General features: G+C 36.8%; 2 protein-coding genes, 1 long non-coding RNA gene and 3 pseudogenes across 10 annotated transcripts; 2 read left to right on the top strand and 4 right to left on the bottom strand.

The window, feature by feature from the left end:
• Positions 1-24,600: 24,600 nt before the first annotated feature.
• On the bottom strand, positions 24,601-39,566 carry LOC145793360 (rust resistance kinase Lr10-like; annotated as a pseudogene). The gene is made up of 8 exons (XR_014333850.1): positions 39,531-39,566; positions 39,305-39,484; positions 38,919-39,102; positions 38,681-38,830; positions 38,454-38,570; positions 36,847-36,870; positions 25,898-25,927; positions 24,601-25,820 (listed from the first exon to the last, which is right to left on the bottom strand). The product of XR_014333850.1 is annotated as a rust resistance kinase Lr10-like (transcript).
• On the top strand, positions 30,766-31,883 carry LOC145792523 (rust resistance kinase Lr10 pseudogene; annotated as a pseudogene).
• LOC145792699 (uncharacterized) lies at positions 38,949-42,442 on the top strand. Of its 2 annotated transcripts, none has more exons than XM_082873981.1 (5): positions 38,949-39,251; positions 39,322-41,162; positions 41,268-41,455; positions 41,561-41,947; positions 42,056-42,442. In XM_082873981.1, exons 2-5 carry the CDS (start codon positions 39,799-39,801, stop codon positions 42,238-42,240), a joined length of 2,124 nt encoding a protein of 707 aa, XP_082730107.1. In that variant the 5' UTR covers positions 38,949-39,251; positions 39,322-39,798; the 3' UTR covers positions 42,241-42,442. The 2 variants fall into 2 exon arrangements, with proteins under 2 accessions (XP_082730107.1, XP_082730106.1); XM_082873980.1 differs by having other exon boundaries at positions 38,949-39,476; positions 39,606-41,162.
• Positions 42,443-42,736: 294 nt separating this feature from the next.
• Positions 42,737-44,028, bottom strand: LOC114292692 (leucine-rich repeat extensin-like protein 4; annotated as a pseudogene).
• Positions 44,029-49,225: 5,197 nt separating this feature from the next.
• Positions 49,226-56,509, bottom strand: LOC114301328 (double-stranded RNA-binding protein 4). 6 transcript variants are annotated; one of them, XM_082873985.1, is made up of 6 exons: positions 56,072-56,509; positions 54,790-55,037; positions 52,790-53,030; positions 50,561-50,786; positions 49,677-49,722; positions 49,226-49,401 (listed from the first exon to the last, which is right to left on the bottom strand). In XM_082873985.1, the coding sequence occupies exons 3-5, from the start codon at positions 52,950-52,952 to the stop codon at positions 49,698-49,700; spliced, it is 414 nt and encodes a 137-aa protein (XP_082730111.1). In that variant the 5' UTR covers positions 52,953-53,030; positions 54,790-55,037; positions 56,072-56,509; the 3' UTR covers positions 49,226-49,401; positions 49,677-49,697. The 6 variants fall into 6 exon arrangements, 4 of the variants coding, with proteins under 4 accessions (XP_082730111.1, XP_082730110.1, XP_082730109.1 ...); XR_014332460.1 differs by lacking the exons at positions 54,790-55,037; positions 56,072-56,509 and adding an exon at positions 53,828-54,698 and having other exon boundaries at positions 49,662-49,722; positions 49,824-50,786; XR_014332459.1 differs by lacking the exons at positions 54,790-55,037; positions 56,072-56,509 and adding an exon at positions 53,828-54,698 and having other exon boundaries at positions 49,824-50,786.
• Positions 56,510-57,379: 870 nt separating this feature from the next.
• Positions 57,380-60,422, bottom strand: LOC145792298 (uncharacterized). Its single transcript, XR_014331688.1, has 2 exons — positions 59,383-60,422; positions 57,380-57,594 (listed from the first exon to the last, which is right to left on the bottom strand). It is a non-coding gene; the product is annotated as an uncharacterized LOC145792298 (long non-coding RNA).
• Positions 60,423-72,089: the final 11,667 nt, after the last annotated feature.

The following is a 72,089-nucleotide window of genomic DNA, read 5'->3' as shown; positions in this document are numbered from 1 at the left end:
TACCTTACATGTTAACTCCCAGTTGAAGTAAAGAAATAAAAATCTACTGACAAACCTACAAAAACTATGCATCTAAGATACCTAACAAAAATCAAAATGTCACCCTAATCAATCCTTAGGGTCAGACTCCAGCGGCTCAACGTCCACCTGCTCATATGGAATCGGCTGTGCCAATGTCACATTAACAGCAGTGAGGGCTTTGAACCAGCCGTGTTTGAAGCCCCGATTCTCGAACTTGGACGCTTTGGAGACTTCGGAGGCGGCTATTTCCTTCGCCTTCTTCGACTCTTCCAAATCGGCTTCTAGTTTGGCAATCACCTCCTTGGCTAACTTGAGCGCATCTTCGCTCGCATTCGCCCTCTGTTCAGTGGCCAGCCTTTGTTGTTCAGCATTCTTCGTGTTCTCGGCCTCGGAGTCGACTCTCACACATTCCTCCGCTGCTTTCGCTGCTTCGGAAGGCTTCTATGACCTTGCTCCTTTCATTTTCAATTCTGGCTTTCAGCAAGCCGATCTGTTCAATCGCGTCATGTTGACGACAGACGATTTCGGCTATATTGCCCATTGTCTGCAGAGCAAGGAATTAAAGTTACAAAAACAAAACAAAACATATATACTTAGGTGGAAGATTGCGATAAGGCGGCCGATTGAGCGACTAATGCAATTGACAGTAAATCCGGCTCCGCCCGAAATGTGGCTCTATCAACCAGCAAGGAAATTGAGGAGGCCATACTCAAGGCCACAGCCGGGTCCTTCAAAGCTGATGCATTAGAGGCAATCAGCACATTCCTTATCTTTGGTTGAACGGTGAACAAAACAACCAAGTCCGACTCCTAAGTGCGTGGCCGTTTATCGGCTTAGTCCTCCCCAGTGACGGTTTTGCACACGGTGGGGCGCTTCTCCCCCCTTCGCTCGACCTTGTGATCCCTTTGTTCCTGCTCCGTCTCAGCTTCGAGCTCAGCCTCATTCCTTATCTGAGTCGTTCCTTCCACAATAACAGGCAGGCAAGGCTCAATGACGGCAACGGGTGGAGTTTTCGATCGGGTGGTCTCGGCTCTCCTCCGGGCGGCCATCCTCTCGGTATTTTTCCTCCTAGCCAGCTGCATAAGCAACTCCCCAGCCATGTTCTCAGGATACGCGCCGGGAAGATCTCCTAAATCTCTGAAAATGTCTTCGGAGACGTCCCTTCGGCCTGAGGTGGACGGAGGGTTGGATGAATTGAGGTCGACTTCCTCAAAGGCCAAGTTTAAAGCCTCGTCTACCTTAGCTTCCAACTGGCTCGGCTCCTCGGTAACCTCTTCGGCTTCTTGTTCTTCCATTTGCTCCGAATCGGAGGCTTCCAAACCAATCTGCCTTAAGTTTTTGAAGTTAGGGAAGATAAGGGCCATAAGATGCTCTTCGCCCCTCGGAATTGGAATGTTGTCTACTGCCGAAAACATTGTGTAAGTCGGCTCATACCTCAGAAGAATGTAGGTCGCCCTCCATTGTTTCTGAAGGCTTGGACAACCAAAGAACCGGAGTGCGATTTTAATTTCCACAAGTACGGTGTCGTTAGCTGAAACCAAAACTTTCTTCAAATCGTTGCCTGCACAAACAAAACAGTAAGTACACAGAAGGAAAGCCGAATAAATATATATATAAAAAATAATAATAATAAAATAAAATAAAAATAATAAAAAATAAGGATCTATACAGCCACCTGGATCGCCTTTTCATCTTGGCGCAGGATCTAAGCGATCTTCACCCTTGCCGAGTTCCCAGTTGCCTCGGACAACAACGATTACATCGTCAACACGTTTGCCAGAGCTGGCAAGCATAATCACTAAGTGATGATCAGTATCCTTGGCCTTGAGAAAATAATGTCCCAGCTGGCCAGAAGATTTGGCTAAGGCATAACAATGCCGAATTGCAGGTATACCGAGGTTAATCCTAAGGCATCGATTCAACTCTATAATCCCCATTATGATTCGAAAAAAATTCACATTAGGTTGGGAAGGGATTAGACCCCAGTGTCAAAGGACGGCCCTTAAAAATAGGTGAAGAGGAAAACGGACTCCGCCCTCAACAATTGATAAGAGAGGAAAGATGATTGTACTTTCATCAGTCCTCTCCATATCAATGGTGTTGTCTGCCACGAGCGACAGATGGACGTCATCGGGGATGGAATAATGGCGTCGGAAACTGAAAATTCTATCCGCAGAAAGGAGTTATTTCAAGTGTTTTGCCATCCTAGCCAATCTAAGGATTATGCAAAACTAAAAATAAATAGGGAAATGGGATTCGAAATGAAGGAGGAGAACTTACAAGAAGCAGAAGAGACAATAAGAAATAGGAAAAAGTTGCAGAGGTCGCGAAATGGAGGTATATCTAAAGGCAAACCAGAAGCTCTGAGTATTCAAAAACAAAAAACTTGCATTTGAAGGGACAACATAGTTTCAAATCGTATTAAATGAAGAAAGCGTATGAAGAGGTGGGAAGATGTAATGATGCCTAAAAAGCGTGTGTTCTGACATACATTAGAATAGGGTTAATCGCCATTCTTTCCTTGACCTCTCAAGTTCAAAACTAAACATGCCGTTCAAAACCAAACATGCCAACTAACTGGCGTTAATAGGATGTTTGGGGGGCAATTGTGGGAGTCGGATATTGTGGGGGCAATAAAGCCAAATAACGGAATGAGGACAGTCAATGATAGAATTTGGATTCGGCTTCATCCTGGACGATCCCAAGGCCGCATAGATCAATCGGCCGTAGAACCAGTTGAACAAAAGCCGAATAAATAGACGTGCAAGGGAATGATGGTGGGCCCGACCCTGAGGCCCAAAAGAAAAATATAAATAGAGGAGCATTAGCCAAAGAAAGGTACGTAAGAACAGACCTAAGAAACTTACTTTACAAGTAATCAAGAGAGTATACACTAACTTATCCATCGGAGTGCTAATTCCGACACCCCCGACCAGAGTATTCATTTCTTTTCAGGTGATTAGCTGAGGATCAAAAGCATCCAATAGGATCTATAGAGTATTTATAAACCACTTCTCCACAGTAATCATGTTTGATATGGCAACACTAACACTCATGCAATATGCTAAAGTAATAAGTGTTCACCTAGTACTCCAAGGCAAGCCAAAAGAGATAAAATAGTTGGGAAAAATGCATGATCCTAACAATGCAAGTAACTTAATGTAACACATGCAAAAATGCGACTAAGAGGTTCAATTGTCTAATATGTCATGTGAATCACTTTGATAGCATTCACTAACACACGTATTCAAGGAAGTAATAAATGACAACGCCGTTAGAATGATGAATTGAACCTTATGCGTGCAAGACAAATGGATGCAAATCACGAAAAATGCTAAAAAAAACATGATGCTCTACACTATCTATCATAAGCCGGGAAATAAAAAGGAGAAAGGCGTGGGATTGGAAGACATGCACATTATTACAAGTTTACTCCCGCGTAGGAGGGTCCGAATGAATGTCCTAGTTAATTAAGCTGATTATTACAACGCCACAATGTAACTAACTATTCTAACTAATTAATTAATTACAACACAAAAATTAACTAGCTTTTCTAACTAATTAATTAATTACAACACAAAAATTAACTAGCTATTTTAACTAATTAATACAAGTTAGAATTAAACTAACTAATTAGCTACAAAATGGAATTAATTAACTAAGGGATTAATTATTACAAGTCCATTACTTTAAGTACTACATACTACCATTAAAACATTATTTTAACGGCCGAGAAACAAGGGATAGTTCATGCATGTATGCGGATTTTTACCCAAAAATGCTATCTGTTCTGCTACCAGAATACTTATGTTGCACACTCAAAACATTGCACTGTTTATCACCTCAATCTCTACTCTGTTCTGTAGGAAAAGGGACACTGCTTGGTTGAAAAAGGTGGCCAATCGGCCAATAAAAGTGCTCGGCCGTACAGTACAGGTGGCTGGCCGGCCACTAATGTTTGGTATTGCCCTGCTGCAACAGACATAAAACAGAGCATAAACAGAGTATTTTTAGGGCATGTTTGTCCACTCTACCTCTCCTTATCATCAAATAGGTCAAATGAGGGGTAGGCTCAGTTTACAAACCATCAAACGATGCAAACTCATTGCACGATGGCTTATAAATCAAGGGATACAATTTCGATAAATAACAAGGAAAGACTCATGAACCTCCTCCCTATCATGATATTGATCAAGGGAAGTGGTTGACATTGACTCTTTAGCCATTTTTATTACTAACAATTATGAAACGACTCGAGACTCAATGGGGTCAATTAACGTCTGATTGAACCCCAAACCATTTTATTATCTTGTTACCTCTTAGTCCAATTTTATTGCCTCTTTTAATTACCTTTCCATTCATTAAGCTTTTGAGTCCAATAATGAAGATTAAGTCCACTAATGGAGAGAAGTATCAAACAAATGATTGTTTTGGACATGAGAGAAATGCCATGCCTTTGGTAAGAACCTCCACAGAGATTAAACCATTAAGCACAAGGATCTCTATCTCAAACTTAAACAGCAATTGGTTAAAACGACTCTCAAAGCAAAGAAAAAACCAAGAAAAGAGGGAAGTTGCAGAGGTGATTAGAGGTGAACACAAGTATGGAAAGCACTAAATAAATGACATCAACTCAAATAGGTTACTGTCTAATGCCTAGAACACCAAACCCATGGGGATCATTACACTAGAAACATGCTATACAAAGCATAAATGAAACTAACAACTTAAAATAGTCCTAAAACAATCAAAAATAGTGCTGAAATTCACATGGAAAAGTTCAAAAAAGCTAGCTACAATTATGGAGAAATAGGGTTCGTAAACAGGCACAAGGAGGGGTGGCTAATCCCTCTATTTTTGGGACTTCAAAACCACATTTCTAGCCTATGAAAACCTCTGAAATTCAGTGGTAAAAAGCTCAAAAAATTTGATGACAAGATGGGAAACACAAGGGCAAGAGCTTGGAATACAAGGTACAAACAAGGGTGGTCCACCCTTCTACCTAGGGTAGCTTTTAACCACAAGTTTCAACCTATAAAAATAGTTGAAAAATGATCCAAAAATAGCAAGTAAAGATGGTAAATAAATTGTGCAAAAGAGCTAGGGGTTATACCTCTTGAAGAGGGGTGACCCTTTGAGTTATAAACCACCAATTTCTCAACCTCAAGAGCTAATATTCAAGCTCAATAACCTCAGCCAAGAACCCTCAAGAAGCTTGGTTCAAGGAGGCTAGGTAAGGTATGTATAGATGTGCATAGGTTACAAGAAAAAGAGAGATTTTTTTCAAGAATTTTGTTTCCCCAAAATTTTCTGACCTAATTTTACTAGAGGGGATCAAGTATATATAGAAAAATATGTTAGGCTCTCAAAAATATCAACACAGAAATAGCTGGTGCAGTGCATGCACCTGTGGAGACAGTTGGCACAACTGGCAAAATATCTAGTTTTATTGATACAAGTGGCTGGCGGTACACTAAGGGAACGACCGTACACTCATTTCTGGCTGACCAGCCACCCAGTGGCCTGTAGGCCTCTAGGTAGTCAGGCTTGGAAAACTATTGTTTTGGTCCACAAATGATGCAAGGTTTGTAGGTTTTTTTTAAGGCTTAAAACCGAGGCTTTTTGCTGAGGAAATTGAGCGTTTGACAAGTGTAAAAATTCATCATTGGGTGATCAATCAGTGGCGCCCAAGTCTTAAGGGCGGTCAAAAATGGGGTGTCTACAAAAGTGCATGGCATGATTGTTGGAAAGAAAACTTATATTTTGAGCATGGCACATCATTGCATCTCACAATCATGATATTGTTAAGACTCATGCACTTCATTAAGATTATCTTTGCTGGGTTATATGCTCATCCCAATATGAAAAACCATTTTCAAATGTCAACTGTGTGCCTCCACCAAAATGAAGGCATCGGGATTTTGAAGCCTGAAGTTCACTTTTGTTTTATCTCTTTTGTAAAGCCAAAGGCTAAACTTGTATTAGGTTAAAACCCACTTTTGATGTAATAGGGCAAGACCCTTGGAAGTTGTAAGTCTTTAGAGCATATGTTTTATGTTTTATTCAATATTATATAACACTTGTGCTTCATAAGTTATTGGGAATGCATTTACCTTTATTATTTTTGGTGATTGAAATCCTTTGGTTGGTGTATCACCATGTCGACTGAGTGAAACTTAAACTACGACCTAAATTCGGATGTTCGTTTCTTGTTGAATCTTCTTTCTTTTGACTTTTTTTGTCCCGACATTTTGAATCTTGGTGTAAGAATAGAACAATTGGATAGCTTATTGTTGGGGATTCATTTTAGACTCTTGAATTGCCCAAAATGGAGTTCGGAAGAGAGAATTATATCCATTTGAACACATGAGAGGAACTACCCTTCTCATGACCTAGAGTTAGCAATAGTGATCTTTGCCTTGAATATTTGGAGGCATTATTTGTATGGTGAGAAGTTTGAAGTATTTTTTGATCACAAGATTCTGAAATATTTGTTTACACAGAAAGACTTGAATCTGAGGCAAAGGAAGTGAATGGAGTTTATAGAAGATTATGACTTTGAGTATCATTATCATCCGGGGAAGGCCAATGTTGTGGCCAATGCCTTAAGTAAGAAATCCATTGGCAGTGTAGCTAGTATTGACATTCGAGAATGGGAGATGTTGGGTGCTATTGATGAATTTGACTTGCATCTTGGAGAGTCCGTTGAGTTTGTAGCCTTGTTTTCAATAGTTGCACAACCTACAATTGTAAGCCGAGTGATAGAAACGTAGAGGGGTGATCTTGAGGTAAAAATCCTTCGGGAGATCTCTAGTGGGAAGGTAGAGAAAGGCTTGAACGTATATTCTGACTCGAGTGTTAGATACCTTGATCGTCTTTTCATGTAGGAGTCTTATCGAGAGGAAGTACTTTGAGAGTTTCACCACTCACGCCTTACGGTGCACCTGAGAGGCACAAAGATGTATCTTGACCTTAGTTGCCAGTTTTGGTGGAAGGGTATGAAGAAGGATGTGGCCATAAATGTAATCAAGGTGCCTTACTTGTCAACAAGTGAAGGCCGAGCATCAGAGGCCAGCATGTTTGTTGCAACCCTTGCCAATAGCCGAATGGAAGTGAGAGCATGTCACAATGAATTTTGTTGTGGGTCTTCCGAGGACTCAACGGGGTAATGATGCCATTTGGGTGGTAGTTAATCAATTGACCAAGTCAACGCACTTTATACCTATGCGCACGAGTGACTCGGTAGATTATCTAGCCGACCTTTACATTAGGGATATAATGAGGTTGCACAGGGTCTTTGTAACGATTGTTTCAGATAAAGATTCACGTTTTACGGCTCATTTGTGGCAGAGCCTACAGAATGCCTTAGGATGAGACTGACTTCTATCACCGTGTATCATCATCAGATTGACGGGCAATCAGAGTGCACCATTCAGATTCTAGAGGATATGCTCCGGGACTGTGTTCTTGACTTTAAGGGGTCATGGGAGAGGCACTTGCCCTTAGTGGAGCTTCTAGTCGAGTATTGGTGTGGCACTGTTTGAGGCCTTGTATGGCCAACCGTATAGATCTCCTGTGTGTTGGGCCGAGGTGAGCGATGCATCTATGTTGGGTCCAAAGTTAGTCCGGGAAACGACGGAGAAAGTTGTACTTATCCGTAAGAGGTTGGTCACAGCTCAAAGTTGTCAAAAGAGCTATGCTGACCGTAGGAGGAGACTGCTATCCTTTGAGGTAGGAGATCACGTCTTCTTGAAGATATCACCTAGACGGGGTTTGATGAGGTTTGGGAAGAGTGGAAAGTTATCTCCTAGATTTATCGGGCCTTTTAAGATCCCAAAGCGGATTGGAAAGGTAGCTTATCGCTTGGCCTTGCCGCCACAGCTTTTCGGGGTTCATGACGTGTTTCATATCTGTATTCTTCGAAAGTATGAGCCAAATCCATCATACGCGTTAGACTAGACCGAGTTAGAGGTAGATAAGGATGCCTCGTATAAGGAGAGACCGGTGAGTCTTGGATACTCGAGACCAAGTCTTGCGAGGCAAGACAATTCCTTTGGCGAAAGTGTTATGGAAACATCACGGGGTTAAGGAAGCAACTTGGGAGTGTGAGTTGGAAGTCCCCCGACAAGTATCCGGACCTATTTGTTGGTACTTGAGCATGTTTTGAGAGTTTTGTTGTGTTAATGTAATGTAAACATTGTATATGTTTTGGAAATGTGAATTGTATATTCAGTGTTGAGAACTTGTCTATCATGTTGATATGATTGAATGACCGATGGATGGGTCATGGTAATGAGATTAGTTGATTATCATTGTTGTAATTAGTTTAAACTTGGTTTTAAATGTTTGGTTTTAATTTCAGGGACGAAATTCTTTAAGAGGGAAGATTACAACAATTCTAGTTTGGACCTAAATCATTTGATGTCTTGGATCCGGGTTTCATTGCCTTTTATAGTCATTTATGTCTTATTTCCCTTATACCCCTTTGAGTTTGGCTTTTTAGGTTGTGTTGGTTGCGCTTGGAACAGGTCGGTACCTTATTTTTCAAAAACCTTATTGCCCAGAATTTTACTTCTACGTTCAAGCGTCACTTATTGTGCTCGAGCAGTCTTTGTGAACTCTTAGTACTTTTACAGGTCTACAAAATTATTGGGAATTGGTATTCTTCGCTCAAGCAAAGCTTCTTGCGCTCGAGCAGTCTTGACTCAAGCGGCCCTTATTGCGCTCGAGCGTTGGCCTTCTGTCTATAAAACTACTGGAGGTTTGTATTTCACGCTCGAGCGATAACTTCTTGCGCTTGAGTGGTCACATCTTTTGTGTCTTACACTTGAGCATCATTTCTTGCACTCGAGCAGTCTGCGCGTATATCAGTTTGTAAAAGTCACTTTTTATATCACTTTTCATTTCTCTCTCTCTCTCTCTCTCTAAACTTTCTAAAAATCCTAGATCTACACACACACTCTCTCTCTCTCTAAAACTCATCTTTTCTCTTCTAAAACACCTAGATCCATTGATTTCTCTACACTATTCCCTTTGAGAAGAAGGTAGAGCTCACTTAGAGCTTCATTTTCATCTGAACAAAGTTAGGTTTTGGTGTTGTTGAAGTTTCCTAACTCCCTCTCTCGTCTTCTAAGCTTGAGGTAGGGATTTTTCACTCTTGTATGAATTTTACCTTAATTATTTGTTATTTCAAAAGATTATAGTTGTTTGGGATTTTTTTGGTAAAACCTAGGGTTTGAAATCAAAATGAAAAAGAGGGGTTTTCAAATGATTTCTTGGAAAAGTTTCTGGGTATGAAATTGGAGTTGATATATGTTGAAATGAGGTATTTCCTACATCAAAATTGATTTTCAAAGAGAAAAAGATTATATCCTAAAATGTGAATTTTTGAGATTGTAAAGAAAAAATAGAATTGATGTAGAGAATTATGAAATTGAAGTAATGTTGATGATGATGGCAAAGTTGGATATGTATTATCACTCCTATCTTGAGATTTTACAAAAGTGTATCTTTAATGAAATTTATTTATCTATTTAGAGATATCTGTTTTGGGCTATCGATAGAGGATAGCTATGAGTTCTGTAGATATTGCACGAGAATTAGGTAAATTAAAACTAATTTCTCATCCATGTGCATTGAACATTGTTGCTCAATTTAATACATTGAAAATGTATATGATTTGAGAAAATGTGGTGAACGTGGGAAAGAGATGTCTATCAACAAATCAAGTTAGCCTATGTGTCTAGGGTGAAAGTCTCGAAAAACACGCGTATACACGGGTGTCGATTCCCGCAGATGAAATATCCGTAAAATGGCAATAGTAGCTTTTGTATAGGCTACGTTTACATGGGTGTCGTTTGATGGTTTCCCACGGACAAAATATCCGTGAAAGGTTGTACTGGTTTGAGATTTTCCCCTGCTTTCTATTGTAAAGGGCATGGTTTTGAGAATTGTGATATAAACCTGGCATAGCACGGCTTATGAAAAAGGATATAAATGTTTTGGTACTGGCATTGCATGTGCATAAAACCTTATAGCTTTGTTAAGATTTATACATTGTGTTGTAGTGTTCCTACTGAACTTTGACTCACCCTATGTGGGAAAAACCATTTTCAGATGCTGGTGCCTCCACCAAGGACTAAGCTTAGGAGGACTGTGGAGCTGAAGGCTCAGTGTTGTTATTTTGTATTTAATTTTGTACAAGCCTAGGGTTTTATCTGTATTGAGCTTAAGACTCACTTTTGATGTACCCAAGCATTGACTTGGAAAGATGTAAGCTTTTAGGGCATATGATTATCTGTTTAGCTTTCATTTCTTTTATGTTGCTATATATTAGTTGTTATGAGATGGGTATATTGTGTTTATTTCAGGGTGTTACACATTTTTTGAGGTATAGCCGCACGTGCGGGAATGGGATTCTGCACGTGCAATTTTCTTGGTCCCTATTTGGTTGCGATGGATGGGTCGCACGTGCAGGAATGGTCCTTCGCACGTGCGGGAAGCATCTTCTGCCAAAAATACTGATTTTTGCTCATTTTATGCTCCTACTGCATCCAACTTGATTGGCATTAAACAGCCATAATATATACAATTTGACTGGCACGTAAGGTTAAGAGATCCTAGTTACCAGCCTCAATGCTGTACAATTCGGCCTCAATCATTTTCCAACCAAGACCCATGAGCATTAATCAGGGTTTTACAACTATTTGGGTTTCACTTCTATTTCATTAGTTTATATATATACATATATATCCATCATTCCCAATTCACAAAACGCTGATTCATTAGACAAAAATTCCTTTTTCAATTAGTAAAACCCAATGGAAAAATATAAACCACAACCCAACTCAACACAACGACCACAAGAAATCCCAACACCCAGTTAATTTCATTATAGCAACTAACACATCAACATAATTCCCTTTTTGCACATTAAGTAACAATTAACCAACTTTTCCCTTTTTAATTCATCAAGACCTAATAATAAAAACTAGGGTTTTTATTCATTCACAACATAAACAATATAAACTACTCCTCAATAGATCAAAAGCCACCCAAAAAAATATAATTTCATTTTCCCAAAACTCCAACCCCAAAATCCCCTTTCATGATTTAGAAATCACATGAGTAAACCATACTTTTTATGAAATAAAAATATATCACATGTCTATCAATAAAGAGATATTGAAGAGGAGCAAAAGAATCCCTACCTCTATCAAGAAGAGGAGTAATCCCGAAAATCCAACTTCGACGAAACCACAATCTATTCAAATTACTAGAAAGCTCTCTTCGTGTTCTTCATTTTGGTATATAGAACTAGGGTGAGATTTTGAGTGAAGGAGATGAAATCCAAGATTGAAAGGTTAGGAATTTTGGAAATGAGGGAAAGAGAGAGAAGAAAAAGAGAGAAATGATCTAGATTTGACCAAAAAGTGACTTTTTAAAATGTTGATCCCGAACAGACTGCTCGAGCGACCACTCTTACGCTTGAGCGTCAGAAACACTACATTGCTCGAGTGTAGAACTCACGCTCCCAAGACTTCAAACCAAACAAAGGCAGACCGCTCGAGCTACGAACCCTACACTCAAGCGAATTTTGACATCTCTCATAATCTCAAACCTACAAAAGTACTGGATGACACGCAAGACTGCTCGAGCGAACAACCCGTCGCTTGAGCGATGGAGAAAGAAAGAAAAAATTCAGATTGTTACAAATGTGGAGACTTTTTAACCCTTGTGAGTTTAAAGCCATTCTTTTGTTGGAGAGTTATTAAATTTACTCTTAACTATTCATTTTGAAGCGCACTATTTTATTGTTCAGTCTCATTATTCTTTGTTTTGGTTGAATGTTGAGAAATTATCTTACATTTACACTCTTTAAAATCATGAAAGTTGAAGGATTGTATCAAACTCTAGGAAATAATTTAGGCAATTTTTGTATTACTTTAACATTTCTTTCTCTACACTCAAAAATCCTTAGAAACTAATTTGAGCCTACGTGCCAAACCTTTCATTCAATAAATCCCTGTCGATAACTGGCCACTACCTTCAGGAGCAAAAGATGTAGATGAATTAATAAGGAGAATAATGAAGAAGAAAAAAAAAAAAAAAAAAAAGAGGAGTAAGATTATGGAAGGGAATCTATATTGGTACATATTGTTGAAGAAGAAGAATGTCAAAAGCATGAAATAATAATTTTGACTATTCTCTTACACTCATAAAGGAGCTGATGTACCTATCCCTAACCTTTTATTAACCCAATAAAATCCTATTCGATCCAAAGCTAGTAAAATTTAGATATAGACATGATAAATAGAGGTCTTAGTGTAATTTTTCAACATTTAGCGTTCTTTCAAAGAGACTGTTCTTTCATGCTAGCATCTTTCACTACTTATATGCAAGATATTTTGATTTGTTTATATTAATTCCACTCGCATATGTTGAGAGTATACAGATTTGCATTGTATCTAGTGATTCGTTTGTTAAGTGCAAAATCTGTGAGATTTGAGTCGAAGCATTCTTATGATAGAACTAGAGTCTTCTTTCATTAAGAAATTAACTAACATTTTTGTTGACTAATTTACACACACACCGAGATTTGAGATAGATAAATTATTTTTACTAATTGCTAGTGTTCTGAACTCTGAAAATTCTTTTGCTAACATATTAAAATTAACAATTATCTCTGTGAATATTGTCCTTAAAAGTTTACAAAAAAAAAATTCTAAATTTTGTGGGTATATTCACTGTAAACCGTCACGAGACTACAACTGGTCCACTAGGGTAACTAGGGGTTCAAAGGCTAGTTGCATATGCTAAATGTAATCGTGTTCCCTACAAAAATTGCATAGATAGATTTTATTTTATTTTATTTTACTTGAGGACTAGCAAAATGTAAGTTGGGAGTATAATCAGAGCCTAAATATTACAAATTTGACCTGCTAACATACACTTTATTAATCTATTTATTTGTATTATTTTATATTTTCATATAATATTATGTGTTTCATACGTTTTAAGTGTTTGTATATAAATTATTTTATATATTATATTTTAATACAATTTATGTTGTATTATATTATATTATATTATATAAATAATAAAATGAAAGATAGATAAGAAAAAGGTGCCAGTTTCACCAACACCAGAATTGTGTATATATATTATAATAATAAAAAGTATAAATAAAAGAAAAATAAAGAAGGCAAACAAAAACAAACAAAGCAATAAATGGAGGTAGGAAAATTCTAACTGTGGGGACATAATTTTTGAATGACAACACGTGGCCGAGGTATCACCGAAATGCCAGCCGAGGTGCCACATGTCCTGGTCATGACGCCGAGATCATCTCGGCTAGGCCAAGGTTATCTGCAAAGATACCAGAATCTGAGATAAAGCGGATAAGGGACAAGAGTCCTAGAATGGGAGAAGACTACAGTTTGGGAAAAGATGAGACTCTTAGAGAGTTTATCCTAATTCTACTGGGAGTCCAAGATTAGCAATAATCCTAAGTCCATTAGAGATAGGCTTCTATTGGGGCTAGGATTGTGTTGGCTATAAAAGGAAGGCACCCACATGGGTCTAAGGTATGCTTTTGGTATTCTGTCTAGTGAGTTAAGCACTATTGGTTATCTTTGAGGGATATTAAAGTACTGACTTGATCGTCAGAGTGCCCCCGGGTGGATGAGCCACCGCCGGAAACTCTTCTTTTTGTTGCAGGTCGTTTGGGCTTAATCTATTCTGCCGGTACTCTCCAGTCGGGTACCTGTTTGGCAGTGTGGTCAGAAAATCACCCACACAATTTGGCGCCGTCTGTGGGAAAGAAAGGAGAATAGATGGCTAGTGACGGACAGAAGGAAAAGATTGGGGACGACACTCCTGCTGGGAGTGGCAGACCTATCGACCTTGACGTCGAAGGAGACAATCGCAACACAGAAACTCGTGACCAGAATCACAGCAAGAAAGACGTCGGCCAGGAGAGCGACGAGCCAAAGAAAACGAACCGGAGCGGGTATTACAACAAGGACGACCTCCAGGTATGAAAGGATAGATGCCTGCGGAGGGCCGACGAGATAAAGGGAATGGCGGACTTGCAAACGGTCGTCAATTTCCTGATGCAGAACAACGTCGTGCAGCCATTGTTCTCGCTACAAGATATGCCGATTCTAGCGGCCAAGAAAGACGCCCAGAAAAGGGGGCAGAAAACGGTTCCTGCAGTCCCTCAGCATGGCGAGACCAAGGGACATTCTCACCGGCCTTCGCGGGAGGTCGGCCATGAAGAATCCCAGAAGACACGATCTCAACCTAGATGATTAGGTTCAAGAAAAGGAGAGCTCAGTCTAAAGTGAGCAGATCCCAGATTCCAGAAGGCAAGATCTCGGCCCAGATGATTAAATCCGAGAAGAGAAAAGCACAGCCTGAGTTAAAGACTTTTTTCCACAAAGGAATAAGTGGAAGCCATGTAGAGGGCTGGAGAATGATGCTTGGGAGTTGGAATTTTCAAACCCAGATCGATTTAACACTTGTTGAAACTTGAGAAAAGTTTACAAGTTAAAGTTAAACCGAGATTATGTTTAACACTTGTTGAAACTTGAGAAAAGTTTACAAGTTGAAGTTAAACTGAGAATATGTTTAACACTTGTTAAAACTTGACAAAAGTTTACAAGTTGAAGTTAAACCGAGATTATGTTTAACACGTGTTGAAACTTGACAAAAGTTTACAAGTTGAAGTTAAACCGAGATTATGTTTAACACTTGTTGAAACTTGAGAAAAGTTTACAAGTTGAAGTTAAACCGAGATTATGTTTAACACTTGTTGAAATTTTGAGAAAATTTACAAGTTAAAGTTAAACCGAGATTATGTTTAACACTTGTTGAAACTTGAGAAAAGTTTACAAGTTGAAATTAAACCGAGATTATGTTTAAACACTTGTTGAAACTTGAGAAAAGTTTACAAGTTGAAGTTAAACCGAGATCACGTTCAACACTTGTTGAAATTTTGAGAAAATTTACAAGTTGAAGTTAAAGCCGAGGTCATGTTATAAGAAGACTGGTTTAACACTTGTTGAAATTTTGAGAAAATTTACAAGTTGAAGTTAAAGCCGAGGTCATGTTATAAGAAGACTGGTTTAAACACTTGTTGAAATTTTGAGAAAATTTACAAGTTGAGATTAAGCCAGGATTACGAGTGAAAGAAGTATCTATGCACGATTACCATGTGGCCAAAACTTGGAAGATAATGGAAGACAAAAGTCTTAAGAAGTAAAAAAGTGGCGAGTTTTGAGCAAACACTTGAGAAAACATTTGTTACAATGTTTTCAAGTGTTAAGCCAAGGCCAAGATAAACAAGACTAGAAGTTGTGTCCGAGGTATTTTACCCCGAAGAAATTACACAGTGAAGGTGTACCTTGAAGACATGCAAATTATTTGAAGTATAAAATGCATTCAGAAAAGGAAAGAAGGCACTTCGGCCTAAACATTGAAGAATGATTGAACAAATTACAAAAGTGGCACGTCGGCCAAATTAAAGCTTACATTGTTTCAAAAGTAAGAAAAGAGTACTAAGTACAAAGAAAAAAAAATCATAAACGAAACTACTCGGCATTGGCAATGGACTATGTCTCACCCCCAGAAGACAGCTGGGAAGACTTCCCGGCAACCTTCTTGGCCTCGAGCTCAGCGTCGGTCTCTTGTAGAGTCTGGTCGATGCTCTTCTTGGCAATAGACGCGTCAGATGTGGTCTTCTCAGGGATAGCGTCTTTGAGACCTCATCCCCTTCATCCTGAGTCAAGTCGAAGACTTGCTCATTCAGAGTTGAAGACTTGGCCTCATCAACTTCTTCATTTCTTCTCGGCCTCAGTCTAATCCTCGGACTCAGCTTCGTCTTCAGACTGGCTTGGAGATGGAGGGAATGATAGGACGAGGTTGCTAGCATTCTTGAGAGGAGAATCCTTAGGGACATGAGCAAACGGATATGTTCAAACATGGCAAACAAGCAGAGACAACAAGGTATGAAACTACAGAGGGGAAAAAAGGAATAACTCACTGAAGAAAATAAAGCCGGTGTTCAGTATGCCAGAGTCAGATGACGGCAGCAATCGGAAAGGATCAGCAAAAGCTTCACCGGAAGAGAAGAATGGAAGTGGTTGCAGAGCTTGAGAGCTTGAAGAATGGCAGATTTGGGAGAATAAAAAGAAAGAGAGTCTAGGGACACAGATAGAAATGAAATGGTTTCGTTGGAATTAGAAATCCTGACGTGCCCATGCTGACGTCAGACGGCGAGGGGCAGAACTGATGCGACACAATGGGGGCATGATTGGTATGTTCCAAATCTGATGATGATCTTTGATGATAGTGTGATCTCTGTTGAGATGTTGAACCTGGATGAGAGAGAACATGATGATTCTTGATTCTTAATTCTTGATGAGTGGACATATAAGTCCTAAATTCTTGGCGCCGACAAGCCATGAACTCGGCCGAAGGAGTACATGTATAGGTTCCATCACCTCAGGATGCCGAGGTAATAGAACCTAGGGGACAGTTGTGGGGACATAATTTTTGAATGATAACACGTGGCCGAGGTGTCACCGAAGTGCCAGCCGAGGTGCCACGTTTCCTGGTCATGACGCCGAGATCATCTCGGCTAGGCCAAGGTTATCTGCAAAGATACCGGAATCCGAGATAAAGCGGATAAGGAACAAGAGTCCTAGAATGGGAAAAGACTACAGTTTGGGAAAAGATGAGACTCTTAGAGAGTTTATCCTAATTCTACTGGGAGTCCAAGATTAGCAATAATCCTAAGTTCATTAGAGATAGGCTTCTATTGGGGCTAGGATTGTGTTAGCTATAAAAGGGAGGCAACCCCATGGGTCTAAGGTATGCTTTTGATATTTTGTCTAGTGAGTTCAGCACTATTGGTTATCTTTGAGAGATATTGAAGTACTGACTTGATCGTCGGAGTGCCCCTGGGTGGACGAGCCACCGCTGAAAACTCTTCTTTCTGTTGCAGATCGTTCGGGCTTAATCTATTCTGCCGGTGCTCTCCAGCTGGGTACCTGTTTGGCAGTGTGATCAGAAAATCACCCACACAATATTTATCTTTGTTTATTTTAGTATGTGCCTACAATCTTTATTAGTTTAGCTTCAGTTACTTTAACCTCACTAAATGTGAGTCAATATAAATCAAAAATATAAATTAACTGTAATTTTAAATAAAAAAAAAATTGAAGCAACTTGAGTGTAATTTGCCTATAAGATATTGGTAGGTGTGGTTAACATGTAGGATTTATTATTATTTTTATGTACTAAAGTCATTAAATATGTGTATATTTATTTTTGATAAAAATAAAAACATAAGATAAGTTTGGTACAAATGTATTTTAAAATTTTATTTTTAAAAATTAGTAAACTATTTAGTTGGAGGTGGTTATTAATAGTCGGAAATGATAATAGAAAATGGTTGTAGTCCGTTTGAGGTGGTGGCTAAAGGTGGTTGGCACCGATGGGAAGTGATTGGCGATGGCTAAATGTGGTCGCCAGTGGTTACCGGAAGTCAAAAAAAGGTGATTGGAGGTGGTTGTCGATCGCCAAATATGGGTGTAGACACCCCATTTTTTACCGTCCTCAAGACTTAGACGTCACCGTTTGAACACTCAGTAATCGTCTTTGTTTGTGTTCGTCTTGAGTTCCTGGAGGTCTCGGCTACGCGCCTTGCCTCAGGATCTCTCGACTCGACTGTTTTGTGTTTGATTTTGCACCAAACACTTGTATTTTTGCTTTGGAGGGTAGGGAATGGCTTTTTGGCCATCCCCACACTCCACCGGCCATGGCTTGAGGCCACCGGCTGTGTTTTGTTGCCATCGGCCAAATGTTTGGCCGACCGACACTATAGATGGTCGACCGGCCATCTATTTTGGTCAAGTTGCATTTTTGGCTGGCCGACCACTGTTCATCTGCTTTTGCAGATACTTTTATGCTAGCTGTGCTAGCTGGCATACACTTTGCTCCCCTCCATACACGTATATGGAGGGATCTCCCTCTTGACTAGCTTGTTTGGAAAGCTTTACAAGAGGGATTGTCTATAAGAAGGAGCCTCTTCTCCCTCCATTAGGGTTACAAAATTTTCGGAAGAGCTCTGAGATTAGGGTTTGAGTTTGTATCTATTCCATCTCTATATCTCTCTCTCCTTTTGCCTTGTGTGTGTGTGTTTAGTCTTACTATTGCACACAAACACCTAGTCCTACACCTTCTCTTGGTTGCTGAGGGTCCAGAAGGCTGTTCTTGGTGTTTTGGGGTGGTTTTGAGCTTAAAGAAGCTACTGGAGCATCATTCTGGAAGAGGATCAACAAGGGTAAGTGTTCTTGCCCTTCATTCCCCATTTTTGCATAGCTTTTTTGACTATCTTGCAACTATTTTTAGACTTTGCATATAACATATAAAAGTTCTATTTTTACCTGCTTAAAATAGTTGTTTAAGAGTGTTTTGAGCTTCGGGGTTGTTTGACCCCTCTTAGGTCTTGTTTGGCCCCATTTTGTGCCATTTTAGTTGAGCTCCGGGACCACCTTGTTTGGGCCTCCACACCACTAAAATCTTGAGGGATTTCGGTGGTGAGGATGGTGCCTAAAGGTCCTAGGAAGGAGAGGGCCACCCCCCTCTCCTCGTTGTCTTCAATAATGGCCATTTAAGCCTCATTAGTGAGCACCTTGTTTAAGTGTATGTTGGCTATGCCTTAACTATTTTTTTATGCTTATTATGCCATAATATAGCACTGTTTTTACTTGGTTTATACACACCATACTTGCTTAGCATACATGTCTTGTAATGCCATGAATTGCCTTAACATGCCTTGTGCTTTAAGACTTGTTTCTAGCATGTTTTTGGCTTAGCTTCGTGAAGCTTTTATGCTTGTTTTAGCATGCTAAAGGTATGTTTTTGGTCATTTGGGTTGTCCATGCTTTGCTTTGTATAGCTACCATATAACCTCTCTTGTATGCCTTAAGCATTGACCTCTTTAGCATTCCATCCTTACATCATTTCAGTGGTTTGGAACCACTTGTCATGTCATTTCAGTCTTCATGATATGCTCGTATGCTTGCATTTGATGCCCCTTTCATGCTTTAAAAGGTTGGTGTTTCTTGCTCCATGTTTGTGCCATTGTGTATGCCTCTAGGATTAGATCATTTAGATGCCATCTAAGTGGTTTTGGGGGCTTACTTTTGCATGATTTAGGGCTGTTCTAGTTCATTTTGGTCATTTGCTTCATATGTCATATGGCCATGGTTTAAGTCCTTGGGCTTGGTGGCATGCCTAGCTTGCATTGTAGATTGGTTTGGCACCTTCTCTAACATGATTTTCAGAGCTTATAATGCATGCCATTTGTCCATGTTTGCATCCTCTTAAGTGTGCTTGAGAGTTGTTTCTATATGCCTAAGTGTTGGTCCTTGTGTGCATGCATGTTTGCATGTCATTTTGCCTTTATTCTTGAGCATGTTGGCTACTGTTTTGGGCTTGGTATAGAGCGGCCCAAATTAGTTTAAGTCCATAGTTCGCATGTTGCTGCATGCTTATCTTGTGTGTTGTTGCATACTTATGTGTTGTCACATCTTTAGGTTGTTTAACATGTTTGGTCCATGTGTTGTGGCATGATTGAATGAAGTCACATGCTTGCTTGCTTGCTTGAACATCCCCATTGTATCGGGCATACTTATTGGTTAGCATGATTGTCACATGCCTTGAATGCTTGTTCGCATTGTTCATGTTGCATACTAGCTCATATGTCTAGGTTACATTGCATTGACATGCATGCTTAGCCTCTTGAATTGAGTATGATAGAGGTTGAGCTCCTTGCTTGTTTATGTGCATTTCATTTGAAATCAAAGTGCATAACTTGGTTTCTTGGGCTATCACGCATCAAAATGCGCGATTGGTGGCCCGAGAACCAAGAACCATGTCCCTTTGAGTCATAAACATGATAAGGGATGTGTTGGTGCACACATTTGCTTGGAATGCATTGCCATGCCTTGTTTTGTCTTCTGCTGCTGTCAAAATAGGATTCTGCAGGAAGATTTGGCCGACCGACCATCTTTAGTGCTGATCGACCAACAATTGGTAGCCGATAGCTTAACCAGTGGCCGGTGATCATTTACTTTGGCCGGTGACCATTTCCCTTGGCCGGTGGTATCTCACAGGGTTCATAGAGTGCACCTTGGGAATTTTGCAATGATCAGAGAAGGAAAATAGTGTGGACAGAGGCAACCTGTGCATGGCAGTGGACTTCCAAGTGGAGCCGAGCACGCATTGCATTGGACCCTCTTCCCGAGGCTGTTTATTGTTTTATTAGATTAGTTAATTTGCTTAACTAGTTTAATTGGTCTGTAATATTTAATTAGCTTATAGGTTAGTTAAATCTGTATTATTCTTTCGGTCCCTCCGAGCGAAGGCAAATTTGTAATAAGTGTGGGTGTGTGTGGGCATGTCTTCCAACCCCCACTTCTTTCTCCTTTTTACTTACCTGCTTTGATGGTTAGTACTAGGACATATTTAATTTAGCATCCTTATACTATGCATGTGTGCATCATTCATCAGTATTGCATGCATCGAGCTTGACGCATCATACTAACTGCATAATATTTCAAATCTAAACTTGAATATGTGCATCAAATGGTTGCATTTCACATGTCATCCTAGGATTAGCCGAGCCTATCCTAATTACATTCTGTATGCGTTGCATTAGGCACTTAACATGGACTTGGATCATACATTGATTGCTAACGAGTTCTTTGTTTTGGCTTGGAGTACACTGTAAGTATTTTGTGCTTTAGCATCTCGCACAAGTGTGAATGTTAACATGACAGCATGCTTACCATGTGACTAGATGCTTATGTGATATGAACTACCTAAATGCCTGTGGGTGAAGGTTGGATTGCTTGAGTTGGAACAACTCATCAAAATTCGTGTTGTAGCCTACTCGCGAGTAGGAAATTTCAAAACATTTTCCAAACAAACGGATATGCGATGCTTTGTTCCAAATTAGGCGATCTAGTCTATACTTGTTTTGTTGTGCGCATCACGTAGTAATTCTAGCTAATTAAACCGGAATAAGAACACATAGCGTTTTCAAAACAAGATATCATGATTAGTAGAGGTCGATCTTCGGATCGGGCGAGAGGGGGTGCTCATAGCTGACCTTCCCCAATCATACCCAAGTTCCCGAGCCGAGGCAACTTTGGTAATGACAAACACGTGGCCTTAGGCAAACGAGTTAGGGTTTCCTAAATTCACCCAAAATAAAATATTTAGGTGGCGACTCTGTATCTGACAAAGCAGTCCATGTTTGACACTTCTTTACAAAATCTATTTTTCAAAACGATTTGTCGGATTTGGACTCTTTGGTTCAGATTAAGAACCGTGACACAAAAGGGAGTCCGAACTGTGGTGGCATAAAGCCCGAGGGTGCGTCCACAATGGGGATCGAAGATGGTTGGCCGATCACCAAAAGGTAATGGCTAAAGGTGATTTTTCAGTAAGATGTGGTGATTGCTAATGAAAGGTGGCTGTTGGAGAAGGTCTCTCATGATAGTGATCGGAGGTAGTGGTAGTGATGAGTAGTAAATGGTGGTTGAAGGGAAAATGAATCCATTTTTTTTTCTTTTTTTGTTTTTTTTCTTTTTTTCTAAATAAGTGATATCAATTTTTTATTTTTTTGGTGATTATGTAAAGTTTTAATAAATTTTATAAGCTATTTATAATTTTCAAAAAATAATAATAGATATTAAATGAGTTTTTTATTATAGTTTTAATTTTTTTTAAATAACAGTAAACTATAAATATAAATATTATAAATCATAAAAGTTGGGCTTAATTTCTATCAAGTCATATTGAAAATAAATCCAAAAAAAATCATCGTTAAAAATAATTTTTTGTGACAATTTTTTACATGTATGATTAAAAATTGACAATTAGTATTTTTTTTTGTCACAATTTTTATAAATTGTTGCTAAAATTTACAACTAGAGATGTTTTTCTGTGACATTTTTCAAACTGTTACTGAAAATTGAAAATTAGTGACTTTTTTGTGACTTAATTAGCGACATTTTTTTTGTGACAATTTTCAATTTGTCGCTAAAAATTAACAATTAGTGGCATTTTTTTAATAGTGTTTGATGAAAAGTATCATTAATTATCATAGAATCTATTGGACAATAAATACACCTATTAGGACCTATACATAAGTCCTCCTAGAATAAAACACATTAGTCAGAATAAGTGGGACTGAGTATTATATTTCAAATAAAAAAAAAATTCACACATATATTTGATAAATCAAAATTAACGAGAATCTTGTATATAATTGGATTTAAACTTTAACCTTCAAAATAAATAAATACTAGACCAACTATGGCTTCGTTTGGGAAATGGGTTGACTTTTTGACTTTTTTAACTTGAGGTTAAAAAGTTCGTTTGGATTAGACTTTTTAGCAATTTTAACTTTTGTGAGAGAAAAAGTGAAATGATTATAGTTTGAATGTAATATTTTTTTTAATTAACTTTTTAACCTATTTTATTTTCTTATGGCTTAGCCAAAAAGTCAAATTAGCTTACATGCCAAACGAAGGCTAAGTTGTGTTTAGTTCAATAGTTATAAAAAGTTTTGAATTCATACATCCACTCCACAATAGCTCCCATTCTATTACGGGACCAAAACACCATTTGCCTCACCATGTTATTCAGGCCCCGTTTTGTTTTTAGAGGTAGAATAGAGAGCATTAATAGTTAAGGGATTAGTAAAATTATGTTTGTTTTGATGATAGTTGTTAGTGTGGAGATTGTTAGATTATGTTTATATAAAATAACAAAACAAATAAAATTATGATTTTTACTTAACAAAAAATATAAAATCATTAAACATTAATATTTAAAAAAAAAATTGCGGTTGACCAGCCGAACGTCTGGCCAGACTATTTTCTAATATCACTTCTTTATCCAGACTAACAATCCGCTCACCCAAGGCCTATCCTAATCCGAACGGACTATCAATCCAGAGAGCCACAAACAAAACAAACGTAAGCTAAGCTCACTGTTCATCCATCACAGTCTAGAGTAAACTGTTACTCCGGAAAACAAACGAGGCTTAGGGATAAATGGTTCATTGAATTTTAACAACGTTCTAAATGACAAAAAATTTCCGAATTGCCGAGGAGTGCTAGCTATGCCATAACCGTAGGAGCATGAGTACCAGCCCTGATGTTGACAGTTGGGCTGTTGTGTTTCATTTATGGCAGGGTGGTCAAGTCCTACGTCAGTAGACATGGTTCAGTGGCTGAATTCGCCTTTGCTCCACAGGCCACCATCATGTGCGTTGCTGGGCTTGACGAGCCCACTGTTGAGTCACTCCCCAAAGCAGTCCTTAGTGAGAGCAGACGCGTCTACCCAAGCCTGATTACAACAATTGCCCAATATGCTTGTCCAAATACAGGACGATGGAAACTCTCGGACGTATACTTGAATGCCAACATTACTTCCATGTTGATTGCATCGATGAATGGCTTCGCTTAAATCCTAATTGTCTCTCCTAAGTTGTGATTTTTTTTTGGTTCTCCATCTTTTGTATCTTGGGTAAATGCACAAGCCTCCTGAAAAAAATAAAATAAAATAAAATAAAATAAAATAATAATAATAATAATAATAATCTTGCTTTGGCTCAGTCTTTGTATTCACTTCCCCTAAAATACCAAGAGCTTCAAACATGGTACTATGAGTTGTATGATTTTGTTCTATGAATTGACTCTATACGCCTACCCACTAATTCAAGTTTCCTCCTGATCACTTGGCAAAGAAAAAAGAAGTGACATAGAAGACAAAACTACTGTTAAGGCAAGATCTAGAGAGGACAAGATAAACGTAACCTTATCCCAATTTTGGAGAGGCTATTTCTTGATGACTTGCAGAAAAGCAAACAAATTGGATTTTCTATTTTTTGAGAACTATGATCAAGAAAGAAGACAAGATTTATTGCCAAATGGGCATTGAATATTAAAACAATGGAGCTCCAGCCAATAGCAAGACAATGAATCCTTGTTCCTTTTTAAATTGTACAATACAATGAAGCTCAGGGAAGGTATGTGTAAATTACCCAGTTTAGATTGTAAGCAATAAGATAGAAATTTTGACAGAACAATAGATAACATATGGTTGGAATTACCTAATGGAGATTTGATGCTAACATACATTCAGTTTCAAAAAAAATGGCAGTGATTTACAATGATTTGCTAGAGATTATCACATTTGACATTGAACTGAAGCAAGAAAGAAAAAAAGGAATTGTTAAGTGGCCAATTTTAGCTTAGATAATTTTAAAATTGATATGCAATTGTTAATATAGAAAAGTAGAATCTTGTGGTTGCAAGCTGAGAACCAAATCACCCTAAAAAAATTGACCCCTAAGAATCTTAATTAATTCATGTAGTTGCTGCATAATGGTATGAAGTGCTTCCTAGCTATGATAAAAACCAGATTAAATGAACTTGCTCTTTGTTAATTCGCTATGCCATGACCTTTTAAAGAGAGAACCAAATGTGTTAATCAAAAACTAGATTTATGCATATAAAATGACCAGTCATTGATCGATGACAGAAGAGAGATTTCTACTCTGATGAAACTACGATAAAATTGACATAGCTTAATTTTGTTATTCAGATTCAACAATAATTTCTAACTCACTATTTACAGGCCTTACATCCACAACTCCACTACTTACTGTTGGATTTGTGGAGGAAAATGGATTGGCGGGCATGATCAGAGTGTCCCCATCTCCTTCTAACATTTTAACCACAACATTCATGAAGGGTCGATCTACCGGGTACCACTAAATGCACCAAAGTCCCACAATCACTAACTTCTTTGCAATCTTGGCATCCGCATCATCCATCAACTGGATTCCCAGCTCTTCTCCGCGATGCAAACGATTGTAAATCCATTCAGGAAAGTACACTTGGTTGGTGTTCTGCATTGTTACATCGAAATCCTTTTTCCCTCCTACCATTTCAAGCAACAACATCCCAAAGCTATAGATATCTGATTTGTATGACACATTCCCAAAGTTCCTGGAGAACACTTCAGGTGCAATATAGCCAATAGTTCCCCTAGCAGTAGTCATGCATACAATACTTTGTTCCTTTAAGCACAACTTTGCTTGACCAAAATCTGAGATCTTCGAATTTAAGTTGTGGTCCAACAAGATATTATGAGGTTTAATATCAAAGTGAAGGATTCATTGATCACACCCTTGGTGAAGATATTCAATTCTTTTGGCTATGCCTAGAGCAATATCCTGCAACTTCTTCCAACCAAGTAAACCTTTCTTGTGACCAGATGACACAAACTCTTCCAGTGAATCATTCGGTAAGAATTCATAAATAAGAGCTCTTCTAAACCCCCATCAGCACAATATCCGACAAGGCGAACCACATTGATGTGGTGGATTCTACCTATTATTCCCATTTCGTTGATGAAATCTTCCCTCTTTCTTTTTGAACTATTGAGAATTTTAACTACAACATGAATATCGTTGGAAAGTTGTCCCCTATACACTGTTCCATAGCCTCCTTGGCCTACTTTGTTCGTAAATTGATTTGTAATTTTCTTGATATCTGCATAAGAATATCTTGATGGCGTGAGAGCCTTGTAATCCTCCAAGAATCTTTCAATCTTTGATTGGTCCTCTCTCTTTATTTTCTTTGATCTGTGGACACAATACAATGCAATGACCATTATAACAAGAAGAAAAGAGCATACAACCACACCTGCAATTTATAACAATGAAATTAGGAACGAAAATTCCATATTCACTACAAACATGAAAGGTGGTGGAGAAATTCACCTGCAATCACTCGCGGCTTTTTCGATTCACCTGTAAAATAGGGAGAATACTTGTCAACAAGCATGTGGAAGCTATAGAGAGCCATAATATTTTATTTTTTGATAAAAAATAAAAGCTTTTAAATTTAAGAACAGGGAGATACAAAACTACCTTAAGTAACCAACCCTTTCAACAAATATAAAACCAGCCTAAGTAAGCTTCTAACAAACATCTTGCCTACATTACAAACACTATCTTGATCCAAACCGTGAACATTCAACCCTACCTAATCAAATGAATGCAATAAACAAACAAGTGAAAGAGGTACATACCTTCCTTTGGCAGTTTAAAATTTTCATGTCCCGTACTGTTACTGATATTCAATCTACAATACTTTTCTTGCACTTCACAGTTGTCACATATCTGTTTCGGCCATTTCAATTGTAGGTCAGGTGTTTGATCCTCAGAAGGAACAGACGGAATATTATACATCTTTATGCAAAATAATAAGGACTGAGTCGATAAAAAAATCAGAGTAAACAGCAATAACTTCACTACCCGATTTGCTACCAAGGTAGGTATTGCAATGGAATTGTTGCCCTTTTGCAGGGCAACTGAATAAGCTGAAATCAGAGACGAAATCAAAGAAATTGAATAAGCTGAAATCAGAGACGAAATCGGAGAATTGGAATGGAGAGGAAAACAAGTTGAGGTTCCGAAGCTGGTGAGGAAAACAACCATATGGGTCTGTGATGTGAATGGATTGAGATGTGTAATTTATGTATTTGATCAAAACTTTAACAGAAAATGGGAGGTCAAGGACTGTGTCGTTGGTTTGGGAGCAAGAAAGATCGAAGTCGGGACAGCCACAGTGTTGAGGCTAGCGATTGTTTAGACGAAATGGGAATCAAATGGTTGAACCATGGTCTAAGCATGTTGTTAGGGTGCACTCATCTTGTCCGACTGAGAGTTTTAGGACCAAGAAGAGAATCAAGAAGATGACCATGTTTCCTTGGTTACTATCTTTAAAGTTCCATATCTCTCTCTCTCTTTGTATTAGATGTTTGGTTACTATCTTTAAAGTTTCATCTCTCTCCCTTGGTTACCATTCACATGTTATTTCTTCCTCTAAGCCATCAATGCAGTGGGTTGGTTGGTCCTTTTTTTTTATTCAAAGAAATGGATATGCAGATAGGCTACTCCAACATATCCGCCAGGGAGTATTGCCCCTTAGCACCTACAACATATCTGCAAGGAACCCCACCGCACCTACGTCGGGGCCGAAACTTAGGCCCCCCGCGTGCTCCAGGCGCTAAGGAGTATGTTTAACCCCAACAAGGGGTTATGGAGCCTCGAACCCAAGCCTTGAGCGAGGGATTCGAAGGTCTTATCCACTGAACCGGGTTGGTTGGTCCTTTACCTACCTATTGGCATCCCATGTGAACATGTCAATGGCCAAACCACCAACCATCTAATACACAGAGAGAGATGAAACTTTAAAGATAGTAACCAAGGGAACATGGTCATCTTCCTGATTCTCTTCTTGGTCCTGAAACTCTCAGCAAGACAAGATGAGTGCACCCCCAACAACATGCTCAGACCACAATCCAACCATCCAATTCTCATTCCGTCTAAACAACCGCCACCCTCAACACTGTGGCTGTCTCGGCTTCAATCTTTCTTGCTCCCAAACCAACGACACAGTCCTTGACCTCCTATTTTCTGTTAAAGTTTTGATCAACTACATAAATTACACATCTCAATCCATTCACATCACAGACCCATATTGTCACGACCCGAACCCGTCCCTATGGGCTAAGGCCATAACCGGCCAGTAATTACGAGATTACCTACGGCCTCAAACCAAATAAAACAAAACTCATCAGAGTAAAGGGACCAAACAGAAGCAAATTTAAAACTTTGTCCATAGAGCTATGCTTATATGCATACCATAACATTCCAAACATTTATATTTTAATAACTCACATCAAAATATGTACTAACACAGAACACTGTACATACAGGATCATACAAGTTTAAGTCAGTCGAACCCAAGACTTATGTATAAAAGTAGCCCAATGCTTTCGCCAACATAACAAAACTATGAACAAAGGACAAAGGCGAAGACAGTCTCGTGCGTGAGACGTTTGGGCTGACTCCTCAAAACTTTGACTGTTTCTCACAATTTCACTGAGGCTGGTTCTGGACGTCCCTTGGCTCACCTACATGTACATGAATGAGCGTGAACGAAAGCCCAATGAATAATATCAATAAGGAAGATACATAAGCAACTTTGAAACAGTTAAAGCAGACGGCCTTTGGCCCAATCACTTGTATCAATCGGCCCAGTGAATAATATGAATAAGGAAGATACATAAGCAATCTTTGAAACAGTTACAGCAGACGGCCTTTGGCCCAATCACTTGTATCAATCGGCCTTCGGCCCAATCATTCATGTCAATCGGACTTCGGCCCAATCATTCATGTCAATCGGCCTTCGGCCCCATCATTCTTATCAAACGGCCTTCGGCCCAATCATTCATGTCAATCGTTGTCCACCATTCAAATTAATAAATTTACATAGAAGTAAATAATTGGACAACAACATGTTTCAAATATCTTGTTAAGATATTACTCACAGTGATCGGCTTGTGGATTTGCCCTGAAGCTTGACCCTACACATCATATAGCACATATGGGTCACAAACGATTCAATCCGTTTTTTAATTCACATATTCCTCTTTAGGCTTCATTCTTATCTCTTTAACTCAATTACAATGCTAAATGCATGCCTAAGAATACTTGCAAGTGAAAAAACACGGAAAACGAAACAAAGAATACACTTTCAAAATTTCAGAAAACAGGGTCCCCGCTCGAGTGTGGGATTCCCCGCTCGAGCGGACCCATTAGGTCTGCAAATGTGCTGGTTATATCATTTTTACGCTCGAGCATGAACTCGGACGCTCGAGCGGAAGTTCATCCTATATAGCTCCCCGCTCAAGTGTGAACTTCCCCGCTCGAGCGGACACCATGCCTACAAGAAAATACTGGGAGCTCGAAATCCCCGCTCAAGCGGCGGTTCCCCCGCTCGAGCGGACATCAAAAATTCTGGGTTTTCCAGAATGGTTCTTGAGCTCGAATTCAACACTCTAACCAACATTTCTTGCATGCCATGGCTCAAATTTCACATATACATATACTAACATGATACCAACACCAAATTACAACACAATGAAGCTCAATTTCTTAAATTACTTACATGCATGCCTCAAATTAACCCAAACTCATCACCAACACATCAAATTCAAACATGCAAAGCTCATACCTCCATGATCTACTCTTGCATGTGAGAAATATTCATTCTTATCAACTTAATTGGTGAAGAGATGATCAAATACATGGATTTCAAACAAGATTCAACATAGATTATACACATTGTGTTCAAATATGGAAATTCATAGTAATTTCCTACATGCATGCATCTATTGACTTTAAATTCAACACATACAACTCAATCTCCTCATAAACAATTTAATTCATGTTCTTAATCATTTTTCAACCTTCAATTCACAAAATTACTAATTACAATTCATGCACTCACTTACCTAGAGGCTTAATTCTCCCAATCTATGGCAAAATCTTGAGTTTAATCCTCCAATCTTCACAAAATTGAGCCAAACACCCAACTCTCCTTCGTTCTCTGTCTTTAGCCGACCCCTCTCTCTTTTTCTTGAGTTAGAATCAACCAAGTAGAATAACAAAGAGGATGTTTGAGTACGTAGTGCCCCACTAAGTCACATTAATTTAATAATAGACAATTGAGCACTTCATGATTAATTAAATCAATTTAATCTGATCCAAATCAATTTTCAAATTAAATTTCACCGTAAGCTCTAAAAATTATGCCAATCACAATGGCGTAATCAATTTCGGGTTATGCGGCCGGTAAGGCCTTCAATTTAATTTCTAGAGCAGATAATCGAACAGATATTCCTACGTGAATAGATAGAAATTCAAAACCACATATTTTCACATAATGGCACACAAAATCATATCAAACACATAATCATATTCATATTAAGGACCAATTATCATACTACGGGACAGGAATATTACACATATGGTTGTTTTCCTCACTAGCTTCAGAACCTCAACTTGTCTTCCTCTCCATTCTAATTCTCCGATTTCGTCCCTGATTTCAGCTTATTCAATTTCCCTGCAAAAGGGCAACAATTCTATTACAATACTTGCCTTGGCGACGAATCGGGTAGTGAAGTTATTGCTGTTTACTCTGATTTTTTTATCGACTCTGAGTCCTTATTATCTGGCATAAAGATGTATAATATTACATTTGTTCCTTCTAAGGTATTTGATCGAACACCTGACCTACAATTGAAATGGCCGAAACAGATATGTAACAACTGTGAAGCACAAGGCAAGTATTATAGATTGAATTTCCGTAACAGCACGAGACATGAAAATTTTAAACCGCCAAAGGAAGGTATGTACCTCTTTCACTTGTTTGTTTATTGCATTCATTTGATTAGGTAAGGTTGAATGTTCATGGTTTGGATCAAGGTAGTGTTTGTAATGTAGGCAAGGTGTTTGTTAGAAGCTAACTTAGGCTGGTTTTATATTTGTTGAAAGGGTTAGTTACTTAAGGCAGTTTTGTATCTCCCTGTTCTTAAATTTAAAAGCTTTTATTTTTTATTTTTTATCAAAAAATAAAATATTATGGCCCTATACAGCTTCCACATACTTGTTGACAAGTATTCTCCCTATTTTACAGGTGAATCGAAAAAGCCGTGAGTGATTGCAGGTGAATTTCTCCACCACCTTTCATGTTTGTAGTGAATATGGAATTTTCGTTCCTAATTTCGTTGTTATAAATTGCAGGTGTGGTTGTATGCTCTTTTCTTCTTGTTATAGTGGTCATTGCATTGTATTGTGTCCACAGATCAAAGAAAATAAAGAGAGAGGACCAATCAAAGATTGAAAGATTCTTGGAGGATTACAGGGCTCTCAAGCCATCAAGATATTCTTATGGAGATATCAAAAAAATTACAAATCAATTTACAAACAAAGTAGGCCAAGGAGGCTATGAAACAGTGTATAGGGGACAACTTTCCAGCGATGTTCATGTTGCAGTTAAAATCTTCAATAGTTCAAAAGGAAAGAGGGAAGATTTCATCAACGAAGTGGGAATAATAGGCATAATCCACCACATCAATGTGGTTCGCCTGGTCAAATATTGTGCTCATGGGTTTAAAAGAGCTCTTATTTATGAATTCTTACCGAATGATTCACTGGAAAAGTTTGTGTCATCTGGTCACGAGAAAGGTTTACTTGGTTGGAAGAAGTTGCAAGATATTGCTCTAGGTATAGCCAAAAGAAATGAGCATCTTCACCAAGGGGGTGATCAACGAATCCTTCCCTTTGATATTAAACCCCATAATATCTTGTTGGACCACAACTTAAATCCGAAGATCTCGAATTTTGGTCAAGTAAAGTTGTGCTCAAAGGAACAAAGTATTGTATCCATGACTACTGCTAGGGGAACTATTGGCTATATTGCACCTGAAGTGTTCTCCAGGAACTTTGGAAATGTGTCGTACTAATAAGATATCTATAGCTTTGGGATGTTGTTGCTTGAAATGGTAGGAGGAAAAAAGGATTTTGATGTAACAGTGCAGAACACCAACCAAGTGTACTTTCCTGAATGGATTTACAATCGTTTGCATCGCGAAGAAGAGCTGGGAATCCAATTGATGGATGATGCGGATACCAAGATTGCAAAGAAGTTAGCGATTGTGGGGACTTTCGTGCATTCAGTGGTACCCGATAGATCGACCCTCCATGAATGTTGTGGTTAAAATATTAGAAGGAGATGGGGACACTGATCATGCCCACCAATCCATTTTCCTTCACAAATCCAACAGTAAGTAGTGGAGTTGTGGATGTAAGGCCTGTAAATAGTGAGTTAAAAATTATTGTTGAATCTGAATAACAAAATTAAACTATGTCAATTTTATTGTAGTTTCATCAGAGTAGAAATCTCTCTTCAATCATCGATCAATGACTGGTCGTTTTATATGCATAAATCTAGTTTTTGATTAAGACATTTGGTTCTCTCTTTAAAAGGTCATGGCATAACGAATTAACAAAGAGCAAGTTCATTTAATCTGGTTTTTATCATAGCTAGGGGTCAATTAAGATTCTTAGGGGTTAATTTTTTTAGGGTGACTTGGCTCTCAGCTTGCAACCACAAGATTCTACTTTTCTATATTAATAGTTGCATATCAATTTTAAAATTATCTAAAGCTAAAATTGGCCACTTAACAATTTCTTTTTTCTTTCTTACTTCATTTCAATGTCAAATGTGATAATCTCTAGCAAACTGAATGTACTTTCGAAGAATGCCGAATGTCTCTGCTAAATCGGCTAGATGGGTTTGTTCTTCCTTGGACTTGACCACCATATCGTCGATATACTTCCATGGTACGGTCAAGTTGTTCCTTGAACATGGCAATCACTAGTCTTTGGTAAGTTGCCCGCGCATTCTTCAACCCAAAAAGCATGACCTTGTAGCAATAGATTCCTCTTGGGGTGAGAAATGCAGTCTTTTCTTGGTCCTCCGGATGTATGGCAATTTGATAGTAGCCTCTGTAGGCGTCCAAAAGCTCATGCGTTGATGATGTGCCGTTGCATTTACGAGTTGATCTATTCTGGGAAAAGGAAAATAGTCCTTGGGACAACCTTTGTTTAAGTCTGTGAAATCCACACAAACACGCCAAAATCCATTCTTCTTCTTTACAACTACGCTATTGGACAGCCATGTAGAGTAGGTTACTTCGTGAATTGCCCTGACATCAAGTAATCGATCAACTTCTTCAACAACGACCGAAGTATGTTCCGCGGCTAACCGCCGACTTCTCTAAATAATTGGCTTACATTTTGGATCAATGTTTAAGAGGTACTAGGCCACAAAAGGATCCACCCCTGGCATCTCGTATGGTGACCATGCAAACACATCGAGGTTGCCGAGTAAGAAGGATACAAGCTCTTGCCTTTCAACTTCGTTCAGGGAAGTGTTGATCATGAAGAACTTGTCAAGATTCCCGTTAATTTTGACCCGATCCAGGGCCTTAGTTGCCTTTTCACTCAGGGTCTTCCCAATGTCCTCAAGGCTCTCTTGATCCGGTACCTCAATTGAATTCACTTCCAGCTCTTTTGGTCTCTTTGCGGCAAAAAGGTGCCGATTTTTGAGAACCTTGAATTTGTTCGATACCGTACTCAGTCGGAAAACGAAGTAGTTGGTGGTAGGTGCTCGGCACAGCTTACATAGTGTGCAACCAAGTTCTTCTCATAATGAGATTGTATGGTAAAGGAAGTTTGACAACTATAAATTCCACATCTACTGATCTAGTGCCCGCCCGAACTGGTAGTGTGATTTTTCCCAAAGGATACTCCAAGTTAGCATTGAAGCCGAATAGTGGATAATCGACCGGGGACAGATACGAGTCAGTGAAGCCGAGTTTAACAAAAAAAATTTAATACATTACTTCTGAAGTACTTCCTGATCAATAAAAACATGTTCGATGGTGAATCTGTTCACACGTAGCTCGATGACAAAGGGATCAACGTGAGGGAGGATTACTCCAACTAAGTCAGTGTCATCGAAACTAATCCTCCCAGTTTCATGGGACCTTTTCACTGGCGTGATTGGCCTATGTGGGCTAGTTTGCAACTGAATTATATGCACCTCGGATGACGTCAGCAAGCTACATCATATGAATTACACCAAGTGGAGGTGAATCTGGCCGTAAGGCTACTGTGTTCGATGAATTATTCTTCCGAATGTGTTGCACCAGCCAGCCGTCTTGCACCAGCTCCTCCAGGTGATCCTTTAGTGCATAACAACTGTCGGTGTCATAACCGTGGTCTTTGTGATACTCGCACCATTTATCCCGTCTCCTCGTATCGGGAGGTCTCGTCATCTTGGACGGCCACTTAAAGAACGGAAGGTGTTTGACTTTCGACAAAATCTTACTGATCAACTCTGTTAACTCCGTGTATTTCTTGTCTGAGTGCCTTGTGTGCCTACTATCCACTTGATATTGTTCATTCGCTCAATGTGAACATTGGTCATTTGATCGGCGCGAGTCTCGCCTTTTGTCCCGTTTGGCCCGATTTCGCGGTTCGAGGCTTCTTGATAGCACGACGCTTATTGGCTGAACGATTCCTAGCAGAGCCGTCTTAACAGCTTTCTGCCCAGCTTTGACCCGCAGGGCATCGTCTTCCACTTTACAATATTCTTCAACTTTCTTCATTAACACCCAAACTATTTTGGGTGGCCTTCTGGTTAATGAACTGCGTGGTCAATGAACTGCGGAGGGGACTATCAGGATGCAATCCCATTTTAAAGGCGGTGATGGCCATGGAGTCATTGCAGGCATCATCTACCAGATTAAAGTATTCCCAATAGCGTGCCGAATATTCACGAAAGGTTTCTTCTGGTTTAATTTGCATTGCCCAGAGAGAATCAGCTTGTTTTGGCTGAATCTCATTGGTGATGAATCTTGCCCTGAAGGACTTTTGGAGTTGATGGAAGCTCTTAATCGATATCAGCTCCAGTTTATAATACCATCTGACGGCCAGTGGTCCTAGACTGCTCAAAAATATTCGACACATGAGAGCTTCATCGTCATCATGAAGTGTCATCGCTTGTTTCTAATGACGAATGTGATCAGTGGGGTCCGATTTTCCGTTATACAGGGTGAACGACGACACTTTGAACTCCTTGGGTAGCACTACCCTTGCAAGTCGTCGCACAAAAGGGTCATGCTTATCTTCTTCATCTGAATCATTTCTCCTCCCTCGTTTATGTCGTACATGCGAACTTCCTTTGGATAAGCTGGATACATCGACTCGTCCCTTCTTTCTGGATTCTGAGGATGATGAGTCAGAATCACTATCACTATCATGTTTTCGAAGTCAATGTCATCGACCATCCTTCTTCTCCGAAGGTCGACCCCGGTCTTGGCACGCGGCCTACTGGGATTTTGCCACCTCCAAGGCCAAATCCTGGCGGAGGCCCTCATTCTCAGCAATCATGTTTTCCAGTCGCTGTTCGTTTTGCTTTACTTGATCCATAATCGTTTGCATTGTCTCATGCACTGATGTCAAGGGTGAGGTCTGGGCTACTGAGTCGAAGTTCAAGGCCCGTTGTGCGGTGATATTCTCTGGTTCAAGCATGTTTCTTAGAGTGATATCATCTCTTGGCGTAAGGTTGTCAGCGACTACCGGAGGATCATCTATTACGCTCGCCATGAATGTGCTTGAGTATTCCCACAGATGGCGCCAATTGTGGAGAAGTGGTTTGGAAATACTATAGGATCCCGTAAGACATTCTTGATCCTCAGATTGCCACCTGAAAAGGGATGAACACTCCAGTCGGGAGTGCCGGAATTAGCATTCCGTCGAACAAGTTAGTATATGCTCTCTAGTTTGCTTCTGTCTCAAGTTTTTTTAATCTATTCTTGCATATCTCTCTTTGGTTGATGTTGCTCTACTTATATTCGTTTCTAGGCCCTAAGGTCAGGCCTACTCTTAATCCTTCGCATGATTGTTTATTCGGCCTTCCGGTCGTGTGCCGGTATTTACTTGGCTCAAAATTGCTCTGAATTGCCTTTCGCCCGATTAAATTGGTTTTCCTTAGTATAACAACTATTCAATTCCTACATTATGCAATTACCTTTGAATTAGTTTCATAAAACTTTTCATGATATACGTAGCATTACTTTTATTATATTTTTCACATGTGAGGTAATGTATTGCACAGCTTTTATAACTAGATTGATGTAAGTTCGCAAAAATTGTAAAAAGGTACCCAAAAAACTAGAACTAAAATAGCAGGTAAAAGCGAACAAATTTAAGCAAAATATCACTTAAATATTACTCTCCTCGCATTTTTTACCACAAATTTACTAACTAAATTTGCATAATCTAGAATTGGATCATTTTTTTTATTTGAGACCTAAAAAAAAAAAATTGGCAACAGGTTGTGGACTGGACTAATGTTGTTCAGGCCCATAAGGCCCACTACGGTTTCATCTTGATGATTCAAACTGTACATTTTTTAGACCATAACGTGTAAATCATCTATAAAAAAAATTCAAGTCGATTTGATAACTGTAACCACGTTGGTTTATTACAGTTGTCTCCCAAAAAATGAATAGTATAATTTTCAAATAATATTTGTTGTTCAGTTTTTTTTTTTTATAAATAAATGCCATAAACTAATATATACAGTTATTGGATCACCCTGAATTTGTTTCATGAATAATCTACACGTTATGATTTTAAACATGAACGATTCGAATTATCAAAATGAGACCATAGTGGTCTCCAAAATAATTAAACCTGATATAAGAACCAAATTTTTTCAGGGACCTAAATTTCAGTAAAATTTTGGAGGCCCCTAGGTTGACCTACGCCTACGGCAAGCCCTGCACTGTGGTATCATTCCACACTGAAATTTTCATTCACTTATTTTTAAATATTCCTTTAATTATTTATGTTAAGGATGTGTCAATTAAGAAATTGGAATAACCCATTTACATCAATGTAAAATTTTTACTTTAAAAAATAATTTTCATGTAAAACCTTTTATAATAAAAACTTATCATTTTCATGGACTGAGATAAACTTGACCCTTTTGCTTATATAGTAGAATAAATTTTTTGTTATTAAAATGTTTAGAATTGTAGAATCGAACCATATTGGTTATATAGATTTAACAGTTCGGTTACTATCAAAGAATTCTAAGGACCAGTTTGATTTCTAATTTACTCTAAAATCGGACCAATCGGATTCATGAACACCCCTATCACAAATAAGTTGTACCAAACAATAGTCTTGCAAACAACTTCTCCATTCACAGGATTAAACATCAAAGAAAGAATACTCACTCGAGATGAAGCTCCACAACTTGCCTGCAATTTTTGGCGAAAAAATTATGTTAGACAACCAAAATTTGCAAAAACTAGTGGGAATTAAAGATGTCAAGCCGACCACATCCTTATTTAATTTTCACAACATTATCTTGTCCATCATTAAAACGAAATAATGTGTACTATCAGCCTTCTTGCTCTATCCTGATGGCATCTCCATCAATTTGCATTAAAAGAATTTATAGCCACTAATTCAGATAACTACTAAAATAGTCAAGCCAACATTTGTAAATTAGCTCTTACTGTTCAACAAAAAGTGAAAAAGTTCACAATTGCATTGGTCAACCCTCAGTTTTTGAAGCTACAAGTGAAGTTTTAATATGGGGCTTTTTATACATTCACATAAAAATAAATAAATAAATAGAGTTTACTTCCATATATAACTACTAAAATTGTTAGCAAAATTCAATTTATAAAAATAAAAATAAAGGGTATATCAAAAAACTTAAAACTATAATACCAGATAAAACCGAATAAATTGTAGCGAAATATCACTTAAACATTACTCTCCTCGCATTTTTTACTACAACATTACTATCTAAATTTGCATAATCTAGGATTGGATTAAATTTTTATTTGAGACCTAATAAGTAAAATAGTAAAAAACCAAAAAGAAAATTAGACCTAGTATAAGACTTTGAACAAAACTTTATCATTTTTTTTAAAAAAATTCGCTATTTGGCTCAAACCTTAGAAAAAAAAAAATTTGTAGAAAATACACTCAAATAATTTACATGAAAAAAGACTTTGAACAAAAACTTTATTAAGTCAAAATTTTCCTAAATTCTATCCTCAAAAAGGTCCAAAATTTCAAAAATCAACTCAGCCTCTGTTTGGCAAGATCTATCTTGGGCTTTTTTGGCTATTTTAGCCACAAAAGACAAAATAGGCTATTTTAGCCATAACAAACAAAAACATCACATCCAACCCATAATCATTACATTCTTCTCTCACAAAAAAACTCAAAAAAACCAAAAAGCCAAAAAGCCCTTCCCAAACCAAGCTTTTAAGCCCAGGCTAAAATAGCCAAAAAAGTCAAAAAACCAAAAAGCCAACCCACTTCCCAAACGGAGGCTCAATATGCATTTTATCAAACAGTTGACAGACAAGGAAAATGGGAGTAAAGCTCACACCTTCCACATGAACTGCAATGAGAGAAACTATGCATCATAAAAGCAACAAGCTAAGCTATGCCAATTTCCAACATCAAAAACTTTATCTATATCCAAACCCTCTTGTTGTATAAAATTTCAAAAAACAAGTAGAGGTTTTTTTGGACACTCTCACCTCAATAGTGTGCTCCTAAAGAAATGGCAGTGAAATTTATGTACATTCATTTCAAATCAAAAATCAAAAGGCTTGTACCATCTAAAAAAAATCAAAAGACTAGTTATTTTAAATTTGTCATCAACACGTCATTCAAATGTATAAAATTCCTGTTTGCAAATCAATTTCCGGTGTAAAATATTTCTTGGTGATTTCTTTTACTTTCTGTACATCCTAAACATTAAAAGTATAAAACGTATTTTTGGTCGAAACAAAAGGGATCAGAAAATTTTACTCACTTAGAAAGGAAGGCTGAAAAGAGCAGACAGTCGAGCAAGCGGCAATGACATTCAAAACATCGCCAAAGCAAGATGCCCATTTTTTGCAACTTTTGCAGTTATTGAACCCCACGAAACCTCAAACCCATATTCCAGAGCCTTGTTAACATCCGAGAATGAAAAATTCGATGCAATTTAAGTTCCAATCATAAATGGCCACGAAGAAATAGCAATGGTCTGGACAGTGCAGGAGTCGGTGACATCCCAAACCCTCACTTGTCCAGCCACAACATACAAATAGCCTTTCAATGACGAGGAATTGAATCCATTGTCGCAATAATAAGACGTCGTGTTAATGTAATAAGGAGATTTCACTGGATTTTCACAATTCAAGAACACTAGAAAGGTTATAACAGTCGGATAAAAAGGATCTCCAAAAGTGAAGTTGGAAAGGGTTAAAGAATGAAGAGGGAAAGAGGAGCAAACGTTGTTGTTGTTGCTGCTGTTGTTGTTGGTTTGTATCTCTGTTGTTAGAATCGTACGATTCGCGATTCGAATCGTACGATTCGGTTCGATACACATAGAAATCGATTCGAACAGGTACATGGAATCGGAAATGGTGCAGAATCGCATCTGAATCGATCGATTCACGATACGAATCGAAGAATCGCTGAATCGCACGATTCGTTGCTGTCGCGGGTCAACCCAGTTTCTCGGACCCGAATGGAAAAAAATCAATTTTTGGGCCAATTTTTTTGCTTTTTCTGGGCACAAGATGGGTCGCCTGGTCTTCTAAGACCAAACGACAGTCCACCCAAGGTAACCCATGAACCCTTTTTACTTCCAACAGACAAAACCCTAAAAAGACTCACCTCTCTGTTCGACGCAGAGCTGCTTTGTCCCTCTTCGCAGTGTTTGGTGGTCCCTTGCTGTTGGAATCTACTTCGTGGCCCTTTGTATAGTCTTCGTGGCCCTCGACGCAGAGCTTCGTGGTCCCTTGCTGCTGTTTGGTCGTCTCTCCTTGCTCCTGCAATTTCGTTTGAGGTAGTACACTACCAGACAAACTTCAAATAAGGAATATAAAATACTATATATTACTTTAGACTCCTCCTTTTCCATTACTTTATTGTCCATTATCCATTACTTTATTATTGTCTACTGTGTGGACTGTAGAAGCATTGAAGAATCTGCTTTGTGGGTGGAACATTACTGCTGTGTGGGTGGAACATTACTGCTGTGTGGGTTGAACATTAAAAAAATATTTTATTTTTTTTAATGGATAAAAAAAATATGAAAAGCAAAAAAAAAAAGTGGAAAACAAGATCCAACATGGGACCATTGTACTCGTATTAAAGATGATAATAGAATGTATTTGAGATGTAATTATTGTGGAAAAGATTATTGGGGTGGAGTGATTCGAATGAAAAATCATTTAGCCGGAACTCATAATAATGTTGGTGCTTGTAGTCAAGTTTCTGAAGATGTTATGAATATGTTTTTACAACTCTTAAGTGGAAAAAAACAAGACAACATTATAGACGTTGATTGTTTTGAAGAAAAAAATATTGAGGGAAAAAGTAAAGGGGGAACTATGGATGCGTATGTCACAAATGGGAGGGCAAAGCAACAAACTTTGAATCAAATGATAAAGCAAAGGGAGCCCGTGATTAGAGATATTTGTAGAGTTATTTATGGGCATGCATTGGCTTTTAATTTAGTGAAAAGCCCTTTGTTTAAGAAGATGTTGAAGTCGGTTGGTGAGTATGGTGTGGGATTGAAACCACCAAGTTATCATGAAGTGAGAGTTTCTTTTTTGAAAAAAGAGGTTGATAATGTGAATGCAAGTTTAGAAGCGTATAGAAAAGAATGGAAGAAGACGGGTTGCACTATAATGTCCGATGGATGGACCGATGGAAAATCTCGCTCTCTTACTAATTTCCTTGTTAATAGTCCAAGTGGAACGGTGTTTATTAAATCAATGGACACCTCCGGTGTAATTAAAAATTCTATGAAATTGTTTGAGATGCTTGATGACATTGTGAATGAAATTGGTGAAGAAAATGTGGCTCAAGTGGTAACCGATAGTGCATCGGCGTATGTGGGTGCCGGTAGATTATTGGAAGAGAAGAGGACTAAATTGTTTTGGTCCCCATGTGCGGCACATTGCCTTGACTTAATGTTGAGTGACATAGGTGAGTTGACGGTTTTCAAAGATACAATAATTAAAGCCAAGGAAATCGCTGTGTACATTTATAGGCATGCTTGGGTGCTTGATTTGTTCAGAAAATTTACAAAGAATAGAGAGTTGACAAGACCCGCGGTTACTAGATTTGCCACCGCCTTCCTTACTTTAAAAAGTTTCCAAGATAGAAAGCTCCAACTTAGAGCTATGTTTGCATCGGAAGAGTGGGCTAAAAGTAGCTATTCTACATCTGTTAATGCAAAAAAGGCACAAGGAACAATCTTGGGAGATGCTAGATTTTGGAAAGCAATCAAGTATTGCTTGAAGTGTGTGCTCCCTTTGGTGAAAATTTTGAGGCTTGTGGATGGTGATGCAAAGCCGGCAATGGGATTTATTTATGAAGCTATGGATAGAGCGAAGGAAGAAATTGCTTCAAACTTGAACCATGTGAGAGGTAGATATAAGCGCATTTGGGAAATTATTGATACTAGATGGGATTTACAACTCCATAGGCCTTTGCATGCGGCGGCATATTACCTTAATCCAATGTAAGTTTTTTTCTATTTTGGTCAAATTATTTGTGTTGTGTTGTGTTGTGTGACTTATATACAAAATGTAATGGAATTTATTTATGAATTTATCTTTCTTTCTAGGTTTCATTATCAAGAAAACTTCAATGCGGATATGGAGGTGAAAATTGGTTTATTTAAAACCATTGAGAGGATGTATCCGGATATAGAGGATAGAGTGAAGGTTGATGAGCAATTAGAAAAGTTCAAGAAGGCCGAGGGTATGTTTGGTATGAGCATGGCCATCTTGACAAGGGAAAAGAAACAACCCGGTAAAATTTTTTAATATTATGAAATTATATATTCACATTTTCACAACAATTATGTTGGCAATGGCATGCGTTATTCTCTAACATCTCTTTATCATTTAATTACAGCTCTATGGTGGGAAAGTTACGGAGAAGAGTGCAAAGAGCTTCAAAAGTTAGCTATTAGAGTGCTAAGTCTTACTTGTAGTGCCACCGGGTGTGAGAGAAATTGGAGCACTTTTGATCATGTGCACTCGAAGAAAAGAAACCGGTTGGAGCAACAACGGTTGAATGCTTTGGTTTTTGTAAAGTATAACATTCAACTTGAGTTGAGGCAAATTAAGAGACAAGAAAGGGGTGAGACTTATGATCCTATTTATTTATCGGATATGGAATCCGATGATGAATGGATTACCGAGAAAGAAGATCCATGTCTACCCGAAGATCATTCATGGATGGACATCCAAGAGTGTTTCGAAGATGATGAAGGAACAACTAGCAAAAAGAGAAAAAGAGGTATAATTGTATATTTTAATTTTTAAATAAGTTAATTTCAAAGATTTAGTTTCTATATTTTCACATTTACTTGCTCATTCATAACCTTATTTAATTTTATTAATGTAGGACCAAGAAATTTAAATGCCATCGATAGAGGAAAAAGAAAAGTATTTGAAGATGATGATGAAGTTGAATTGATTGAAGGTGGGGAAGAGGAAGAGGAAGAGGAAGAAGAGTTTGATGAAGTGACTATGGTAGATGATGATGAAGATGATGAAGATGATATTGACCTTGGAGATGATGAAGATTGAAATGAAGAAATGAAGACTTCTTGGAATTTTTAACTTTGTCTAATCTAACTTTTGTTTTGTATGGTCTCTTTTTGACACAAGTTACTTTACAAGTATAGATTAGAGTTTTGAAAAGTTTAGAACTTGTTAAGTTGTGAACCTTATTCATGATGAATGTATGTGAATTGCCACACATATATGTTGTGATGTGAATTTACATAAATTATATCATAAATACATAAATATAATATAGGATCATAGATCACGGTGGGGCTCGGACCCACATCTCTTGCCATAGAAGCGTCTTACCTATTTAGACCACGTGATCATCATGTAAAATAACATTTTTATTACTTTTAAATCTAAATATTTCATATTTATAATATTTAAGTGTATAAATATGTTTTTTTTATGTAATTTAAAAAAAGTGACCGAATCTTTACGATTCACGATTCGATTCGATTCGCGATTCGGTACGAGGCCATTTCGATTCACGATACGAATCCCAATTTGACAACTATGGTTTGTATGCTGATATCGATGAGGCGGATTGTGGAGTTATCGTAGTTGATGGAATGAACGTAGTATTTTGCGGAGGATAATGATAGGATTGTGCGATTGTTGTCGCAGGACAGAGTGAAGTTGTTACCACCGGTGACGGAACAAAAGGCTTACACCTAAAAACACTAAAATCCACAGCAGGCTTCGACAAAAAGCGCCGGCACTGCGCCGGCGACCTCTGCGCAGGCCTCGAGGGCAAACAATTCCTCCGATCATCAAAACCAGGCAAGCTCAAACACACCGGAGCCTCACCAGTAAAGAAATTATAAGAAAACGTAAAGTTGTCAAGTCTTGGAAGCTTACATATACTCGCCGGAGCACTCCCAGAAAGCATATTATGCGCCACATTAAGCTGCTCCACCTTCACCATTCCCGCAATCGTCTCCGGCAACGACCCCATCAATTCATTGAAACTGACATCAAGCACCGTCAATTCCTTCAACAACCCAATCTCCGGAGGCAAACACGACCTCAACCCATTCTCCATCAGTATAATCTCGTTCAAAGTCCTCGACATGTTCCCCAGACTCGCCGGAACACATCCTCGAAACTTGTTATTCGCCACCACAATCACCGACACCGGCGAGTTCCCGAAGTTATCCGGCAACTCGAATTGGAATCGATTGTGGTTGATGAATATAGCATCTAAATCTTCGTCGAAGAGTTTGTTTGGTACATTGCCTTCAAACTCGTTGAATCGAAGATCCAAGAACTTCAACACCGGCAATTTCAGTACCACCAGAGGGAATTTTCCGGCGAAACGATTGTTGCTCAGATCGAGCTCGTAGAGAAGCTTCAAGTTCTTGAATTTGTGAGGCACAGTTCCACAAAACCGATTCGAATTTATGTGAAACAATGCAAGATCGGTGAGGAATCACTGCTCCTCCGGAAGGTACCCAGCGATGTCCCCATGATTGAGATCGATTCCAGCGACGGTTTTAATCGAGCGGTTGTCGAGCGCTTGAGCACAGTAAACTCTAGTGTAGTGACACACATCAGATCCGACCCAATTTCCGGTTAGATTTTGGGGATCGGAGAGTATAGCTTCTTTCCAAGCTTGAAGTGCAATGTAAGCGTTTCGGAGACGAGGGTTTTCGAAACCAGAGACGAATCAATCGTTACGTTCTCGCCTCTGTCGCCGAACTCGTCTCTGTAGTAGAGTAACTGGCGTTGCTTGATGTATAATGATTCGGTGTCTGTGAGTCCGCCATTGTTGAAAGAATCAGCATTTGCAGAGGAGTGAAATAATCAGCATTTGCAGAGGAGAGAAAGAAAGAAAAGATGAAGATGGGTAGTAGTAGTAGTAGTGAGACAAGATTGAAGTAGAAATGGTGTATAGTCTTGTTCTTCATTTCACATGAGACATTGATATCTCTCTCTATTTATTTATTTTTTCTGGGTTCAGGTTGGGAATGTGAGATGCTAAGAGCATCTCCAACGCATGAGGTAAATGGAGAGAATTAGACATTTTACCTATTGAAGCTGCATTTCTAGGACTCCAAATGGTGAGGCATTTTGCCCCTTCTCGTTTTGGCTCTCCACATGTAGCCAGCCTCTATTGCTAGGCAAAGTGTGTACCCGCCAGGTGACTCTCTTTCCCTTTCTCTTTCTCTCTCTTTCTCCCTTTCCCATTCTTCCCCATCAACGATCTCTCTCAACCCACCTCCTGCCCCTTCCATGATTCATACCCAGATTTCTCCCCATATTACCATACTAACGCCATTGCCATAACCCTTTTCAAGTGCAGAATTTAAAAATCAATTAAACAATTTCGATAGTGAGTGAGAGAGAGAGAGAGAGAGAGAGTTGTGACCATTCAATGTCGCTGGAGACGTGGATGGCCCAGGTGGGCAAAGAGAGGGCATTTGGGGGTTCATAGAGCGGCAAAGAAGAAGAACCCATCATCAATGGAAGCTCGGCAGCAGAGCCGGGTTCCACTACTAGGGTGAGGGCAAACCCAGCAGCACCCAAAAGAGAAGAAGCCATGGCTTTGTTGTTCTTGAATATACTGTAAATGATGGTTTTTGAGGAATGGGTTCGTTGAATTGGGTGAGAAACAATACCAATCTCATTGAATTTGTGAAGAGGAAAGGGTCTTTGAGGAGCCAGTAAAGGTCGCTGCTGCCATGACTCTGAGTGAGGTGTGTGTGTGTGTGTGTGTGTGTGTGTGAGAAGCAATGACCCCCAATACAATTTGAGGACCCATTTCTCAATCAAATACACACCATAAATTTCTCAATCAAATACACACCATAAATAAATAAATAAAAGTGATTAAAAAGTTTATATATATATTAAAAATAAAAGATAAAAATTAGAGGAAATCACAAATATATTACTTAAAATTTATTTAAAATACGATTTGATTCCTATTATTTTAAAATTATTCTTTGGAATTGATAGAAAATGATTCCATTTTTCTCTTATAATAGTTTTCTTTTCAAAATTAATGTTTATAATAATTTTTTTAAAAAAAATTAGTTAAATTAGTTTGATTGGTTAGTTAAAATAAAGAGTATGGTTGGAGTGTACACTAGCTAAACTAGATAGACAAAATAGAAAAGGTAGTTTTCTGTGTACTTTGAGGAGCCATTTTAGAGAGTATGGTTGGAGATGCTCTTAGAGTAGTGAGAGAGAGAGAGTTAGAGAGAGAGAGAGAGAGAGAGAGAGTACCTGCAGCACCAGTGTAAGAGAGAGAGAAAGCGAGTCGAAAATTTGAGGAAGTGGTGGGAGATTTGAAGTGGTGGGACGTAGTCGTATATATCTTTTGAGTGATGCCATTAATGAGATAGGCTAGCATGCGCGTGGTGCGTAGAGCTCTGCTCGTGCTTGCTTTTTTTTTTCTTTTTTAATCCTTCGGGTTCAAAAAAGATAAAATAAATTTTTTAATCTAATAAAATATCATATTTAAATTATAATTATTTTATTTTTTTTATAAAAGTTAAAAAAATTAAAAAATTTATTCCAAATAAAATTTTTTAATCCCAAATTAAAATAATTAAAAAGACAAAAAATTAATCCATATTCCAAACGAATCCTAATTAATGAATTGCACGCTCTCTCAGCAGCAACAATGATTTAGACCACTAAAAAATACACTACTAATAGCACTAATGCATTGGAAATGGTAAAAAAAAAAAGAAACAAGGCATAGAAAGTAGGCGGGGTCCACTATCACATTATTAGTACTCCTTCTAGTGCTCCATTTCTAATGCTCCCAAGTATTTTTCCTCTCAGCAGCAGCTTAATCAAACTTTTCCAAACAATTGTTAAAAAAAAACTTTTTCCAAAAAATAGAGAGATGACAGAGAGCTCTAAAAGTAGAGAATTAATTGAGCTCTATTTATGTGACAATGAAAAAAAAATAGAAAAAAAAGAAGGCCAAAATATCACATCAATAAGTGAATCACATCCATTATAGTTCATTTAAAACTCTTAATTTAGAACTCTTAGGCTCCGTTTGGTTAGGGTTTCAAATTATAGTTTCACCCATTGATTTGAGTATATTGTTTGTTTTGAGCTTTCAAATCATAATTTTATACCCATTTTTCAAAACTCAATTCAAAACTCAATTATTACTTTTAAAACTCATAACCAAACACATAATTCAAAACTCTTTTCAAAACTCAATTCAAATCAATATTTTAATTTTTTAAATATTTTAAATATTTTAATATTTAAATATGTTACGATTTTTTAAATTTTTTAATTTTTTGAATATTTTTAAATATTTTAATTTCAAAATATTACGATTTTAATTTTTTAAATTTTAAAATATTTTATAAAAATAAATTCAAACTCTATTTTATAAAAATATTTTTAATTATTTTAATTTTTTTGTTATATATTTGGTTACAATTTGAGTGTAGAGTTGTAAAAGGAGTATGCAGTTTCGAGTTGTGTGTTTGGTTTTGAGGTTTAAAAATAATTTTTTAATTGAGTTTTGTTTTATGTGTTTGGTTACGATTTGATTGTATAGTTGTTTTTAAGTTTAAAATATTAACATTTTAAATTATTTAAATTTTTTGAATATTTAAATTATTTAAATTTTTACGATTTAAATTTTTTGAATATTTATTTTGAAAAAAAAAATTATTTCCTTTGTAGTATTTTCAATTAAAAAATTGATTAATGTTATTTTCTGTTAATAATAAATTTTTTTAATTGAATTTTAAAAAGAGTTTGATTATGAGTGTTGATCAGAATTTTCAATAGTGTGAACGTAGTGTGTTTTGTTATGAGTTATAACAATTTGAATTAAGTTTTGAAAACTCTTTCTAAAACTCATAACCAAACAAATTTTCTTACTTCACGTGTCAAATCAAACTTTCGAAACTCAATTTCACACTCAATTCAATACTCTCTTCAAAAACCATAACCAAATAAATTTTCTACACTCAAATCATAATTCCACAACTCACAAACTCAAAATACAACTCATACTTTCAAATCATATTTACAAAACTCTACCAAACGCAACCTTAAATATTTTTGAAAAATAAATAAATAAATCAATCAAAAGTTTCTCTAATATGTAACTAGCTGGTCAATTAGGGTTGATTTCAAAATTTATTTTTTTATAAAATAATAAAGAGAATGCAATTGATTTCTATAGTGTATTTTTTAAAAATGATTTAGACCTCTAAAAAGAGAGCTTTAATAGAGCATTAATTTGTCTTTTTCTTTCCCATATTTTGTCTTTTACCTCACTACACGCTTCTTTTTTTTTTGGCCAGCTCATTAGAGCTGCTGCAGTGTAACTCTAATTAGAGCTCTGCAACACTGCTCTTCATTTTTAATAGTTTTTTTTAAACTAATAACTCGTTTGGGAAAATGCATTCTCTCTCAGCAGCAGCTTAATCAAACTTTTCCAAACTTTTCCCATCGAATAAATAAATAAATCAATCAAAAGTTTCTTTAAGATGTAACCAACTGGTCAATTAGGGCTTATTTCAAAATTTATTTTTTTTATAAAATAACAGAGAGAATGCAATTGATTTCTATAGTGCATTTAGTATTTTTTTAAACTAATAGCTCATTTGGAAAGTTGAGGTTTGGGATTTTTTTTTTAGTTAAAATAGTCAAAAAATAAATATATAAAATATCACATTCAACTCGTAATCATTATCTTCTTTCTCTTACAAAAAATCAAAAAAGCTAAAAAATCATTCCCAAACGAGATCTTTTAATCCTAGGCTAAAATAACTAAAAAATCAACCCACTTCCCAAATGAACCCTAAAATAGAGAGTTACCAAACCAAACCTTAATTGATTATTTGGGGATAAATGGGTCAATTAATTTTGAAAATTTATTAAATATTTTAAAAATATGTTATGAGATATTATTTACATAATATTTTAAATAAATAAAAATTATAATATATAATAAGTGATTTAATTTTTATCTTTTAACTATTTAATAAAAAACTATAATCAGCCAAAACATGTTCCACAAATGAAATGATGAACTTATGTACATCATTCTATTTATAATCATCTGAAAAGTGTATTAAATTGTGTGTGGATTAATTCAATAGGCAAAACTATATCCTATAAAGTAAGCAACAAAACAATTTCGTCTCATTTTGCACACCTCTCTCTCAAAATATTTTATAGTGTATGTGAATTTTATTTGCTATTATTGCACATTCACAATAAACTTCAAGATGGGATTACCAAAAAAAAAAAAAAAAACGCTTAGAATAACCGATATGGGGTGAATGTTATATCGTATTGATCATATTAGTATCATATTAGTCATTTCTCTCTTTTTCCTTTCAATCTCTCTCATTCACCTTCGCTGCCAACCACTCTCTCTACCTCCATTCCTCTCCTTCAAAGTCATAAAAATATGTATGTATGATCATGAAAAATTCTCCACATTTGGATTACACATACAATAAAACACTACACATTAATCAAAAGGAAAAAATTTCATAATACATTTCATAATTTTTTTTCATGATACATTTTATAATATTTTTTTCATGATCTTTAATATTATTCATACATATATATATATATATATACACACAACAACAATGCAATCAATTAACCTCCAGCCAATTACATACATGTAATGATAAATACAATTAATCTCTGACTGATTACATACATATATATACACATAGTGACAATCAATACACTCTAGACGATGCTATCCCGGGGTTGTCATAGGCTATCAATCCAGTTCTAAAAATTAACATTAGAATTGCATGAATATGGTGAATTTGGGGGGAGTTTTGTAGAATTTTGTTATATTATCAAATGATTCTAATCCAATCCTACGGTGTCCCGTAGTTCAAGCATTAATTTAGACCAGTGATTTGTATTTCCAAACACTAAAGGTGGAACTATATATTAGTCCAGGGACAATCCAGGGATTTGCATTTCCCCTCCCAAAAAAAATCCAATCCCGACAAACACGGCCTTAAACTACAACAGATGACCAACAACACATTAATCGATAATGTAAGATTTGTCTCAAATATCTGATATATTACTGGAAAAAAATTCAACATCCAACAAGAAAAAGTACGGTTCAAAAAAAAAACAAGAAACAGTACACTTAAGACAAGGGATGGTCTTCATTCAAAGCAACATTGCACAGCAACTTGAAACCTGCAAATTTTTCAGAAAGAGTTTCGATTAATTCGACCAGATCAAAAACGCTACAAGAAGCACCCAGGAAAAAGAGAATATATGTTATACATTCATATGTTTTAGTGGTGTGTAGAAAACTAGGGGAAACTCAATCAGGAGAGTCAACAATGCGATATTGAGAATGTTGTCGGATTAAAAGATCATTTTGTTATGAGAGCGTTGGACATCCAAAAACAAATATGAGGTTGTTTCGTTTTGCCAAACAAAAAAATACAGACATTTGAGCTACTCACTGAACAAGAAGGAATTTGACTTTAAGCCACCACAGCAACTGGCAACCTGCATAATCAGAATGAATGAAACTTAATTAAGCAAGATAAAAGAATAATCTTCATGAAGTTTTTTAAGAAGAAACCAGAAATAACTAAGAAATCACATACGGTAGTGCAAAAACTATTGCTCCATTTGTTTCAACTGAAAATATTTTTTTATGTTTGGTTGCGTCCTCAAAACTAATGTACTAGTGGTGGTGGAGATCCCTGGATGTTGGTTCAAGTTCTACCAAAAAACGACGTAAGAAGGCTAAAAAGAAATCTCAGGACGATGCTCAGTGAGTAATGTCTTTTATTGATCAAAACATTTTTTTTTACCAAGGTCATTATTTCGGTTTATGATCCTCTGGTATGATGTTCCAACTTATATTTGTGATTTTGAGTTCCATTGTCATGTTTAGCGACTTCTGTGACCCCTGCTGCATCTTCTGTGCTCATTTTGTATTTGCAGAGGTAGTGGTGGAGGTGTGGCAGTGGCAGAGGTGGTGTAGGGGTGGGGTGGTATGGTGTAGAATAGTGTTTGTAATGGTGTGGTGACAGTGGTAAGTCTTTAGTCCAGAAAACGTTTTCCATCTTTCAAAAATGAAAAACAGTTTTCCGTCCAAATAAACTTGTTTTCCGTAATGGAAAACATTTTCCATCATACCAAATGCTACAATTGTGAAACTATATGCAAATGCAAAATGAGCACAGAAGATGCAGCAGGGGTCATAGAAGTCGCTCAACATGACAATGAAACTCAAAAGCACAAATATAAGTTGGAACATCGTACCAGAGGATCATAAACCGAAATAATGACCTTGGTAAAAAAAAAAATGTTTTGATCAATAAAAAACATTACTCACTGAGCATCGTCCCGAGATTTCTTTCTAGCCTTCTTACGTCGTTTTTTGGTAGAACTTGAACCAACATTCAGGGGTTGTTCGAGGGCTTGAGCTGGAGACACAAAAACAATAGTTCCTGTAGTGCTCTCTGCCACAGGATTAATGCCACTCTGGGTGGAGTCTCCTTCATTAACCTTCACTTTAGACTTGATGATCCCAGTGATGACAGTTCTTGAGTCCGAAGTATCTGCACAATAGTGTCAGCAAGTCAATCACTCAACTTGGACTATATCGACTTATATGAAAAGAGATTATGTTGGCCTATCTCCAGGGAAGTGATATACAATCCAGTCTTGCCCTAAAAATTTCAGTTTAGTTATGCACACCCTTCTCACCCAAAAGGGAGAAAAGAAAATAAACAAATATAAACAAATACCAATAAATGTATCATGTATGTAGTCCATTCAATGAGAGGGGGGGGGGGGGGGGGGGGGGGGGGAAGAAAAAAAGAAGAAGCAAGTAGACCAGTCAAGTGTCTATGCAGAAGTTACAAATTTCCATGTATCCACTCACAAACATAAAAAGAGTAACACATGCCCATACAACCCCCCCCCCCCCCCCCCCCCCCAAATCGAGGCACTGTTGAGGGAATTAATATTCACTTCTCTTAGAATTAAACCATGTTCCTTTTTTCCTCAAGAAATTTCTCAGGAAACATTGTGCAAGAGTTATTGCACTATTTTGACATCTTCAAAGGCTTCCTTACCACAGAAATATTAAGATGGCATTGTGGCACATTTAAGTTGTCGCTTTGTTGAATAATGTGTATATAACTATACATATAATATATATATATAGAGAGAGAGAGAATCATTGATGTAACTACAGTTATATTTTAAAAAATATATATATATATTTTGGCTTTTTTAGTAAAAAATATTTTTTAAAAAAATACTCTTCATTGATGTAAGGGTGAAATATCAATAAATCTCAAAATATGATATTATGAACGATTTAGTCATCCCATTTTTCTTATAAACCCAAAGATCCTCTTAAAGTGAAAATTACATAAAAAAATAATCACTTACATGTTTGGGTTTAATTTTTTAGAGATAAAAGTAATTTTCTCAAAATATAAAATTACACATTTGGGCAATTTGCACTATAAAAGTTTTGGATTTTTTCTCATTCTAGAACAAATCACACATTACGAACAAAAACCTAAACTCTAATGTAACACTCTAATAACGTAATACTTCAATGCAACACACTAAAAAAATCATTTGTGTACTTTTCTCAAACGTAACACTCCAATGTTACATACTCCAATGTAACACACAAAAACACTAAAAAAACTCATTAGTGTACTTTTTTTTAAATGCAACACTCATAGTTTGAAATTATATATTTGTTCAAAACTTACTAAGAAATATTTGTACTCCTTAAAAACCACACAGACCAATTCTTATTAAAAAACAGACCAAATATAACCGATTTAGTCCAGTTCAATCGATTTTTTTCGATTTTTCTTACATCCCTAACATTGTGAGTCAAGTTATAATTGATTTTTATTTATATTTCTTATTTGGTCGTAAATTGACTTTGAAAGTCAAAATATTTTACTAATTTCCTTTTTTTAATTCTAGTTGATTTAGAAAGTCTCCTCCTAACTCTATATAAAGCCATGTAATACTTATAATTTAATAGAGTTAATATTTTCTAAAATTTTCTGAGTTTTGAAATCTCTTTTGGGTTTATATAATGCAACCCTACCACCTAGGTGTGATGCCTAAGATTTTTAGAAGTGATTCTTAAAATATCTTCTTTTTTTCTTTCTTTCTTTGTTACTTCAAAAGTCCAAATACTTTCACAACCCTCCAAAATAGTGCCATAATCTTATCTTTTCATAATCAAACTCTTACCCCTTTATTACCCTAAACCCTTTAAACCCCTATGTTCTTATTGCAAATTTCAGCCATAAAAACCAATTAAAATCAGCCCCAAAAGCACACTGTCACTGCTGTCCTTACCCATTCTACATCAGGATTCTATGTAAGTTAATCAATTAGGTGAACCAAAACACAAATAAACAAATAACTGATATATAAAGCTAATATGTAAACAGAAGTATGCACAATACTGTACTAAAATATACATATACAAAGAGAAAGATAAGCTCACAGATAGACAATCCATATATCTATGTATTCTGAGCAATGATTTTGTATGTAAGGGCAGAAGGGATAATACCCAAAATTGACAGGATAACTTTCCGTGCTGCCAACTGTTCAGCCTCCTTGTTTTTGCCTGCCTCGCCAGTGTAAGTAACACTATTGAATACCAAAGCAGATACACGAAGTGGAAGCAACCCCACTGACCGAGTTGTGTTGTAAGTGGGTTTCTCCAGATGCATCTTGACTGCATATTCAGAGAGGATAGACTTGCAAAAGACTGGAAATTCATGGAGGATAGACTTGCAAAAGACTGTTTCCTGGATAAATGACAAGAGAAGGAGAAAAAAAAAAAGGAGGAAAATGATTCAAATAGTGGCTAAAAAAGAAGAAAGAAAGAAGAAGAAACTTGAACGCCATAAAAATGAAAAATATAGCCCCAGTCAGTGAAAAATATCTGATTGATTCCCCTGAAAAATATAGCGCCAAGTCTTCCTCTAGCAGCAATCAATACATTATAAATTACACATCTCAAGTTCCATTCATTCCTTGAGCTATTACAGGTAAAAAATATTACAAATTCAAATAAAGAAGCAATACAGATCATATTTGAAGTTTTGTTACAATCATAGAACCAAACAGGAGCTAGCTATAATTGTAAACATCAGAATTAAGCAACAAAATTCTAAGAGACTACAATCAGCTACTTATCTCAACATTTACAAATATTCTATCTTACTAGTAGGAAACTTGGTAAGACTTTTTTTTTTTTTTTTTTTTTTTGAATAAGTAATAATGTTCTCAAGACAATATTGGCAGCAACATAACAAAAAAATGGGCACATAGGTATGTCCCTCCAAGTCCCATGCCACTTGGTGAATAAAGAAACTACTTTTTTGATGAATAAAAAGTGAATAGAGAAACTACACAATTGGATAGGGAAGGTGAGTAAATTATGCGACTTTTTACAGTAGACAAAACTTTTATCTCAAAGCACGCGGAAGTAAGAGTGAACTCACTCCACATTTCAAGGCTAACACCTTGTAAGGCAGTGTCCAATCTGTAAAGCAAGAACATATTCCTTAGATTGATACATTCAGGGTACTGTTTATCTCACCCAGAACAGCCCTTGCGCTTTCATTATTTCTTGTTTAATTGCTCCCAAACCCTCGCCACTTTAATATCGTGCTGCAGCCCTTAGAACACATGTATTTACTAACCATTCAGCCACAAAAATCAATAGCAATAGCCCATAAATGCTGCTCTACATCAAATTTGGTCAAACTTGTAAGAATTTTAATCACACTCATCCAGGATCATGCAGCTTTGCCTTACAACGAACAAAGACATAGGGGCTAAACAATTTAATTGAACAATAACTTGGTTCTACAGGGTCCATAATGAAATATATTTTGATCGCAAGTCAAACAAGAAAAGGCTGGAGAAAGAAACCAGACCACTCGAAAAGGCTACGTTCTGCCTACAAGTAGTTGAACCTAGAACTTGAGGATATGCATGTAGAAAGTGATTCAGCCATTTATCATCGGATTATCAGATGTAAAAAGAACAATCAAAACAAGATAAATTATAAAGTCCCAATAATGAGACTATCAAAGACGATGACACATGAATAAACCAATAATAAATAGACATACTAGGTCCCATAAATTAACCTAGGGTGCTAGGACCTCTTATTTTCTTCCAGCGATGCCTATATTATCCAACCAGAACCTAGATTTCATAATTCATAATTCTTTTGAGACCTTGTTCCAGTGGGATAGAGAAGAAATGTAATAAAAAAATTCTGATTAGGTAATAACTAAAACTAAATCAAAACTCGGCCAAAGGTCAAAATTTGAGTGGCAAGAACTTAAAAGTAAAAATCATAAAAAAGAACATATGAAAGCCTCAAGCTACCATGTCAATTAATCCTTTTAAAATAACAAGGCAAAACTTGAACTAGTGAGTTGAAATGAGAATGAATCATTGTGTAGCACAACACTCCCTTTCACTAAGCAATAATATTAAAATAAAACCTAATTTAATAAGTTGAAAATTAAAATCATGCATGCCACAAACCTCACTAATAAGTATCTTTTGTGTTATACCATCCAATGCCACCCTAGCAACATCTTGCTTTGCGGCCTTTCGTTGTGAAAATATATCATGAGATGTATATGATGCTCCATCCACCCGGACAGTGGACCTAAACCTTGGCTCATGTGGAACTCCTCCTTCATTAATTGTTTCTTAAACTGGGAGTGGAATGGATGATTTCTGAGTGTACTCTTACAAACGGTTCTTGTACATTGCGACTTCCGGATGATCTAGCAATATTAAGGAAAACATATTATCACAAAATGCACTTCAAGCTCCCAATGAATAGTTTGTTTTCAAGTATTGGCATCTGTAAACTAATTTCAAAAAGTGCATGATCAAGAAATTAGAACCTTTCAAGTACAACGATGAGCAACCATGTGAAAACTTTTTTGTCATTCACACAACAGCTCTAAGGAAGTACAGCTAAGTAACCCAGAACATTCAGCACATGGTTCGGTTGGGTCAGTTCGGGTTTACCCCTGAACCGTCAACTGGCTGCCAACATTCGGATGGAGAAAACGTCAACCTGATTCGACACAAACCCCTTTTGAAACCGTCTGCTTATGCTATTCGGTTTCACAGTCGATATATGTTCGAGTATCGGGTTGGACCTCACTCAAATGCAACTAAGAATATTAGATATACCAATTTGGTAAATAAGAACAAAAAAAGAAATAAAAAATTGAAACAAATTTATCACTTTCCTTCAGCATAGATCTATTAATTTGGTAAACACAAATAAAAGAAAATCAAAAAATTTGAAACAAGATCTCGTAACCTAATATTACATTTAGGGTTTTCATTGGACTTCCTTAGAGGAGAGAGGGAGAGAGAATGAGTTTTAGAGGGAGAGGTTTTCGTTGGACTTCCTTAGAGCATCTCCAAACGCATGAGGTAAATGGAGAGAATTAGGGATTTTACATATTGAAGCTGCATTTCTAGGACTCCAAATGGTGAGGCATTTTGCCCCTTTTCGTTTTGGCTCTCCACATGTAGCCAGCCTCCATTGCTAGGCAAAGTGTGTTCCCGCCAGGTGACTCTCTTTCCCTTTCTCTTTCTCTCTCTTTCTCCCTTTCCCATTCTTCCCCATCAACGATCTCTCTCAACCCACCTCTTGCCCCTTCCATGATTCATACCCCGATTTCTCCCCATATTACCATACTAACGCCATTGCCATAACCCTTTCCAAGTGCAGAATTTAAAAATCATTTAAAAAAATTCGATAGTGAGTGAGAGAGAGAGAGAGAGAGAGAGTTGTGACCATTCAACGACGCTGGAGACGTGGATGGCCCAGGTGGGCAAAGAGAGGGCATTTGGGGGTTCATAAAGCGGCAAAGAAGAAGAACCCATCATCAATGGAAGCTCGGCAGCAGAGCCGGGTTCCACTACTAGGGTGAGGGCAAACCCAGCAGCACCCAAAAGAGAAGCAGCCATGGCTTTGTTGTTCTTGAATATACTGTAAATGATGGTTTTTGAGGAATGGGTTCGTTGAATTGGGTGAGAAACAATACCAATCTCATTGAATTTGTGAAGAGGAAAGGGTCTTCGAGGAGCCAGTAAAGGTCGCTGCTGCCATGACTCTGAGTGAGGTGTGTGTGTGTGTCAAGCAATGACCCCCAATACAATTTGAGGACCCATTTCTCAATCAAATACACACCATAAATAAATAAATAAAAGTGATTAAAAAGTTTTTATATATATATTAAAAATAAAAGATAAAAATTAGAGAAAATCACAAATACATTACTTAAAATTTATTTAAAATACGATTTGATTCCTATTATTTTAAAATTACTCTTTGGAATTGATAGAAAATGATTCTATTTTTCTCTTATAATAGTTTTTTTTTTCAAAATTAATGTTTATAATAATTTTTTTAAAAAAATTAGTTAAATTAGTTTGATTGATTAACTAAAATAAAAAATATAATTAGAATGTACACTAACTAAACTAAATAGATAAAAAAAAGTAATTTTTTTGTATACTTTGAGGAGCCATTTTAGAAAAAATGTTTGGAGATCTGAGGAGAGAGAAAATGAAATTTGGGTTGGGTGTTTGGGGAGAGAGAAAATGAGGAGGGATTTTTCTAGGGATTTTGGGGGAGCGTGTGAGTGAGAAAGAGAGGAGAGAGAGAGACAGCTAAATCACAGCTCAGAGGCCACCACCACCAAATTCTATCACTTTTTTCTCTTTTGAAACTTTCTCAGGTCGTCATTTTCTTGCCTTCGTATGAGATAGAAAATTAAGGTTCCGTTTAGGAAATCTTTTAAATTATAATTTTACCTATTAATTTAAGTATAGTGTTTGTTTTGAGTTTTCAAATCATAATTTTACACTCAATTCTTAAAATTTAATTCAAAATATAATTATTACTTTTTAAAATTCATAACCAAACACATAACTCAAAATTCTTTTTAAAACTCAATTCAAATCAATATTTTAATTTTTTAATATTTTAAATATTTAAATATTTTTAAAATATTTTTGTGACGCCCCAAATTTTTTAAAATCTCAAGGGAAATTATATAAACAAAATGACTTAATAAACCAAAAAGTTGACATCTTAATAAGGTAATTCAACTTTCGTACATAACCAAATGTCCAAATACCAATAGATAAAAACTTAAAATTATCCAAATATAACATCAAATGAAATTATAAAGTCCTTAATAACTATTATATAAAATAATATAATTTATTCGGCTCTACTTGGGGTTTCAGGTCAGCCAAGGCTCTACGTTAGCATCGACTCCATTTCAGCTTCAATTATTTTCTCGCCAAGACCTGGCATAAAACGCCAGGGCAACAAAAATATATGCCATGAGTTTTGCAACACGGTAAGAAAATATAACCAACCTACCATTCTTTTTAAGAGAAAAATAATGAGATTATAAACATGAGATAATAATACAATTGTAAGCATAAATTACAACCATTAAAATAATTTAAATAATTTTAATAAATTAGGTGACACTCGAAATCTCACCAAAGAGATTTAACTTACCAACCACTAAGCATGGCAACGGTTAATTTGAAACCCTCCCTTGGTCAAATATTTTAGTGTTACCAACCGTAACTACCAGGGATGCCCACGTCCGGAGTTATATACCCAAGTAGTAGCATCCGTGGTCTGCCCCAAGGAAACGGTCTGCCAGGGGTACGTAACCTCCCTGTGTGCCACCGGCACATCCACCCTTATTCCAAAACCAAATACTGAAAAGGGTTCAAATAAGTCCCGTGCCATCTTAGAGTTTCGCAACACAATTTACGTGAGAATTCTCAAAACCAAGGCTCACCCTAAACAACCGGTATTAACCATCAATCCCTTAATTTCGTACACTCTTTAAAACCAAGACTCACTCTGAACAACTGGTATTAACCGTCAATTGTTAACTTTGTATATGCCGTTAATCATTTCAGTTAATTTTGATATTACTCACAAATAATTCTAAATTTTAATCACAATTGATGTTATATCAACTCATTAAAATTCCCAACATAAAATATTACACATGTCACACAATAATAACTAAATGTACAGCATTTAAATAAACAATTTATTTAAACCATGGTATGAAATAATAATTTAGATACAGAGAAAATAAACCAAAGTCACACACGTGCATGGATCTTTAATTTACAAGATTAGACTACCACAATATTAAATAAACCACAATACACCCATACATGGATTACTAATTTACTATATTTGATGAATTGGACCAACACAATAACTGATTTTTATCCGAATAAATAATTGAAGTCATGATCTTAAACCTGTCTAGAAATTTTCAGGTTATACCTTAGGTAATAAAAATTATAAATAAATTATTTATACAGTTCTAAAATTCGTGAAAATGTACAGAATATTCAATAAATATGTTTGGGTCATTTTTCAGAAATAAATTCCCAAAAATAAGTTATAAATAATTCTGTAAAATTCTCAAAAATTTTATGACACAGATTTATCACATTTTCTTAAATTAATTTCATACTTAAATTTATAAATCAGATCCATAATCTAAAAATTTAGTATGAAATTAGACTTCTCAAATTTCATATTTTAGTAGAAATTACCAGATTTGGCTTAATATAGAATTTTTAATAAGCTTTTAAACATATACTAAAATCTGTCTTACAGTAGCAGATTTAATTATAAATTTGTATAAATTCGTACCAAGCTCAATAATTGTTAAGAAAATTCCTGGATGAACTAGACATCATTCTCAACAACTTTGTAGAAGAAATCATTTCAAAATTTTGAGCATAAAATTGTCTAAAAATTCGTACAAGTTTCTGGCAGATTGAAGAGTTATATAATCAAACCAAATAAAATCTTTAATCATCTATTTAATGGCACAAACTGCACATGCAAGTCTAAATCCAAGATTATATCATGATTTTAAGGCTACTAATAAAAAAATGACCTTCAAATATTTAACATACCAATCACAAATTTGCATACAACTATAAACAAAATTTTATCTAAAGTTTTAGCTATGTTAACATATGAACACAAATCTAAAAATTTAACAATTAAAAAGAATGAGACGGTTATGAGAGTTTTCTTACAATGTTAGGTTGCTAACGGTTTATCGTCCAAATTTGATTTATGATTCTGATCGTAAGATATGACCGTCCTGGCTCCATGATCGTCTTGCTGAAATTTCACATTAATCGGACGCGATCTCACCGTTGATCTTCCATTGGATTCTCTTAGAACTTTTAGTTGTTGATCATTATCTTAAACTTAGAATTTGCAAGATCTAACCCCAAAAATGGATTCTACACGTCGAAAAACCTAAGGGTGGTCATCCCCAAAGTCATAGGACCACTCGATTAACCTAAATGTGCTAGGATGCACCGTAGCACCATGAGCCGAGAAACACTGGATAAAATTTAGTTCATCTTCTCCAACAGCAGTAGCACGCACCAACAGAGAGACCCAGAAATTTAGTTTCAATGTCCCCAGTTCAAATACTTGTATCTTCTTCATCGTAACTCCGTTTTATCTTATTTTTCTGTCATTAGATTCACCTCACGGCCTAGTTTTTGGTTCACTACTCACACGTCTTGTTCCATCTCTTTTTGCATGCCGTCGGATCTCTAAAATTTGACGAAAAAATTAGATTTTCTTCCTACCATCTCGGACATTTCTTCGAACCATCTTTCGGACTCCATAACTTTCTTAATTCTTAACAGTTTTACTTCATTCTTTCGCCAATCTCTTCAACTTACTCCATACTTCATCTTACATGACCTATTTTTCTCAATTCTTTCTGGAATGGATGGTTTTGGCATGCCGAAAGTAAGCCGAAAACCAACTTTTGAAATTCAAAGTAAACTTCTCTAACTTTGTTTCTTTCTCCTCCATCTTCCTTCTTCTTCTCTTTCTTCACCTACAACACTTTGTGAATGGTGGTTCTAGATGATAATGGAAATAGGTGATGGTGGTGGTGGTGGTCCGACGGTGGGCCAATGGTGGTGAAGTTCGCGGGTTGGTGTTTCGGATGATGATAGTATGGGTTGAGGCCATGGCTATGGAGGTCGGGGGAGGAGGAAAAACATAGATAAAGAAGGAGAAAGAGAGTTTTGAGAATGAAAGGTGGAGGGAGAGGGAACCGAGAGAGATGAAACTGGAAGTGAAGAGAGGTGAGGAAGACTTGGGCTCAATTTATGGGCAAAATGAGTAAGATGAAAAGAAATAAAAAAAAATGAGAAATTGAACACCTGGTAGTATGGAATAGCATGTCCACCACGTTTTCTTTTGTTATAGAGAATGATAGCACGAAAACATGGGGAGCCAACCCATGGTTTTTGATTGGATTTTTGTACAGAAAATATTACGTTCCAGTATAATTTGATTACAAAAAAATATAGAGAAAAAAAATAATAAAAATATCAAAAGATTCAGAAATTAATATTGAGTAATAATATAAGGTCAAAAAAAATATTTTATTTTATTTTATTTTGAATAAATGTTTAGTATAAAAATATACAGACTATTAAATTCAAAATATTGTGAATAATTATTTAAGAAAATTAAAAATATATATTATTTTTATTATATAAAAATACGGGGTTTCACAATTTTAATTTTGTTAAGATTTTAAATATTTAAATATGTTACGATTTTTTTAATTTTTTAGAATATTTTAAAATATTTTAATTTTTAAATATTACAATTTAAATTTTTTAAATTTTAAAATATTTTATAAAAATAAATTCAAACTCTATTTTATAAAAATATTTTTAAATATTTTAATTTTTTTATTATATATTTAGTTACAATTTGAGTGTAGAGTTGTGAAAGTAGTATAGAATTTCGAGTTATGTGTTTGGTTATGAGTTTTAAAAATAATTTCTTAATTGAGTTTTGTTTTATGTATTTGGTTACGATTTGAGTGTAGAGTTGTTTTTAAATTTAAAATATTAAAATTTTAAATTATTTAAATTTTTTGAATATTTAAATTATTTAAATTTTTGCGATTTAAATTTTTTGAATATTTATTTTAATTTTTTACTTATTAAATTTTTTAGATTATTTAAATTATTTAAATATTTATGATTTAAATTTTTTGAATATTTATTTTAATTTTTTACGTATTAAATATTTTAGATTATTTAAATTATTTAAATATTTATGATTTAAATTTTTTGTAGTATTTTCAATTAAAAAAATTGATTAATGTTATTTTTTGTTAATAATAAATTTTTTTAATTGAATTTTAAAAAGAGTTTGGTTATGAGTGTTGATCGGAATTTTTGATAGTGTGAAAGTAGTGTGTTTTGTTATGAGTTATAACAATTTGAATTAAGTTTTGAAAACTCTTTTCAAAACTCATAACTAAACAAATTTTCTTACTTCACATGTCATGTCAAATCAAACTTTCAAAACTCAATTTCACACTCATTTTAACACTCTATTCAAAAATCATAACCAAATAAATTTTCTACACTCAAATTATAATTTCAAAACACACAAACTCAAAATACAACTCATATTCTCAAATTTTAATTAGAAAGTCTCACCAAACGGAGCTTAAGGCTTTGTTGAAATTTAATTCTGCCGTGTAATTTGAGTGTATTGTTTGGTTATAACTTTAGAAAATTAATTTCGCATCCACTTTTCAAAATACTTTTTAAAATATTTATTTTTTAATATTATATGTCACATCATTCAATTCAAACCCTTTTTAAAACAGCAATGATAGGGACCTCCTTTGTGGAGTACCCCCCACAACCCCCTTTGTGATCCACACCATTCATGATGTGGACCCCACATATACATGAGTGGACCCCACACATCATGAATGGTATAGATCAGTAAGGGGGTTGTGGGAGGCTTTTCCCAATATAAGCCTTTTTTACATTATATTTCCAAAACTAGGCCGACTTCTGACGGAATTCCAAAACTAAGCTAAAGCGCCATTACTATTCGCGCTTTTACTGTTAGGAGCGCAAAAGTAGATGAACAGGAAAATCGTTATTACAAATAGCGACTTTGATTAAGAAGTCGCTGTTACAAATAGCGCTTCTAGGGTTAATTTTTTTCCCAAGGAAAACGCTGTTAAGAACAGCGCTTTTAACCCAAATCCATTTTTCCCAGAAAACGCTATTACGAATAGCGATTTTAACATGAATAAACGCTATTACAAATAGCGATTTTAACAGAATTTTTTTTTTTTGCCCAGCGTTTTTAACATAAACTTTGTTGGAATAAAACGCTATTTTCAAGATAAAACAAAAGAAAAAAACATAAAACATATTTTAAAAAATATATTTACACTGTATATATTAGTACTTGGCTTTACTAAAGACATTATCATGTTAAAATATGTTTTTTTTTTTCTTTTGTTTTTGTTTTTGTTTTTATTTAGAATGTGTAATTCATAAATTTTACATAATATGAAAAAAAACCTCTTTTCATATATTAATTTTACATACTATTTTTCATATATATAATTACAAAATCATATTCATGTAGATATTATTAAGCCAATCATGTTCATTTATTTGGCTTTACTGAAGCCGTTGTCATGTTACATTTTTTATTTTTTCTTTTGTCTTTGTTTTGATTTAGAAAATGTAATTCAAAATTTTTTTTCATCTTCACTAAAGTTGTTTTCATGTAAATTTTTTTTTTGCTTATTGTTTTGTGTATGTTTTGGGTTAGAAGGTGATAATGTAATTAATAATTTTTTTTTTCGCTTTACTAAAGTCGTTTTCATGTAATTTTTTTTTTCTTTTGTCATTGTTTTGGGTTGGAAAGTGTTATTTAGAAAATTATTTTGGCTTTACGAAAGCCGTTTTCATTTAAACATACATATATATTTATTCTTTTGTTTTGGGTTAGAAGGTGAGAATGTAATTCAGAAAATCAGTTTAGTAAACCAGTTTAGCAAAACCGTTTTGTACCCGTTTTCATTTATAAAATTTATTTTTTTGTATCGTCTTTGTTATGGGTTAGAATTTGATATGCATGCTCTACAGTTCGAAGCACACCCACACACTGTGCAACTCGACGAGCAACGACGAAGGGTGAGACGCGAAGACCACCGCGGAGTAGGCCAAGAAGACAAAGGCCACAGCGAGAGCTCCTAAAATAAATTTTCTCAACATTTTTGTAATAATACTTAATACATAATATACGAAGTCAGTACTTTACAAAATACTCATACGGGCATGAAAACAACATAACTGAAGTTGCAAATGTAATAGTTTTCAGTTACATAGGTAGTACAGACATAATTCTCCCACAAAAATACATTATGGACATCATGAACTGAACACACATTACATACATCCTGGACACTCTTAACTGAACACACAATACATAAACATAACAGTTAGATAGACAAACACCTAATTCATGACCTAATATTGCATATTAATAGCCGTAACATTTGACAGACACAATACATAAACATAAACTTAAACATAAACATAACATAACATAACAGTTATACTTACTCTAACACAGACATTACATATTAATGCAAGTTGTTATATTGCCGAAGTGTAAACATTAACACCTAATTCGCGCTTAAATCGGCAGGTGGCTCAGAGTCTGAACAATCCGAAAGCTCAGCGTCAGAGACAAGTTCAGGATCCTCCATGATAGCCTTGATAGCCGCAACATTTGGTTCTGTTTTGTTCTTCTGGGCATCCTTCTTAAGTATGAGTAGCTGCATATTGCGGGCCAATCTACGACCCATTTGAGAAATCTCACGTTGTAGTGTTTGACATAGTCGATCAACATTATCAGGATCTTCCTTTTGGATCTCAACAGAACGTGCTTTTGGCACCTTCAGTCGTCTTTCCCGACATAATCTTTTGTTTTGCATTCGCTCTATAAATAGTGCAGGCCACTTAAGAAGTCTAGCCTTTGCATAACCATATCCTATTTGATTTTCTGATGGATCCTCCACCAAACCACATGGATCTCGATAGTACTTGGGCATGACAAAATGTCGCTTCCCAAACCTATCATGATAAGCACAAGAGGCATCCAAGAAAGGAAATGGTGTTTCATCTTCAACATCGCCACTTCCCCTTCCCCCTCCTCGTCGTGAACTTTCACCCCTTTGCAAGTTCCTACCACCTCTGCGACTCCCACTCCCTCCTATGAACCATGTAGCCATGCTAATTTTTTAAAACAAATGAATGATAATTTCGTAGGGCGAAATGAGTTGTAAGGTTGTGTCTTCACCTTTACTCGTTTATATAGTTGATTATGAACGGATAAATGAGAATCCCACATATATGCATGCTGACTGTAAGGTAAATACATGCTGACTGTAAGGTAAATCAGTGGATTCACTGTTGCCATGTGACTTTCTGAATTGAGAATCCCACATATATCAATACGAGATGAGTTGTCACTGTAATAAAAAAGTCGAGCAAAAAATGGAGAAAACCAAAGCATGTGCACCAAGTCACATGACTTCACAATCCATCTGCATATACGAACAAAATAAGGGCATGCTGACGGTAAGGTAATTCAGTGAATTCACTGTTGCCATGTGACTTTCTAAGTTGAGAATCCCACATATATCAATAACAGATGAGTTGTCACTGTAATAAAAAAAAATCGAGCAAAAAATCGAGAAAACCAAAGCCTGTGCACCAATTCACATGACTTGACCATCCATCTGCATATAAGGACAAAATAAAGACATGCTGTTTGTAAGGTAAATCAGTGAATTCACTGTTGCCATGTGACTTTCTGAGTTGAGAATCCTACATATATCAATAACAGATGAGTCGTCATTGTAATACAAAAAATCGAGCAAAAAATCGAGAAAATCAAAGCATGTGCACCAAGTCACATGACTTGACAATCCATCTGCATATAAGGACAAAATAAAGGCATGCTGACTGTAAGGTAAATCAGTGAATTCACTGTTGCCATGTGACTTTCTAAGTTGAGAATCCCACATATATCAATAACAGATGAGTTGTCACTGTAATAAAAAAAATCGAGCAAAAAATCGAGAAAACCAAAGCCTCTGCACCAAGTCACATGACTTCACAATCCATCTGCATATACAAACAAAATAAAGGCATGCTGACAGTAAGGTAAATCAGTGAATTCACTGTTGCCATGTGACTTTCTGAGTTGAGAATCCCACATATGTAAATAAGAGATGAGTTGTCACTGTAATAAACAAATCAATAAAACTAAAGACTGTGCACCAGGTCACATGACTTCACAATCTATCTGCATATACTGACAAGTCTCTCCACGATTTGACTACTCAATGTGTGAAAAAATGAAGCTTATGAAGCTTACAACCCGCTATTTGTATTTCATTGAAAAGTATGACTATTTGAATTGTTCTTGTCATTTGGGAAGCTATTCACCGACCTACCTGTTATGTTTTATGTGTTGTTGAAGGCGGTAGTTCGATTCACCGAGTTTAGTTTTTTGTCAGCCCCTCATTCATTACCGGAGTCATCATTTTTACTGGACTTTCAAGAATTGGAAGGTGACTCTTTCTTCTTTCCCGATGGAGATTGAAATTCGTTGTAATTTCATCTCTATTTCAGCAGCCCCAGTTAAGGGAACCTTTTCTCTGAGTTGCCTGATCTATTTTATGTGTTTTAAGTATTCACATAATTGAACATACATTAATCCATTCATTAATCCAGAACATTCATTAACAAATTGCAATTCAATAAAGAAAGTCATGAACTCATAAATGTGTACTTATAAATGTAGCTATTTCATAAACTTCAGGTTCATAACAAAAATACTTGAAATACATCCGTACGTTAGACCAACAACAACATTGTCTTACACTCCAGTAACGAACATATGAAAGATAACGGTGTTTGATTTCTTATTCCTCATCTGACATGTAGTAGTCAGAGAGATATTTTTCATTGTTTAAGACATTATTTCGCTCAACCATTGTCAAATCTCTGTTGCTTGCTTCTGCCATTTCAGTGGCTAGCTGAAGCATGAAATGTCGACATCTCCGCATCAACATCCTGTTGTTCTCCTTCTTAATTCTGCTAACTGCTTTTTCATAGTCACTCACATTTCGTCTAGCCATGGTCAATGAACGACGATGAGGTACCGGTGCCCCAAAGTTACGTAGATCATTATACAATCCTTCTTGCTCCGTTACCCTGAACGCCCATTCTGCTCAGATACCAGCATAATAATCCTTCGGACTCGAGTACTTTTCGCTCTTGTAGTCATACATAAATGGAGGTAGCAGCCACACTTTCGGATTTCTTTGCCGGCGTGAACTTCCTGCACCTCTTGAAGACATTGTTAATAAAATTAAAAAAAATAATAATAATAGTAATTGTATATATATTACTATTGTTATGACTTCAACAAACATCATACTGGGGTATTTATAGACATCATAGTGGTGCTAGGGCACTATGGAATAAGTGATACACGTGATATTATTTGATGTTATTCATTTCATGTAATTTTGATTACCCGTGACTTTGTGTACCTGTGATGTAGTCACGGACGTGGTTGTAAGATAAAATCATAATTGTAGGCCATAGAATCACAATGCAATCCCTTCATATTCGAGCAGTGCGTTGTCAAATAAAACAAAATGCAGTGAGTTGTCACATCGCCACATGAAACTATTTTGTCATGCTTACTTTTGTAATACAATAAGTAGTCACTTGGAATTGACGATTTCAGTACGTATAGGTGTTTTCGAGAAATTATAAATGAAATCGAAAAATGAAATTTTCTTTGTATTAAAGTAATATTGTTCATAAACTATCATTGTTTTTCTCACCAACATAATAAAATGGTCACCTGCTAGGTAAACACGATTGGAACTTTGGTGCCTATATTTTATCTTATTTTCAGTTAATGAACTTCACAGTCATCCGATTTGTATTGTCATTACACAACCGTCCATCATATTTTTTTACCAACATAATAGCATTTTCTGCTTCTTTTCACAGTCGTAATAATGTGACTTAGATGAATTCTGAAATGTGCGGAAAAAACAAAGCATGTAAGTTGCACTGCAGAAGTCACATGCATCACGTAATGTCAAAAAAAAAGTCACAACGTATACAAGCATGGCAAAGTCAGAAAGTTACATGCATTACTGCATCACTGCATAAAGTGACATGCAGCATTGCATCACTGCACAAAGTCACATGCAGTGATACAGTGATGCACAAAGTCACACGCATCACTGTATCACTGCACAAAGTCAGATGCATCCCTACATCGCTGCATAAAGTCACATACCTCCTACCTATTGTGCCCATTGGAATTATGCACAAAGTCACAGGCATCACTGCATCTGCGGCACAATAGCCGATGCTACAGGCCGTTGATTCGTTCATGACTGCACAAAGTCGAGTCCTGACAGCCGAATGCACTGGATAAGGTCAGTGGCATGCATGTGATCGAACAGGAAATTGCATACATACAGCTACCATGTGTATATATGGTATAAATATCGTAGCATACCACAACAAAAGTTTTACAGCTATTTCTAGCGATATCATCATGACATATACGGTGGTTGATCTATATTCAGCAATGGGTCGCTATTGGGTTGCAGATGGAGATGAATTTCAATACCCATTAAATCTAAATTTGCATTACTCACGTGCCAACGTCAATACCATGAGAGCTGAGTGGGAATTTCGCAAAACTCGAGCAAACGTTCTCGTTGAGCTATGCCGTGAAGTTAATCTTAAATTTCCTCGCCGGTTAGCCATGCGTATGCCAACTGACACTCCACAGTTGTTGCAAAGGGCATTGCATCGTATCCGCGACGAGGTTAATCGCATGACCCAACGTTTGCAAAGGTCCGGACTAATGAAGACCGCAAATGAGCGTGCCGAAGATGGGTTAATGGATGATGCACACCAGTACTACGCCTGGAGCATGGATGTTATGTATGAATCTGATATTGAGATGTCAGATGATGATGATAATGAATGAAATTGTTTGGATGAACGCCCAGGGCATTTCTGTAATGCATGCAATTTGTAATGCTTATCCATGACTTATCAATGAAGCGAGATATTTCAATTATTTTTAGCCTTAAACAAACATATTTTTTATAGCTTCTTTACACGTTTTGTTCAAACCAAACGCGTTTGTAATTTATGTTCTCCTAAATTACGGATAATGAGAAAGGGGTAGAGATGTGAAAGAGATTTGTGTGATTCATCAATATAAATAAGAATAAAAAATTATGAAATTATAATTGCGAATAAATAAGTATGACACTTACATCAGCTGTACAAGTTTGACACATACAAACAAAAAAAAGAAAAAAAAAAACCTATATAGTCCATATCGCAACCGCTAATGCCCTAACCTGCCCCCAGTCCCACAACCCCGACCGTGGATCTCCCTCCTCGGTCTCCTACGGTAGACTCTCTGAATATCTGGCACTCTCTCCCCTGCATGCGGCCCTCCACTGACTGCCTGTGGAGCCTGTGAGTGTGAGTATGACCCCCCCTCTCCTGCATCTGATGCCCCTGATCCTGCCTGTGCCTGATCCTGCCTGTGCCTATAGATCAGATACTGCTGTGAGTTGTGAAACTCCCACTCCCTCGTCTGGTGCAACTGTATCACGATCTGCAGCTGGACCCCGACCTCTGCCTCTGCCCGCACCCCGACCTCGGCCGCGACGTCCCCCACGACCATAACCTCTCCCTCGCGCTCTAGGGGGGGCTCAATATGGGCCTCATCATCAATGTGGGAGATATCAGTGAGAACTGCATCATGTGTACTCCTGGGCGCGGTCGAAGTAGTCCCCATAAAAGTAGGTGGTAACTGGGTGGGTGGGGTAATAACATCATGCATGAACCGGGGCGCGGTCGAAGTACTCTCCAGAAAAGTAGGCTGTAACTGGGTGGGTGGGGTAATAACATCATACATGAAGCGGGGCGGTGACCAATCAGGGTCAGGGTCAGCATGCTGGGTAAGATGTACGTGTGGGGAATATGGAGAAATGTATGGGGTATCATGTGGTGGAGTGACTGAAGTCGAAGGACCTGCTGTGGCTGGCGCTGAACTGGGAGGCACTAACGTGGACGGGACTGATGTGTCTGGAGCAGCTGCTGCACTGTGTACACCGTAGTCCCCAAAATGCAGACGATCTACCCGATGGGCATGCTGGATCCCCTCGTACAATAACTCTCTGATCTCTACAAGGGCCTGCAGACCAAGCTGTCCATCACGTCTGAAAATGGCATCCTCAGCCAAGTGATATGATCTCCCAGCTCGAACCACCTGGAAAAAAATCAGATATATTAGGCTATAGTTGACTGAAAATAATCAATTATGATATTAACAATTATCGGACATATAGTACGATACTCACCAATGCCTCGAGAGAAGGCCCAACTCCCTGATATCTGGCCTCAGACAGGTGGCTCGGATTACCGACAAGTAGGTGTGTATGTCGCCGATACCACAACATGTAAGGGTCGGGAGAAGGGAGGACCCCATCGCTCCAGTCAGCCTGTACAATAGTGTCGCGACGGGCATCCCACAACTGTATGTATCATATATGATGCAGACTCCAGTCAGTGCTGGCTCGGCCACGTCTATCCGTCGCATGCAACCGCCACTCGGTGTCACACCGATCCGGCACGGCCTGGACCCGACCAAACTGTCGGAGGACACGATCAGGGAGATGCCACTCAACCACGTCAAAACAAATTAGTGGTACTCTCGCCATCCATATATCCTCACCTAGGCGGCAGTAGTCTAGGAGCGTCTGGAGGACATCAGCATAAGGCTGCCAGATAAACTACAATAACGACAAGTCTATTAAAAATCGCTCATAAACATATACAGTCCATATGACAATTAAAATTTAGGTATTTAAATTTGATACCTCGCCGTCTATCATCCGATCAAGCTGGTCTCTATACACGACCACTACGTGGGTCGATACGACCTCGTGGCTCATGTCAACCCTCCACCGGCTACCTCGAGGTCCGGCCGGCATCTGCATGTCTCCCTGCCCGATGGGAACCTCACCAGGAGCAACTAGTTGCCGCCTAGACGGGGCAATGCGAATCAATCTCTTCCACGCCCAAATCTGCAATAGTTTGAACGCAATTACAATACTGATATATGCCATACAATATGAATTGACATGTAATAAAATTCTTACTAACCTGTAGCAAGACAAGGGGTCCTCCGATCTGAGTCACACCCACCTGAGTGGCTCGACATAACATCCTATACAAGCATGCCAAAGCCGCGGCGCCCCAGCTGTACTGGCCGATGACGTCAATGTCTCTCAACAGTGGCAAATACATTAGCTTGAGCAGGTTCTGTGACTTATCAGGGAGAAGTACCCCCTCAATAAGCCACAGAATATATGCTCGCGCATGCTGCTGTACTAACTCATCTGCAGCATGATCTGGAAAATCGCCCTGAAAATGCTCCGACAGCCACCTCACCCTCACTCTACCTGCCTGTAAGTCTGCAGGTGTAGGTGCTACTCCCAATAGCTCAGCACATAGCGCTATCCACTGCTCCGTCGTCAATGATGGGTCAAGTCCAGTAACTGCTCGCCCATCAATCCGTAGACCGTATAGGACAGATACGTCCTGCAATGTGACGGTGGCCTCACCAGTCGGGAAATGAAATGTATGAGTCTCTGTGCGCCATCTCTCGACGAGAGCAGTAATGAGTGGGTGGTCCAGCCTGATATGGCCTATACGATATACACCATAGAATCCCGCGCGTAGTAGACACTGCAAGACTCTATGGTCCAATGGACGATCCCACAGGCCGGAATCTCCCCGTCGGCATGCCACCACGGTGCGTGACTGGTCCTGCATAACAGAATGAGTATTTTAAATTATAGCATTATCAAGGAAATCAAAAACAAAATGCAGTGTATTTTCATTGTACGCGTAAAGTCCAATAAACGTTATTACATATCGGGTCCTCCCATATACTATCAGCCTGATGTGGATGACTCAAAAGGGGGACCTCATCAGGTAGATGTGCCATGAAGCCTGTACAGTTGAAAAACAAATACATTTTGAAAAACTGTATTGGTGAGCATGTAATTTAACTATATCAATTAAGCTCAAATTATTGTGTACATGACGACTTGGAAAATAAATGTGGTCGATTATTTTAAAAGCATAAATTTGTGTGCCATTAACATGGAAGCAATTAACTAAAATCAGAATTTTGCATATTATGTGCCATTAAATATGATAAGCAATTCAACATAACCTATCGTTATTTATGCTTCGGACTAATATAAAAATCTTTTACAAAGTCATTTTACGATCTCAGTTACATAAGCTTAATAATGACCAATAACATGTGGATAGTTTTTGTATGTCAATATTTACAAAAAAATGGAATGATCATTTTTTTTTCAAAACTTCATTATTGATTTTGGCATATTTGACATAACCTCATTATTGATTTTGACATATTTGACAAAACTTCGTTACATTTATGGCATATTCGACAACTTCATTATTGATTTTGTAATTTTTGTTTTGCAATAAAGTATAAAATTTGTAAGTTACGTACATGTAATTCATAAATTCTAAATGTACAAAATGCTTGAATCAGTCGAAATATTAAAATCTTAAAATGAAAGAAGAACTATGTGATTTTAAATAAAATTCTATAATAAACATTTTCAATGAAGTAGAGAATAAAAACTATGATAGTTGTAAATTTTGTCAAGCAAATAAAACAATTACAATATATAAAGAATTAAACAATAGAAATGATCTATTACAAATAAAAAATGTTCTATTAAATGTATGAC

This window comes from Camellia sinensis, chromosome 6 (genome assembly GCF_055761805.1).
Source record: "Camellia sinensis isolate YWXY chromosome 6, ASM5576180v1, whole genome shotgun sequence".
Lineage (NCBI taxonomy): Eukaryota > Viridiplantae > Streptophyta > Magnoliopsida > Ericales > Theaceae > Camellia > Camellia sinensis.
The sequence above is the reverse complement of the archived record's forward strand: the minus strand, read 5'-3'. Positions and strand labels throughout refer to the sequence as shown.

Excerpts from the sequence above, each read along its gene's own strand:
- LOC145792699 (XM_082873981.1), top strand. The coding sequence starts at position 39,799 with ATGTATTTGAGATGTAATTATTGTGGAAAAGATTATTGGGGTGGAGTG. Across the intron at positions 41,456-41,560 it reads AAGGGAAAAGAAACAACCCG|CTCTATGGTGGGAAAGTTAC; the intron begins GTAAAATTTTTT and ends ATTTAATTACAG. Across the intron at positions 41,948-42,055 it reads TAGCAAAAAGAGAAAAAGAG|GACCAAGAAATTTAAATGCC; the intron begins GTATAATTGTAT and ends TTATTAATGTAG.
- LOC114301328 (XM_082873983.1), bottom strand. The coding sequence starts at position 53,851 with ATGAAAGCGCAAGGGCTGTTCTGG. Across the intron at positions 53,031-53,827 it reads AAGCGCAAGGGCTGTTCTGG|GAAACAGTCTTTTGCAAGTC; the intron begins GTGAGATAAACA and ends TCATTTATCCAG. Across the intron at positions 50,787-52,789 it reads AGTTATCCTGTCAATTTTGG|ATACTTCGGACTCAAGAACT; the intron begins GTATTATCCCTT and ends ACTATTGTGCAG.